The sequence below is a fragment of the Diadema antillarum genome, unplaced genomic scaffold (assembly GCF_040938485.1).
Source record: "Diadema antillarum isolate AM-2024a unplaced genomic scaffold, OU_Dant_1.0 scf00000100, whole genome shotgun sequence".
NCBI classification, from domain to species: Eukaryota; Metazoa; Echinodermata; class Echinoidea; order Diadematoida; family Diadematidae; genus Diadema; species Diadema antillarum.
The window spans coordinates 411270-482653 of NW_027270989.1; the positions used below are offsets into that span (position 1 = coordinate 411270).

Here is a 71384-nt window from a genome sequence, read left to right on the forward strand (position 1 = left end):
TGAAGACATCAAATCAATGTCATCATCTCATATCAGGTTACAAATATGTTAACATCTAATCAAATTGTTACCATGACAACACAGTATACAGACCAAAAGTGTTCCAGCCACTCATTCCCTTACGTCTTGAAGTGTTCAACAGATGCTCCGTATTTCAGCACACCACAAGTATAGTCAACATTGGTCAAAAAAAATCTACATAAAACACTCAACGAAAAGAATCATACATGTATGAAGTGACTCCTACAAAACATATGAATAATGGATTTAAACAAGTCAATTTTGCCATGAGTTCATGTACATGAGCATTATTTTGTCCAAGCAATTCAACTTACACTAGTTGGATGATATGAACAGTGTGTCATGTTCCAGTGTACATGTACCAAGTAAATATAGTATATAGTAAGTTCACACTTGTATGATTTTAACACTAAACACAAACAAAAAGGAAAAAAAAAAACTTTAATAGTGGAAAAGGATGAATTCATTTATTTTGTGTTTCTTGCATATGAATTCTAAAATTCAAAACACAAATCTTCATAATATGCCACTTTACTAGATTATTCTAAATGCATGGATTTTCTTTTCTCTCTGAAAAATCAAGAGACAAACTACTGTTACAGTACTCCTTCCACCTGTACATACTGAAGAATTTCACTACTTAGAAGCCAGTGAACATTTATAAGTTTCTCATATGTGTGTGTGTGTGTGTATGTGTGTATGTGTGTGTGTGGGGGGGGGGGGGGGGGCAAACATGCTATCTGGTAGTTACAGATACATGTAACTTCAGTTTTAAGGAATGCAAAATATAAAATCACACACATTGAATTGCAAAGGTAAATACCAGTGGTACAATGATCGAATACGCAACACAAAATGTACACATGGCAAAAAAGAATTATGCAGCATCAAATTTCCATCATTCGATTTGTGCTAAATGGGAACCAACCTTCCAGCAATCAATAAGCTACGGGGTCAGTATGATTGTAAGGTTGACTACGACAATCTTTTCACGCCATACACTTCATGGAAAGAGCATGATTCTCTGAAATTTGAACTGAAGGATTCCATTTGGTACTCATAAATGCAATAGTTCATTCAATATTTACCGTTCAAATGTTCATGAGGCATGTATATACGCTAAAGCTCTGATACTCCCATGCCCTCATTAAAATGTGTTGGTGTCCTTTCAAGATGAGAGAGAAATCTCACTTGGAGTCATTTGGGGGAAAAAAATTCCAAAACATTCTGTTAATGTAATCATAATACATATACATTGTATATACATGTAGAGGAACTGAGACAAAACAAAATGGTGCAACTCCTGAATATACAGCAGCACTTTTGTGGAGAACTAATCAATTTTTCAGTTTGCCATCTGTGCCCAGATTCCAATTTCTTTCTTGGCAAAATCAGACTTGCACGGTGTATGCAGCAATGTCCACATCCAGCTTGCAAGAATGAAATGAAATGGTGATAACTGGCTGATAATTGTTCATTAAATTCATGGCATATTTATATTCAATGGACTATTCAATATGAAATTTGAATATTCAAAATGATCTGAATTAGTGCATGGAATTATTGAAATGCTGGAAGAAATAATTTGAAAATGCTGTAGTTGTTGAACTTCTGTACTGCACGACGTAACTATCAGTGTGCCCGGCCTTTGGCTGGGCAGCAATTTACAGTTTCCATAGAAACATGTGTTTCATTGATTGCAAAATCTCTCTCCTTGCAATACTACTGTAAAAGTGGAAATTTTTGCAGTGCTGAAATGTTCATGCATTTTGCGCAACCAGAAAACTAGCGCAAATATAAACCCACGCGATGTCATAATAGTCGATGTCTCGATTCCGCGGAATTAAAAAACACGCGAAACTCTTCTTACTCGGCCAATAAAATTAGTCACGCGAAAATATCCACTTTTACAGTAGTCATGTTTCACACTATACGTGTGGTAGATAGGCCATGGTGTGACAAATTTATCTGCAAGAGCAATAAATCAGAAGAAAAACTAGAAATGTCGCTATGGCGACTGTTATGCCTCCGCCATAATGCATGATTCTCCTAATAGGTCTAGATAGTACATGTGGACAATGTGTGATTACATTTTCACAAAACTGGCAAAATATTGAAATGACAAGTTTGTCACAAATGTGTTGAATGTTCACCTTCCTTGACCTTGGTTTAATTGGATGAATAGGAGAGCATGTATTTGGGGATTTAAGGACTTTAACTTGACTTTGACCCATTCATACATTTATGCATTGAGTAATTTTCATGGTACTGGTATGGAGAAAAAGTGCAATTTCTGTACTGAATAGTAAATTGTTACCATGTTCATCTGGCCTTTGACCCTAAAATTCATAAGATAATGACTTTCAGGTAGAACATGCATAGATATGCAGTAAGTTTCCCGATAAATTGAGCCACTTCTGAGATATGGAGGAAAAAGTTAGTTCAGCACTTTCACTTGATCTTTGACCTTTTGACCTTTGAGGTAATAAAAAAGAAAAAGAAAAAAAAACTCTCCAGAGAATTTCTATTAGGTTACACATGCATACACCAAGTGTAAAAAAAAAAAATACTAATCCTGCTGGCATTGCATGAACATGAGGGAAATAGTAAAATTTTGAAGTGTTGCACTTGACCTTTGACCCCTGACCTTTGACCCATGAACCCTACATTCTCTAGATAATCACTGCCAGTCAGTACATGTATATATACTATGTTCCATGAAGATACCTTGAACAATTTTCCAATTTACAGAGAAAAAAAAGAAGTTTTAATACTTTTACTCGACCTTTTGACCTTTGACCTTTGACCTCATGACCCAAACTTTCACCAGAGAATCTAAATTGGGTAATACATGCATACACTAAGTTACAAGAAAATATCTTCAGGCATTGCATAGATATGGTGGAAATAGTGAAATTTTATGTATTTGACCTTGACCTTTTGACCTTTGACCTTGAGCACGTGCACCCAAAAGTTGATAGGCACAACTTCACCCCCTAATACACATACATGCCAAGTTTCATTAGGATACCTCAACAGCTTTTGATAGTTACCTTGTCCACAAAATTCATTACGGACGGACGGAAAGACGGACGGACGGACGGAAGGACGGACGGACGGACGGACGGACGGACGGACGGACAACCCGAAAACATAATGCCTCCGGCACCACTTCGTGGCGGAGGCATAAAAAATCATTAATCACTCTAGTCTTTGGCAATATAATGTACTACATACAAACCTTACACTGTCACAAGAAAGAGCAGCATTTACATTGGCAAAACACTGCCCTCTACTGTTCAAGACTGATGAAATATTTAATTCATTTCAGTCTATTGTATACTGTGTTTGAATCAATCATTTTGTCTAGACATATCAATGAATTAGTATAGTGTTTGAGCAAAGCTCATTAGTAGTTAACATGTGAAAAATCAGCATTCCAATAACAAACTCACAGTACATGTAAAATGTACTGAAATGTGAATTGATCACACACTGTCTGCGTGAATGCAGCAATAATTCAACAGTGACATCTGTGGAACTACTTGTGCGGCTTTCCTCAAACAATTGACCACCACTTTTTTTTCTTCTTTTTTTCAGAGCATGGTTTGTGACTCATAGCTCATGAGTGCAAGGAATGCTCACTACATAACAAAATGAAACCAAACAAAACAAGAACAAAGACAAAACATGCTGTATATTCATAACTTTGGACTACTTTCCTGAACAGCATCACAGTACTGACAAATATAAAGTCACTTACAAATCATCTCAACCTCTTGTTTGTTTGTTTTTATTGAAGGCAACATGTAGCACTTACAGAATTCTGCCTGTCATTAACACTGTCCGGAGTGTCCTGTGTTTTATGAAGAAAAGACGGGACTCTAGATTCTCGTGGCCATTCCTAGTAAGAGTGATGGAAGAAGACAAATGGACGTGAAGAGTGGTCACTTCTGTGCTGTCATCATGACCGCAAGAGACGCACGCTGAGTTTTGGCACCTTTCCATCATACATTTCTAGAAAGAATGAAGTAGTACACAGAGATATTTCATGAGACATACGCTGGAAGAACATCAACACAGGACAATGATATTATTTCATAAATCCAATCATAATAAGTGGATATGATTTCATCATCATCATGTTCTCTTGAAAAAAAATCTCTACTCTGATAAAATAGATTACTCAACTGCAGCATGCACACAAGTAAAATGCTATTGACTTCTTGAATAATCACTATACTCTGCCAGTAGTATATAGCCCTCCATTTACACTTTGGTGCATTCATTCATCTTGGCAACAGGGCTCCCTGGTTAATGTCAATCCTATTGAATTACATGTATTTCCCACTTTTATGACCTGCTGGGAAGGTGTTGTCACACAATATCTAATCTCATTAAACCATCAAACCGAATACTTTGAACTTCAATCGACACAGAGTACCAAAGTGATGATGTCACAGTCTTTTGTTCGAGTATGGTTAGCATGTGTTCATAATATTCTGGCTACGTGGCAACTTGTTTAGAACCAGTTTCCATGATAGTGAATGACCATGATATCATACATCGGTATATTACACCAATTGTTAGATTCAACATAAAATTTGAAGTGATGCAATCATGTGAAACATGGCTAAGATATGCAAATTGCCCTCTACCTCCTCCCCTCCACAAAAAAGCAACAAATATCAATAAAACCACTTCAATAAAGTGAACTAAAATGAAATGATACAGAATATAGTGATATTATACAGAATATAGTATGTGAATACCCATAGCTAAACATGAGAATATAAAGCCTCTAAAAAACAAACAAATATCAATTACCATGTTACTAAACATGTACGAACTGCAGACTCTTACCAGTAAAAGGAGACTCAACATTGTCGTATGATGTGATGGCTAGCTCACAGGCTTCTGTAGTCTCCATCCTTTCAAAGAAATATCAAACAAACAAACAAACAAACCTGAAAGATTAGTGCACTTGCATTCTGAATTTCATATATTGCCTATCATATTTGGGATAAAAAATCAATCCTCTAATTGTTAAAAAAGCTTTACATGATTTAAATGTATCTTCAACTATTTCAAGATGTTGGCCTGTTTGACCCTCCATTGTACACTACATGTATTTGGAAAAACGATGTCACTGCTTACGACAACATTTTTCTATTCTCAAATACTGCACTATTTGTGAAATTATATCACGAAGCAATTGTGACATTTTATATCCTTCAGGATAGAGAAGTCAAGTTACTAAAGGTCACAAAAACAAAATTCAGAAGTGTGAGAGTACTTGCAGCAAAAAGTCTGAAAAGTTCTGGAACTTATTCAAAAAATATATGTATATTCTGAAGTGCACAAAGCTTTAAACATTTTAATGCATTTGAACTGACCAAAAAGTCTGAAAATGGGTTTGGGGCAGAATAGAAAAGTCTGAAATCAGTTTAAACTCTGAGCTCTCATATCCCTAATAATTGCATTACGACTTCCTCAAGTAATTATTTTTCTTGTCACCATTTTTGGTAAAAGTCTACGAAAACCAAGAGTGTGAAATGTACTGCAGTAAATCCATCAAAATATTCAATATTCTATTTATTTATTTTCACTCTCATTTTCCTTCCAACAAAACATAACACAGAATAAATCAGGAATCAGATCATAAGCATATATATACATTAGAATGTGCGAAAGATAAACGATAATTAACAAATAGAGATATTCAGAGTACTAACCTGACATAGGCCAGTCCTATACACAATTGTGTGTCTGTATCTTTTAGGAATTTCATGGCCACGATGTGTCCACATCCCATCAGCAGGTCACCAAGGTCACTCCTCTTTAGTCCTGGTGGAAGACCAGATAGTTCCAGGACGTTTGGCCCCTCCAGAGGCTAAGCGGAAAAGTTAGAGGTAAAACATGTTTGTTTGTTTTTTTAAGAAGGGCACAAAATTCTTCAAATTTTGTGTAAGAGATGGCTGCTAAATCACTATGTTGTATTTGCTTCAAAGTAGACATGTATACACTAAAACGAGACCTGCAACATATGTATATTTATGTAGCAAAAAAAAAAAAAAAGCCCCACATGCATACATATCAAAGACGCTGATAAGATAAGGCAGTCACCTAAGAAAAATTTAAACATTTTGAATTGTAAAAGCTTGTGGAAGACAGCTTCTATCAAATGCAAAAGATTGGTTGACATCCAAGATACAAATTTTATCCCCCCCAAAAAAACCCACATACATACAGAGCAATGACAAGAAAAATTTAACATAGATCTACAAAAAAACCTTTGGTAAATGAAAGATCTCTGGTGAAAAAACAAAAACATAACGAACAACTTAAGCTTTAAAATATCTGCATCATTCTCAGAGACAACTATCTATGTAGGCTCTGTTGCCATGGTGACAGAGCATTCTCCTTTGTTCATTCAAACACTCACGTCGATATCATCAGAATGCTGCTGCTCGGAGCGGTTTGAAGTTGGCTTGCCCCGCCTCTCTGATCCGCAACTGGAGGAGGCGTTGTCGTCTCCCCTGCTCCCGGCGGAACCGAGACATCCTTCCTTGTTCTCCTGCCTCTTGGGCTTCCTCCGGCCCGGTGGCGCATCCCCGTTGGCCGACCGAGCCGACTTGAACGGCATCCCCTTGGAGATTATTGCCGGAAAGTCTGCCTCGTTGCGGAGGTCAAAGTTTGGTGCAGTCTGGGAGGTACGCACCGAGGAATCAGAGCATTGAAAGGAGATTTCCCGTTCCGGCTCAAAGTGTGACCGCTTACCAAGAAACATTTGCATGAGGTGGGCTTTACCCTCCTCCAGTTCAGCATCACCTTGATGTCATGAACACAAAATATCAGACTGTATAATTGCTAAGATGTATACGAAGGCCGTCTTACAGCCAGCACTTGAGTTGAACGGATTTAAGGACAATTCAATTTCTGGAACATCTTGCGCGTGGGTGCTTTTTACGATAGTCATCACATATCATCTGAACAATACCTCTCTTTTCGACGGTGCTATCGCATAACTTCCCTTCCTCGGTTTCATCATTATGTAAACTTTCAAGCAACATACCCTCTTTTGATGTATTACCATTTCACTAGCTAGCTTGGTTTCCAAAAATTTTTGAACAATTCATCATCATATTGCTGTGATCACCTTGCAGATTCCAAATGCAAAATTTGTTGATCTATATCAAAGATACCTCACACAGTCTTTCTTCATGTTATCAAGGCTTTGTTGGTTTGAAGAATGATAAAAAACAAAAATCAAGGAACAGGCTGTGAGAGGTCAAAAAGGATATGCATGTCACTGACATCACAAGCATACAATGAAATTCAGACGAGTCCAGTTTATTGAAGTGACTGAAATGTATAGGAACTAGTGTTTCTTGCTGAAAGGCAACTGAATAATTGCTCTATTTGCAATGACAGGACAAGGCCTTCTTGTTTGTCTTCTGTTGTTGGTTGTTAATTTTTCATTCAGCCCTTGCATTCACTAAAATATCTTTCAATTCTGGAAGTTAATTTCAATAAAAAACAACTCCTGGTCTCAAAGCACATTACTCTCAGGACTACACAAAATCTCAATAAAGAGATAAAAGTATATCCATTTAAACTTTGATCTCTTTGCAAAAAATATTTTCATCATTTGCATGCTTCTGTAGGGCAAAAACTCTAGCACTGAATTTGCTATACACGTACTAAACTAATCTTATTGACGTAACTTTACTGTGCATTGAAACAGCCTGAATTCTTATTTTCTCACCATTGGGGAGGCCACTTTTGCCAAGATCTCGCATTTGCACGACGGACGGCTTTGGCTTCCAAGAAGGCGGAATTTCCTGGAGGTCCCTTCCCCTCCCCCTGCCACGCCCCCTTGTTCTCTGCTTGACCTCTCCACCACATCCCCTCTCCCTCTCTCTTGAGGCCATGGGTGCAGACTGTTTACTGTTGGTCTTCAGTTGGGGCTGCGCAGGATAGGCAGGTCTCTGTGGTGTGGCACTTCTTCCATCTTCCCCCCTTTCTTGGCAGCTCTGTAATTTTGACAGCTACCACAACATAAACAAACAAACTTAAAACCTAAACAAATGGCAAGAAGAAAGGGTTGACATTATTGCTAAATGAGTATGCTGTTGATGGAAGCATAGAGAATTACATAAATGAATTCATATGTCACAAATACTGTAGCTTGTAGGCAATAAGGTTCCCAGGTAGGCCTAAATCACACTATCCTTTTCTTGAGGAGCTAAAGTAGATAAAGCATTTTTTTTCTTACAGCATTAAGTGGTGCATAGCATTTGTGACAAAAATCATACAGTCTAGAGCAAAGCACTAACAATTATAACACATTGTGATACAGTATCCTAAAAGATAAGTTACCAAACATCATTCCATCAAACAAACAAACAAAACAAAACAAAAATCAGGAAAATTTGACTTAATTCTGAAAATTCACAACACTTGGAGGAGAGATGATCAAGACTGCATCTATTCTTTTCCGTCAGAAACAAATGATAAACGTTCAACAGGAGACGTTACTTCAACCAACCTGTTCGTAATACTGCCATGGAAGAGGTATATCCAGGGGATTCCGGGCTTTCTTTTCTCCTCTACCGATGGACTTTACATAGACAGGGGCTGTGGCGCTGGACTGCTGGGGTTGATCATTGGTCTGAACATCAAATGTGACATCCAGGAACAAGTCTTCCTCCAGTTTCTCAAGCTTTTTCTCGTGCTCTTCATCGCTGACCTTTCCTTTCATCTTACCTTGACAGAGAGGATAAGGCCCCTTGACTGCAGAAAAATAAGAGAAAAGCAATTCAACATGCATTTTGAAATTCATGACATCTTCTTACTAGTCTTAGCTTTGATGTGTTTCAGACAGTCAACTTTGGACTCAAGAGCAAGTTTCTATCAGCCTATACATATGAAAGGCTGACATGTAAAGATATAATTTACATTGCGTTAATGCTAAGGCCAGGGCGAGCGTCCATCTAAATGAAGAATGTTCACATTTAAATGTATGATCTGAAAAGTCAAAAGGTAGCATGACTGTGCACAATAACGAAAAAAAGAAGTTAATAAATTATGAAAGTTATGAAAGGAAACTCTGATCACCAGTAAAGGAACACTCAGAATACGATTGGAGACTGAAGGGATACTTATAGGCTATCTGTCACCAATAAATCAATGATTATGTAACACTCATTCTGGTGTCCAAAATCATCATCAGCTAGTCACTCAGCACTCCAAATGCTGGGCAGCATTTAGTCAATCTCCAACAGAGATTCAGGGCAAAAAGGGAGAGGCAGAAGAAGGAGGTCCTCTCTCAGTGAGTTCCAGAGTTCTTTCCATTTGCATATTTAAATCATTGACTACACAGGCCAATCAAATTAAATGCTAAAAGGAAAAAGTGTGACCGGAGGTCAAAGAGAGAACGAATGCCAGTAGAAAGTAAAGATGAGGTGATCATGAGCTGAATTTAAGCATGAATAGACCCGATGCATTGACGTCACAATTGGCCTTGGAAACCGAAGCACGCCCTAACTCTGAGGGCAGGCGAGTGTTGCTCAAGGATATTCATTCACATGTTAAACAAATGCGTTTGTGTGCCGTTTTTTGCTCAAATTTTGAAAATAGAGTTTAAGTCTAGTCTTCTAGATTGTTTTTCCGAAGATGTCAGATTTTGGAAAGCTTTGCCAAAGTAATAAAGTCGAAATCGCCACACACAAAGGCATTTGTTTAACTTGTGAATGATGAATAGCCTAACTAGTCAGACCTTGAGCTCTCATGCACGCTCGCTTGCCCTCACTGCTTCGGTTTCCAAGGCCGTGTGACTTCACATCAGAAGGTGCTGGAATGTGTATGATAAGCACAAGGAAAGGGAAAGGAATTGAGATGAGAGGCTAAGTGTGAGAAGAAATGATAATTTAGGGGCATGTATGGAAAATAAACTCTAATGGAAATCTAAAAGAAAAAAATGAATTTAATACTTAATTATCTTTGGATCAATTTCATACTCTAATTACAATTGTACAGATACTAGAGAGTAAAGTCTACAACTTGTAAGCTGACCTTGTCTCGTCTTACCGGTGATGCCCACACTCTGCCTGGCTGAAATACACTTTAAAATTACTCTGGACTTACTTCTGGTGTAGGTAGTAGTAGGTCAAACTCTGTAGCAGGATGAAAAGAATGTAAAGTTAAATTTTCCCCAAAGCGAAAGTAATAGTGGATATTTTTGCATGACTAATTTTCTCGCGCTGACGGCCGGTTTAAGAGTTTCACATGTTTTTCAACTTCTGCGGAATCAAGACATTAACTACAGGTAGGCCTACTGGAATTATGGCAAGAATGAATATTGGCTGTGCTTTTATTTTTGCGCTAGTTTCTGGTTGCGAGAAATGCGTGAAAATTTCAACACCGCGACAAATGTCCACTTTTACAATAGTCTACAGTGGCAGATCCAGGGGAAAGCACATTGGGCAAGCCTCGCCCCCCCCCCCCCCTCCTCCCTTATTTTTGGCTAAAACAAAAGAACATAAAAAGAAAAAATGGCGGTGGTACTTGCACCCCCCCCCCCCCCTCCTTATTTTGCAAAGGCGCCCCCTCGAATGCCTGGATACGCCCCTGGTCTAGTTACACGCTATTGAACATTGTTTTACACATCAACAGATCAATGATAATAATATCAAAATAAAAAAAAAATAAAAAAAAATAAAAACTAGCATGACCGGCAATGCAATGTCAAGATCAATGGACAATGCATGACAACAAAAATAGTCTTACCTAATTTACTCACTGACACTGACTGCGCTGCGTGATCCTGCACACTAGTTGGCATGGCGTTGGTGTTTATGCCGTGGTTAACTCAAAACTTTTAGGTTGACTTCGACACGTTTCAGTGAGTTTCAGTTTCAGCTACATTAACAGATCAATGATAATAATATCACAAATAACAGAAAAATACCGGCATGACCGGCAATGCAATGTCAAGCAAGGTCAATGGACAATGCATGACAAAACAAACAATGGTCTTCTTACCTAATTTACTCACTGACTGCGCTGCGTGATCTCGACCGAAAGATCGGTCTGTAAAATTTACATGTTTATCTGGTCGTCGGGGAATGTTCCGCGGAGACTGCGTCTGGCTTCACGGATCCCCTCCACCTTTGAGAGCGATAACGTCAAAAATATAAAAGACTCCTCCGGACAGACGGATCTTATCTGTCTATGCGTGATCCTGCAACCAGTTGGCGTTGGTGTTTATGCCGTGGTTGACTTCGACACTTTCAGTTTCAGCTACATATGATCAAATGATTAAAGTGTCAGAGCAGAATGACAGCGAGCTAGCATGCGGAATAGCCAGCCATTATGCACTTTTCACCACGTTCAGCTCCTGCGGATCCTGCTGCCGAAGTGAAGGCACGATACGCGATTTCACGTTTCGCGGAATACTCAGGGGTAACCATGTGAAAATCGGCCAGTGGCACTTTGCGCCTATCCCAATACTTTTTCGCCGACCCACTTTTAACAGCACATCGAGGTATATACTGATGTATCCTTCGATTAAAACGGAGTTTGCTATATCATGATAAGCCTCGAACTGCAAGAGTAATTAAATTTTGATCATTCGAGCATATCCCACATGATGCTATCTCAAGAGGGGATATATTTACTACACACATAGGGCCTCATGTATGTAAAGTGAGGCTCAGAATGTATGTTACATTACATTTTTAATAGTTGATGCATTGTTTGCCAATGAAGTTATTTTTATTGCGTTTTTTTTTTTTTGCCCCCCGGCTTCTTCAAGGCTCTGATTAACAATATTTGAACAAATTATACACTAACAAATGCATTTCTTTATTTATTGTAGCATATGCAATTTGACTGTAACCATGGAACTCATACTGTAGCCAAGACAATCCGGGTGAGTGCATTGATTGCATTTCATAACATCAGCTTGCAATTAAGCACAACTTCAGAGTCCATTGAGAATAATATAATGCTGAGAGGCATCAGTGGTGCGATGTAGCCTAATGATAAAGATTCAGTATTCACCTTTTCTTTGGTTCAAGGGTTGTGAGTATACTTAAACTGCACTTGCATACCATAGTTTAATAAATAATTTTTACATGACACGTCATGATATACTGTATATGAACATGGTAAATTGTAAATTACAAATTACCAAAAGAAGAGTGGAAATTATGAAAGACTTGTGCACGGCACAGAGAAGACGGACGAAATTACATGCATTTGAACATACTATAAATTTCCGGATGGTTCAAAATTAGCTGTGGCCCGATGGCCTGGGGACATTGGCCAAATATTGATGTGTTATGTTTGAAATATTCCAATTACTGTATATAGCTAGATATTCTAAGACTAAGTATAAACTGATTAAAATGTTGAAAAGGCCTTAAACGCGCACCCCTCTTTATTTTCTGTGAAAACAAAAGAAATAAAAAGAAAAAATGAAGGGGAGAGCAGGTGCTTGCACCCCCTTTAATTTTGACAAGGCGCCTTCCCAAAATTTACAGAAATCCTGGATCCGCCCCTTAATTGTTATATATATATATATTATATACGTACATACATGTACAGATAATACAGCGTGTAAATTTGGGAGTTGATTCACATTTATCTTTGTATAGGCATTGAGAGTACATATATATACTCTATCACTCCAGTTTCATGCAAAAATCAGGAGAAAAACAAGAACAACAGCACCAAGGATGTCATAGATAATGCCTTTTACTTGAGAGGATAATATGGTATTTGGTTCACTTGAAGTTCATGTCACATCCTCTTTTATAGGAAAAGTGAAGAGATTGCAATCTTCGGATTCAAATCCTCCCTGACTTATATAATTTTCCTGAAGAAATGTCATGTCCAGTCTTCCCCCACCCCAACCCCATCCCCTACAGAGGTATTAGGATCATTAAAAATTCAGTTCAGTATAAATATTCTAGATCATACTTGTATGTGTTACAAATCTTTGTTAGAAAGAAGAGAGAGAGAGAGAGAGAGGGGGGGGAGAGAGAGAGATGGAGAGAGAGAGAGAAAGAGAGAGAGAGAGAGGAGAGAGAGAGAGAGAGAGAGAGAGAGGGAGAGAGTGAGAAAAGGAGGGGCAAGCGAGAGAGGAGACAGAGTATGACATTGTGTGTTTCGACATTCTTGTTGGGCCAAGTAGTAACTCCTTGGTTGGGCGAATTATTTTTGGACGAAGATTGAGGCGCTTCGATTACATAATACGGATGTTGAGCAACAGGAGACTTCGCAATAAGCGTGACTGAAGAGGCAGAGGTTTTGCAATAATTCCGCCCCGCTGCTCCCGTTTTCCTAATCTCCAGAATCTCGAACACTGTGCCAAAATGTCCACTGCAATGAATTTCGGAGTGAAGAGCTTCAAGCCAAGACCTCCAGATAAAGGCAGCTTTCCACTGGATCATGAAGGTAGGCAAACGGCTGTAGGGAGTGTAGCCCCATCTATTGCTTCCTGTGTTGTGTATTGTGTTAAGCTTTAGCTTCGTCAATCATATCATTCGCACTATTAACCCATGTGAAGACTCGGAAGTCGAAGGGGTCTATCCTTAATCTTAGGCTTGGGAATAGGGCCTTCCATTCAGCTCACTTCAGACCTGCAGAGCCAAGATGATTTGATTACAGCTACCTTTCTAACTGTGTATGACATAAAATCGTAATTCTTTTTGTGTCCTTCCAACTTGCTAAATGAAATTATTTGTTTATTTTTGTCTTCCACTTGTAAAATTTAGATTAAGTTTAAGGTATTTCAACATTTTAATCAGATAATAGTAATACTGAGTCTTGGAATTTCTAGCTACAATAACTGGAATATTTCATACTGTTGTCAAGACTTAATAAAGTCAATAAACATTAATTAAGTCAGTTGAAATTAACTAAATTTAATAAAGTGAGCCTTGATCTTGTCAAGTCTCGAGTCACTCTTTCTTACCAGTACCAAGTCTTAATGTTGTTGTCCAACATTCTTTATTATTCAAATAAACAATTTAACATGAAAGCCTAGGTTGCCTCCTGGATTTAAGAGGAGACACAAGGCAAAGACAAAGTAATACAGAAAAACATGAGACTATTATACATCTGACATAATAAAAAAGACACTCAACAATTTCAGTTACATAATCACAAACAAATTGACCAGAAAATACATTTATACACAAATTAAAGTATGCAATATTTGATTCTATAGCATGCATTTCTATCATAATAATACAATTTTATCTCCTATTTTTTTCTCTTTGCCTCTCGCTAAGTCGTTCTCTTTTTCCTCTCTCTTCCTCTCTCTCTTTGCTCTCTCTCTACCTATCCCTCCTTATTTTACACATCTCCTTCCTTTCTTATACCTTTTACCTTACTACATTACCCATCAATTCATTTAACACCTTAATTTCTTCTCCAAAAACTCCACTTTAACTTTCGCATTAAAAATAACAACAATCCATTAACAATATTATTATTATACTAGAAGTAGCAAAAGTAGTAGTATTGGCAGCATTACCATAATATCAGTAAAATGTTTTGTAGTTATTATAATTATCTATTTATTATTATTATCATCATTGTCATCATTATTCATTTAGTTGCTTGAAATTGTGTTACCCAGTAGATTTTCCTAATTAGAGATCTACATCATTACAGTGAATAATCATCAATCTTGATTTGAGAATCCATGATAGTGATCTCAGAGGTGAAGTATACATATTATTACATACACTGAGCTGTAGTATTTAGGATGCTACATAACTTTATTTTACCACTTGCCCGTTCGGGCAAGCAGATTTTCAAATTTGCTGCAAAGCACTTGCCTGAACAGTACTTTTACTTGCCCGAAAAGAAAGTCCAAAATATAAGGAAATAATATAGAAAATCCTGTGATAGTCAAGGGCTTAATAAAACACAATCATTTGAATAAACAGCAAACTTTGATTTGCATGCTTGAACACAATGGAGTAACAAACTTGCTTCGATCAGGTGTTGCCGTTGCATTGCATTAGGGCTTCTTCACGTATACACTGTACACAGTAAGTGTTCGAATGAAATATTAAGTGTGTTGCATCACTAAACAGCCATTATCTTTGGGCTTCTGTATGGTCGACTTTGTGGGTTTGTTGGGGGAATAAGTGAAAAAATGTGGCTTCAAAACTGTTTGCTTGCCCAATTCGGGCAAGCATTTGTTATCATTGTTCAAAAACACTTGCCCGAATTTTATTTTCACTTGCCCCGGCCAGGCAATCGGGCAAGTGCTTATGTAGCACCCCGTTATTATGCTTCCCATATATTCTGTGCAGGGGAATGCAAGAAATTCAAAGAGCTGTTCATGGACTGTCTGAGGGAAAACAACCTTGACTCGCACAAATGCCGACTTGAGTCCAAAGACTATCTTGAATGCAGAATGGAGAGGTATGCAGAGCTGCCAAATCTTCCTGTTTTACTTGAATGAAGACTGACTTTAAGTGACAATTCTCATGAACTAAGGAGAGTAAATTCTCACGATTTTGATTTTATTCCTGACTGAGCAGAATGTAATGTGAGATCAGACAACAAAACATTAGAAAAATCAGAATGCTATTTGACATCAGTGATACATTTGTCTTTATTTTATATCTAGAACAACAAAAAATCTTTCAAAGCTGTTAAATTTGAACTTACATAGCATATATCAACATAGACATTTACATTGTTTGATCATGAAAGAGCGCTTAACTTACTACGTCTTTCAGAATCCAGGGGATTAATATTGCCCTCAATCTGTGTCAGTAGCAAGTCGAAGGAATGTGTACTTTTTATCGGAAAAAAATACATTTTGTGGTTTTTCTTTTTATATTTTCTTTATATCATTCCACTATTTAAAGTACTGTGACATCAAGAATTGTTGTACTGTAGTCTCTTCCAGTGATGATGGCACATGGATTAAACCATTCAACCAAAACTGAAAATTCATAACTTTTGAACAGATTGTCTTGATTTCCCTCAAACACCACTAATAAGTACTATACTGTATGGCACTACAGCTGTATTGTTTTGGCAATTTTATGTTTGAGGTCAATTCCCTTTAGCTTCGTCGATACGTATCAAGATGCGTATTCTATTAATGACAGACAATGTGACTATATGAAAAGCAGGGGCATCCCTCTCGGCTGTAGGCAACAGGCAGAATTGCTCTATGTACCTCCGACATTATTACACCAAAACAAAAATCATAAATCTCATTGCTCGTGGCCAGCTCTCCAATTTCTCTCTCACTCACCAAATTGTATAAATCATCAGTACTGCACTCTCACACCTCTCTCATATAATGTGGTACAGCAAATTTGAATCTTAATGTATATTTAAAATACATTGTACATATATTAAAAAAAAAGAAGTTTACATCTACTGGGTATTTTCATGACATTTGTACCGTGGTACTACAGTACTGAGTTTGAGATTTAGATTAATGATCATCTCCTTCTCTCTATGTTTTTGCTGTAGATTAAATCTTTTACTATACCTGTGATTGATATTGTGTGCATACTTGATGAAGCCACACTGTATCTGTTTCCATGAATACATGTATTGCCCTCTTGGTCTGTCTTTGGTCAATTCATATGACTCCTATTCTTGTGTTCACTTTGCCTCACATTCTACACCACTCCAGGGATCTCATGAAGAGAGAGCCTTTATCAAAACTTGGATTTGCCGACATGGAAGAATCAAAGTCAATGCCCAAGACATCGTGATGAATGGCCCTGCAAACTGTTGATGGCTGGTCTAATCTGATGCAGGTATATTCCACGCGCAAATCAACAAAAGCAAGGTCAAAGTTTGCACCTAGCAACAATGAATCATGGACTTGGTGAAATGGAAGAGATCCAGTGCAATCAACAGCCAACAATTGATTTAACTCCCACGATTATGCCGGCAGTTCATGGCATGATGTTGTTTGGATTCAAAGCAGCACATGCAGCTAGTTTGCAAGATGGCTGTGTGCAAGTAGTGGTGATTTCCACCTTCCAAAGAGGGAGCTGTACAAAGTGGCTCATGGAGTTCTCAGTGTAGGGTTTCTTACCGAGAAGGCTATGGATGGTAGAAATATGACACTGGATATGAATCGGGTTATGCTTTGTAATTATGAAACATAATATGTGATTTTGTCTTTTATAAGACATAATACCTATGTGTCACATTTCCTCATTCTATGCTTTGTGTATGGCGTATCAAAACGTTGACAAAAAGGCTAGGAATGGCATTGTATCTAACGTCATCTGTAGTGTATTTTCTCAGTTGCATGAACACTGTGTAAAGGTCCATTTCTATTGCTATAATGTATAAATGGTTGTGCCTGTGAACACTAGTGGTACAGTCTATTAACATGGTAAGAGTGGTAAAGTCTTAACTTCACAGATTTCACTTTTATGGGAAAAGAAAGAACTAGAAGGAAATTGACTTACACAATAAGATACCTGTACACATCTACACATGTAGATTTCGCCAAAGGGGGAGGTTATGTTTTCGTTACCGTTTGTTTTTCTTTGTGCAAAATAAGTCAAAAAGTTGGGAATGGATTTAGATGAAACTTGCAGGAAAGGTTGAGAATGACACAAGGAACAAATGAATAAATTTTGGTAGTGATCCGGAAACTTTTATGGATTTCATGAAGGATTTTCAATATTTGGCAGGTAGGGTCAATGAACTTGGGAGTTCAAGCTGCACATTTTTGAGGTTTTCATACGTGCAGTAAAGTGCGTGCTCTAGTTTCTGCTAGGGTGAGGCGCGCCACGCAGTAGAGGGTTTATGATGCAACAAAGGCTTCTATATTGGGAAATAGGGCGATTTTTCAGCATGCATACATATGGGTGGAAATCACTGATCACTATGGAAGAGCAAGATCCTCGGTGGAAAGTAGCTGCTTGGCGGAGGTCTGCGCCATCAGTGCTTTTCTAGTTATTTTTTATATGCTTAACCCCCAAACGTTTTTTTTTCCCTTTAGTACATTGATTTAAGTCATAGTACCTAACATTGTTATGTTCTTTATAATACTTATTAGTGGAAAAATTGAGCAAAGAAAATGGGATTCCATCAGGATTTTCTTTGCTCAATTCCCACTAATAAATGATATTCATTCTGGTCAGTTTTTCTATGTGCATTTCTTTATAATACAGTACATTGTACCCGATAAAAGAATGATATGGTAAATAATACTTGAAGATGATATTAACTGCATTACAAAGTTACTATAGCAGGCTAAATGAGACTAAAATTTATTTCATTAAAAAATGACATAATCCAAAGAAGAAGAATTACAAATGTATATGAAGTTACAACAATTGCATTGCACTTTTATTGTCAAAATATGACAGCATTGAGATTAAAATAATACATGATCTACTAAATAATGAAATGACTGATTCCTTGGTTGGTTCTTCAGTTGAATACACACTGTACATGTACAGTGTACCAACAAAGCCTATTACAATGTATGAGGTCATCACACATTTGTTATGATGGTACAGTGGACTCCTCTTATAATGAAGTCCTTGGGACCAACATTTTCCTTTCGTTATATCGAAATTTCGTTATAACCGAACAAATTAACAATAAAAATACATAAAGTGGATAATGTTGCAGCCTGAATTTTTACTTCGTTGTAACCAGAATTTTGTTACAACCGTGTTCGTTATAAGAGGAGTGCACTGTATAATGCAACATTTTGATGCACACAAACAGAGAAAGAGCTTACAGTTGTCTTGGATGTACATGTAGTTTAGAATTAATTTGTCTGGTACTCTGTGATTACATCATTAAAATTTCTTAAGAAACAGGTGGGTAAACAGCTTAGAAGGTGGCTGCCAAGTCATGATTTTGGGAGGTGGAGGGGAGGAAGGAGTGATGACATTTTATATCATCAGTGCTCTAAAAGAAAAATTGTACAGTACCTTTTCCCCCCATCCTATAGTAATGCCTTTATCTTTTTCCATGGGAATGGGAAACAGGGAAGTACCAGTTGCAACAGAGGGTCAGTTTTTCCAAAATCAAAAACATAAAGGGCAAGCCACAGGAAAACAGTAAGAGCAAAAACCCAAATGAGACTGCAAATGGAGATACAGCAGGACTTACAAATCCCCCTGCCATACAGGTGTATTAGATTTCTTACATATATTTTAGCAGTACAACCAGTAAATATAGCATTAGTACCAACTTCCCACCAACAACACACTGTGCACATATTCTCAAATATACATTCAAAGAGCAAAAGAAACACATATTCTCAAATATACATTCAAAGAGCAAAAGAAACTCCAGACTTCTCTGCAAATGCATACAGCTGCATAACTTTGGACTAGGGTACTTTTCCTTCAGTCCCTGCATACTCTCACATAATCTCCACAAATGCCACCAACAACTTATGAGTGACAATTGGATATCTGCTTCTGCTTTGAATAATTAGTGAGTTTAAAAGCCATTACAGTCCACGTCTCTACCAACCAAATAACAAGAGACTCGGGGGGGGTCTCGCGCTCACCTGACTGAGTATCCAAAGTTCACTTTCCATGCATTCTTGCAGACTCTTACCTGAGAATATTGGAAACTTGGGGTGGGGGCAGCTTTGAGAGCTAGGGACAAGGTGTCCATTTGCATATATTCCATCACACTGATAAAACTACCTGCCAAGTACACTGTACTTAAAAAGTTGGACTATGCAGTGTGGAAAAAAAAAAGACTTCAAGCTCTATCACTTCTGATTCTAGAGAAGAATGTTATCGAATACTGGTGCAACTGTATTCCAATATTTACGAGGTTTGGGTCGCGAGGTTTGGGTCCCGCATGGTGCCCATTCAAACAAGTTTGGTGAAAATCCATTATGTTGTTTTTCAAGAAGAATAAAATGTACAATTTAGGCCTGCATTTGGATCCCCCTCACCCCCCAATGACTCCAAGGGGGGGGGGGGGGGGGGGGGGGGGGCACCACTGGATCTGCAATGAACAAACTTGGAACTACAGTCATTAATGTACTAACTCATGATATTACATTTATAGCTCTATCACTTCTGGTTCTAGAGAAGATCTTTAAAGATTCCTTACTAGGGGTGGGATTTGTCTCTTCTTTATACATTGCATCTCCATTTACAACTAACATAACATTATCTCTTCTTTTTCTCTCTCTAAAAAAAATACAAAGATATACACACACACACACACACACATACAATGGACTCTCATTACCCACCTCCTCCCCCCCCCCCCAAAAAAAAAAAGGGGGGGGTGGAGGGAAGAGCTCTTTGGAACCAGTGACATCACTTTGTAAATTTCACTTTATGACACGGTTTGAAAAAAAAAAAAAAAAATTGAACTCAAGGGCAAAGAGACAAAAAAAATCATGTTGTTACACAGGTTTGGTACCAGTCTTCTCTATAACGAGAGTCCACTATATTGCCTAACAGATATTTCTGGGTCACTTGTTTTTTTTTGTTGTTGTTGTTTTTTTTTTTGTGTAATTTACATTGCACAAGGTGTACAAGACATTTGCATATTATTTCAGAATGTAAAGTGACGAAGCAATCTGCTGTGCACCCATATGGAATAACCCAATCCGGAGGCAAGTATATTATAAACGTGATGAAAGTCACACACATTCATAACAATTTTAATGTTTTGATCAAAATAGAACCTGGAAATCAGTTGAGTAATAACTGCTTTACTACCCATTATTCTGCAAATGCAAGCTGATTTCTCTTTATATCACTAGTCTTTGTCAGGTTTGATATGTATATCATACATAGTGCACCGTGAAAATATTCTTTAGAATAATTTCCTGCATCCTACAGATGTAGCGCGACCATCATTACATCTTGGCAAGGTTTATCACAATGCTAGAAAAGATAGTAAAAAGTGGTTGATCTTGATTTTAAAAAAAATCAGAAATATCAGTCTAAGCTTTTGCAAAGTACAACCAAGAACCCATCAATATAAATCAAATTGCATTTGCATCCACTGCTGGTGCATCATCAGGCCTTTGGTTATGGCTTACTCTGAGCAATCCATGCATGAAAGCTGCATCATGAGTATTCAGTTATGAATTTTGAGAGATAGAGGTTTGGTAGAAATCATTTCAACTTAAATCCAGGCTTTGAGTCCACGTAGATATCGTAGAAAGCGATGGCTCTCAGGAGACAGTTTGCGAGATGCTCCCTTTCGTACTTGCTGGATTCCTCAAAGGTGAGGGCATTTTCGTACATAATCCTGACGGGGAACCAAGCATTTCTGCGCTCGGTCCCCTCGCTCAGTAACGTCCTGACAAGATTCTGGCCACTCTTGCGCTGGCTGCCGACGAGGAGACCGAAGTGCTTTCCGACGGCGTTCTGCGGAAGGGAGATGGCTCGCACCTCTCCCGATTCGTGGATGTTGCTGTTAAGACTGGTGTAGAACATCGTCTCCAGGCAACGGATGAAGAGCATGGTCTGGAAGGTGCCCTTGTTTAGGGAGGTGAAAGACTTGTGCTCCAGGACGTACAGGTCAGTATGAGGCATCTCGTCAATGAGGCTGGATACCTGAGGGGTATGATAAGTGCATCAAGATAGATGTGTATGCATAATGCAATGAAATGTGCCATCAATTACTGTATCGTACTGTGCAACAGACATGCAGTGCACTTAATGTACATCATATTTTATTGGACTAAGATTGCAAATCCAAAGAGTACAGCATTTGTAAAGCAGGCTCCTTTGTGCATTGCTACTAATTTACCTTCTCCCTATATGAAAAAACAAAACAAAAACAAAACAAAACTTGAGTCTTTTTAGAACACAAACTTCAGCAGGTGTGCACCCCTCATTGTTCATGTACATGTGTATGTGTGCATGACTGTTGCCAAAATTACATGTTATGTGGTTAAATCCCATTAAAAAAAAATCACACCACTGCATTAGTCTTCAAGTACATTATCACAGACCTGTTATAGCAAGCCAATATATGCATTACCTTACACTCTTGCATTCTAAATCTAAACAACAAATTAAAAAATACAAATGCAACATTTGACATCATACAATCAAATCTTATCTGCTGCCATAAACCAAGATGTCTCACAAAAAGTCATGAAAGAGTATACAAATGTCACATTTTGCTCCAAACTGATCAATATATATGTAAGGATAAAGTGCACTCCCGTTATAACGGAATGCTCGGGACCGGCAGTTTTCTTTCGTTATGTAACGAAATTTCGTTATAAACCGAACAAATACAATATATAACGAAAACAAGGAAACCACGTACGTATATCATATTCTGTTTGCTGAATACTCATCATACACTCGAAAGCTATGTGAAATGTGATGGGATAACTGTATTACAATAATAAACGCAAGTTCCCCTCAGAAACTGTGTGTGACACAAGGAGCAAACACACACAGTGATGTGAAGCGTTCACCAATGCAGAGACGCTATAAATGCTTGTTTCGCTCCGTATTTTCGAAAGCAATTCGCATTTCGTTATAACGGAGCACATTTCTTTTGTTTTTCTTTGTCTGTGGCGCTCGGAAAAGATTTCGTTATAACGGAAATTTCGCTATAACCGTGTTCGTTATAAGCGAATTTTGTACCATAGACTTTAATGGTGATAATTTTGGGACCAGAAGATTTACTTCGTTATAACGAAATTTCGTTATAACCGTGTTCGTTGTAACGGGAGTGCACTGTATAAGGGCAACTAACAAACAAATCATCTCTAAGGGAGTGAATAGTGCTCTGACTGGGTATAATTATGCCCCCTCCCCCCTTCAATAATATGTGAGCTTTACTCCAAAACAGCTTTCACAAAGGGTTCCTTCATAAAATTATCTCATTGGAATAAATTTCGTTTAACCCATTGAGGATGAGTCCGATACTCGGGCAGGTGTCTATGGGAAATGCTCGTAGCAAAATCAAACCGTCCTAAACGGGTAAAACAAAATCATGTGCACAAGATCCCTGGAACCATCAAGCCACAACAAGACTAGTGTTCTGGTAACAATGTAGGCCTACAAGGCAAAGGAAACTTACTAGTCTAAGGTAATTGAGTGGGTCCCACTTGCCAGGTGAAATCCCCTCAATTGGCTGGAAGCGCCACTGGTGGACCCATCTCTGTCGGTCCATGTGTGACCAGGCTACGTGCTTTAGTCCCACATCAATGGCAGTTATGTCTTGTAAGTTCTGCAAGATGAAGGTGAGCAAAGATAAACTGTGGCTGCGTCATAGAAACAGAAGTTCACAGTATGTTTTCAATAAGGAGGTCCAGAGCTTGATTTTGGCCCTAAATTCAAGATAGTTTGTTCTACACAAGACATTTTACCAACAATACTCCTCTCTGCAAAAGAGCATTTGATGAAAGCACGATCACCATGGAAGTTGAAAATCTATGTCTTGCATTTAGCACATGTGGGCTCAGTATGGCAGCCTGGGTGGAATACTGCACCCGTAAGGTGGAGTTACACTACTGCAGGTTTGATTCCAGTGACCAATGAAGCAATATGTTGGCAAGAGCTCTGAGAACTGGAACACAGCAAAAATAGGGCTGTATAAAAGAATAAACTCTTACTGTCACAACCAATATGGATTCATGACTGTCAGGCAAACATATTCTAGCTGCCATCAGTGTGTAATCGAGTGTACATGTAAGAATGGAACTGGATGAAAATCCCCCATGGCAGTACACAATTCTTTGGATGTGTGCCTGAGAGCGTGTTTCTACTGAGTGATGAAAATTCGCGGTGATGCGAGGTGCTCTCAGTAGAAACATGCTCTTAGAGACTACCTACCTTTTTAAATAATCATTTCTATCAATATTGATATAAATTTATTTTCATCACACATTTTACCAATGATTATATTCCCACAGAACTAAGTTCTGGCCCATTAAACTTAATGTACAGACTACTAATTTGTCAAATGATCAGAATAAGTATAATCAAAGTATGATAAACTTTAAGCCCCATTCCAAGGTATGATCAGTACAACTTGTACATGTATGTTTTTGTTCTCTCCTCCTTATGTTATTTCCGTTATTTCACTTTTTTTCTTCTTTTTTTTTTTTGGGGGGGGGGGGGGGGTGAAGAACCATACCTGAACAAACAAACACCACACACCTACTCTTTATTACATCACATACATGTACATGTTGTACATGTACATACATAGTTTGTTAATTGGGTGGCACATTTACACAAGCTTTACAGATTTTTCTTAATGGTATAACATGAGGAATACACGGTACCTGGAGTCTTTCCCTTGTCAAGCTTAGGTGATTGGTGCCTTGTGTTTCAATTCTAGTGGTCCTCTGTTGAACCCCTCTAGAAAGATCCTTCCTCAGATTGTCTAGTGTTCTCCTGCACAAGATAGAAAAAGTAACGCAAGAGGTGCGACTCACAGAGACACTGTGGTACAGCAAGACTGCAAGAAAGTAATTTTGTCACAGGTGCACACATACATGCACAATGTACATGTAATTTGTCGTAAGATTATAATGCAAACAACCAATTTTTTTTTTTCCACCACCTCTTACATTACTGCACATTGATATGCTGGCATCACAGGATGAGAAACAGCTGTCGACACACACCTCATAGGTCACTACCAGTGCTAGAAAATAAAATATCATGATCTTATAAACATTAATAAGCTTTGAATGAGGACTCATATTACAGTGCACGCCATTAAAACACAGTTATCATGAAATTTTAGTTACAATGAAGGAAAAATTCAGGCTGCAACATAATTGGCTCTATGCTTTTTATTGTTTATTTGTTCGGTTATAACAAAATTTTGATATAACGAAAGAAAACTGCTGGTCCCGTGGACTTCATTATAACGGGAGTCCACTGTATACATGCTACCATCAGATCCTATAAATGTAAGCTAAATCTGGATGTAGCAGTAGTAGCAGAATCATCATCCCTAATAGTAATAGTATCATCATTCTCATAATCAAAGACCATTATGAAGTGATTACTGTTCTTGTACAAACTTTATAAAAAATTCACTCACCTTCCAATGCCAGGAATAAGCAGGATGTCGTCCAGCTTCTCAAATAATCCGTGCTTCTCTCTGTGCAGCACTATCCCCTCCGCCGTCTTGCTGCTCACAAACTTGAGCATCCTCAGTTCCGACTCGGGCAACGTGTTCAACAGACCCAGGAGGGCAGCGGTGTCATTTTCTTCTGAGCTGGCCAAACCAGTTGCATCGCTTCCAGAGGAGCAGCGAGTCTCTGGGGATGTTGCCACTGGCGATGAGGTTGCTGCTTCTGGAGACGAGGTTGGTGTGAACATGCCTGTGCTGCACAGGGAACATGGCTGGCTCTGGGACTTTAAGATGTAGAGTAGAAGATTAATACTTGTAAGTTATCAGACTCTCCATATCTCAAGTGGTCTATCATGGTTGTACAGGCCTAATTAACTTTTTAAAAAGCTGAACTTCCAATTAAAAAATTCATCATTTTACCACGACTAAACATCCATTTCTCCTTGTCAACTCTGTCTTGCTCTGAAAGAGCATCACTGTAGGTTACAATATTGTACATTTGTAGGAACATGTAAATCATACAGAAACACAGGATGTACTCTCAAAATTTCTTTTGAAAATGATGAAAATCTTCAAATAAGTGAAGGTCACATCAGATGTCAGCCTGTCACACCAAGGTAAAGAGATTCTGCTTTTCCTTTTGAATATCTACTTGAGAATATGTCCTACTTGAGAATACATGAACTCAAAAATTCGGAAAAAAAATGTACTTCTTTACTTGTAAAATGCTATTAAACACAAGGAAATGATTAGCCAAATACTTAATCCGTGTAATGTATTCATGAATATGCGCAAAATGGGAAACTGCTCACTTTTTAATAATGCGATATTATTCTATCTCCTTCGTCAGTCCAGAGGTATTGATAAGAAGATATGAAGAAAAACTGAAATCCTGATTGGTTCTGTAACATTCACCGAAAAAAAAAAGCTCCACACGCAGGATTTCAACATTTTCTCTGAAATAAAACAGGTTAACATTGTTAAAGTCAAGAACCTCTTATTTGGTCTGCATATCAAAACCATTAGAACAGCGGCTAGCCGCTTGGAGTATAGTCTGGCATAGAGCATAAAAACCAGTGGAACGCTAGAGCCTATGCATAAATTTGCACAAAGTAGAAGAGAAGAGAATCCACTTCTTCTCTAAATCACCTCCCTTGGTCGCAGTCTAGATAGTAGCAATGCCAATGCTCAATGGCATTTGGCAATGTAACTACATGTATACACAGCCCTGTCGCTGTACACAAGCCGTGCTGGCGAACAGGGACGTCGGGCTATTGGCAATGCAGATTTCGTGCATGTGGATTACAATTTCACAAATACAAACAGCAACTGATAAAGCAAAAAGGTAAATACAAAGCCAGATATTTAATAGGCAGCCATAATTTCAACTAGCTAGCTCCGGAAGTCTCGGGTTCGAATCCCGATGGAATCCCATTTTCTTTGCTCAATTTTCCTGTCAAATAAATAATATTCATTCTGGTCAATTTTTCTGTTTGCCTTTGTTACATACTCAAAAAGCTGCATCACTTCGGTGATCCCTCGCATTTATCCCCAAGTTGAATTATCCCTCGGGTTTATGCCAGGTTCAAGTGTGTACGTGTGTGTCACACACAAACACACTGCTATATAGCTTCCAACCATTCGAGCATTGAGATTTAGGGTTTCTTAAATTCTGGGACGAACATTGAACTAGGGCTTTCTATAGCTCAGTTGGTAGAGCACCGGGCTAGCTCCGGAGGTCTCAGGTTCGAATCCCGATGGCGATGGAATCCTATTTTCTTTGCTCAATTTTCCTGTAATAAATTATTTCAACTAACTAGCTAGACTAGTCTAGTATGTAGTAACGTTAGAATCTTATATTTCATAGATATCTAGATCTAGTAGAAGACATGTTTCTAGTGCATATAGTGACCAGCTCTAGACTTTTAGTGTAGGGAATCCTTATTGTTACGTGTCCACGTTTCCCGTCCCTACATTACAAATACAATCCTGAGTTGACCCCGGGGCGCTCCTGCGTACGGGTTGGTCGCAGCTAGTTAATACAATCCTAACGGACCTAGACAACTCTCTAACGTTACATGGATTTAAGTTAGTGGGTCTAAAGGACGATGCAGCCTGACTCCAGCTTGACTCCCCTCGGCCTCCGCTCCGCCGATGCGTTATGGTTTATTTACTGAGCTTTTCTCTTCTCATTGTCTCCATTTCCATCCAAATCTCACCCATGCAATCTTTGGCCAGCATTGGAGAAAACGTGTCCGAGCGAGAGACATCATGTCGACATCGTGTTAGACGAGACAAGCTTCGCTTCGCACAGCCTATTACAGAGAAACACCCGTATCGGTCGCGCATTTAATGGTCGCAACATACTTTGCTTGTAGCGCCGCGCCGCGCGGGCGACTGCGGGTGGGTAGCGCCCACGCAGCGCCCAGTGGTAGCGCTAGCGCCGCATGCATGCAGGTGTTTGCACTACTGCACTTGCACAGTGTGTCCCTTTAATTACAATGGCTTGTGCTAAACGTTCTTTAGTAAGTGATTTAGCAACAAAGAATAAAAATCCATATAATCAAGCGTACAATGAATTTTTTGTCTTTAATTAGAATAAAATCATATATTAATAATATTAGTATTATTTTGAGTACATTTTTATGGAAGATAAAACATATTTTAAATACAGTAAATAAAGATCATACTAAAATCAGTCTAATACCTTGCAAAGCCGAAAGGTACACATGGACACGTACACGTAGTCGACCTTCGTTGATATTGCATGCATGCAGTGCGTAGTGGTGTTACGATGTACAAGACCATAGCATAAGAAAACAGTTCGTGGACCGTGGCAGGATCTGACCGAGATAGCTTTATCCGTCCCCAGTAACCTTTGCCCTGCGAAGTTCAAGCCAGATTACATATCTTTGCACACTACCGGCATATCTGCCTTCACGTGTGCAATATCCACTGAGTTCTGATTTCGAGAGATTTGTTCAGAAACTCGACCTCTCAGCAGCGGCACAGGCACAGCACAGCATGCCGAATGCCAGCAGCGCTAGCTACGTGAGAACACCGGTCTTCGATTCACGCTCCTCATCAGGTAGCAAGTCAGCAGGCGCTCCCTCTCCTCCTTGGACACGCTTCATGACATCATTTATTCGACCGAAATTTGCAGTTCTCCTTGTAGTAATCATGTTGTTGTTTCTAGTCTATCTGCTTCTTCCAAGTTCACAGGCGTCATATCATATGGACAACCATCTTCCATTCCAAGCCGCTCCAGCAGCGCTGGTGTACAATTCAACTTACCCTATTTCTGCGGTCGAGAGAACAGTCGATGGCAGAAAATACAAAATTGCCGTCATATCGGACCCAGACACCACCAACAAAGATCCAGACAAAGCAAACCAGTGGCTCAGCTACCTCAGAAGAGGAACGCTGTCCATCAGCTCATATGGAGACAAGATAACGGTAGACTTGGAGGAGACTCCTGTGAAGTTGAAGTCTCAGCTCTCCCAAGGTGGGCGGGGCATGGAACTCTCGGAGTTGGTTACTTTCAATGGGAAGCTGTACACTGTGGACGACCGCACGGGAATCATCTACGAAGTGGCCGGGGACAAGGTGTACCCGTGGACAATTCTTGCTGACGGAGATGGCAAGAATACAAAAGGTGCAAATATATTTTCTCAATCAAGTCACAAACTGGGAAAGTTTCTATGATTGTTTAAAGGGATTGTTTTAGTTTTGGTTGAGACCTAACTTCTAGGGGCCCGTTTCATAAAAGTTACAATTATGATAACTTTGCCATCCAATGATAACTTCCATCCAATGGTAACTTCCATTTAATTCTTGATTTTGATTGGCTGTTGAGTATTGTTGCCATGGTAGTTACCATTGGATGGCAAGCACCGGCGTAGCCTGGATAATGATCTTGTGATCTTGGGAGGGCGGTGGTTACTATGCGAGGGGGAGGGGGATGTTCCCCCTCCACGGGAAAAACTTTTTGCATTTTGATGTTGTAAATGGTGCAATTTGCTGCATCTTTTTGCATCTTTTATCGACTTAAACCCCCCGCTTAGATGCACCGGGCGTAGTCTGGATAATGATCTTGTGATATTGGGAGGGGCGGTGGTTACTATGCGAGGGAGCAAAGCGACCGAGCCCGAGCAAGAGGAGGGAACGGGGGCGAGGGCGTGGGAGGGGGGTGTTCCCCCTCCCACGATGAAAATTTTTTGCATTTTTATGTTGTAAATGGTGCAATTTGCTGCATGTTTTTCCGTCTTTGATCGACTTGAAACGGCCCCACTTGTTTAAGGTAGCAGGATATTTTGATGGGGATTATTATTGAACAATTTGCCTATAAAGTGGTAGCATAAACCTCTTGTATTGATTTATTGTTACAATTAATTTCATGAACGTTGTCTGTTAAGCAATCAAACAGAAAAGGAATGCTCACGAGGGTGTATAGGTCATATAGGATACAAAAGGGATATTTCTCCTCCCACACGAAGGTGATTTTACATTTTCAGACCTGAAATTCAGCAATCTGGTGCAAACTTTTAGTGCAATACCCGGTACTTGGATATTTTTCTAGCTCCCCCACCCCCCCCCCCCCCCCAAAAAAAATATCTATGGAAATAATTTGGACTTTTTTCAGGAAAGTGTTAATGTCAAAATCACGACATTTAGCTCTTATTCCGCGTGTTCATCATGTGTGTGTATGTACAAAGTCTAATGAGGTAGAAGGGGAGGGGGATGCCCCCTCCCACTGTACGGAGCTTTTGTGTTTTTGAAATCAAGATTAAGTGATCTGAAGCACACTTTTTGTGGGAAATTCGGGTAGTGTGACTTTTCCCCCGATTTTTCCCCTTTCTTTCTTTTTATTTCTTTTTTTCACGATCAAAAAGTGGGGGGGGGGGGCTGCCCATGATCAAAAAGTGTGGGGGGGCTGCAGCCCCCCCCCCCCCCCCCGCCCCCCCCCCCCCCCCACCCTTCTGCGGCCCCTGCTAAGTACTAGTATTTTGCCTTTTTGGAAATTGGTTTTGAAATGGCTGAGATATAAAAGAGAGCAATCGTACTAATAAAAGGTGGGGCCCACCTTTTATTGGGATCACTTTGATTTAGTTTGGTTTTGGATGTTGCAGTCATTCCAAACCAATTTTCATCAAATAAACTTTGAATTCTTCTTAATCTTAGAATGGTATGCTCTGTATTATGTCATAAGTGGTCTCTTGGTATCTCCCAACAAGTTAAAAGCCAAATTTATCATCTCCAGCACCAATACTATACCATCCCTTTAACTGATTAAAAATACTGACAATCAAGGTGATGATATGATTGTAACAATAATAGGCCCAATGATTTTTTTTTTTTTTTTTGCCAAAGTTTCACAGCACTTGAAGTTGATATATGTGCACTGCACTGAAAGTCATGAAAACAAGAACGAATGTGTGTACACGCCTGTGTGCATCTTTTAAAAGCCAAGGGAAGGATATCTTAGAGTGGTGTATGGCAAAATATTAAATTTGGGAGGGGAGCATAGCAAAAACTTTCCCAAATAAGAATGCTTATGCCCATGTTTTTTTTCCAGTTCAGTCAAAATACATATCTGCTTTTTTTTTTTTGGGGGGGGGGGGAGGGGGGATGATACACACTTGTATGTAAAAATGATCCTTTAAAATATCTTTTTCCCAAACTTTGATTTTTTTTTCTTAAGGAGGCAAAGATCTCATTGTATATTTTAGACTTCCACATCAACTTTCCCATGAGTAATATGGGGCCCATTAACAACAAAAAAAAAAAACATACTGTAAAATAACATGTGCTGCTCAAGAATTCTGATCTGAAAATATGGATGTGAATCGTATCCATGAATTCACTCTTGTTGAACAACTACTTGTAGTTTGTCCAACTTTTCCTTTGTAAGTGATGTAATGTGTGAAGGACCTTTCAATGACATTTGATATATTTTCTGGAGAGGAGCCAGATTGATTGTGTTACACTTACAGAATATAAACTGTGCATGAAGCCCCAGCTCACTGATGCAATGGATGGTGCTTTCAGAAGTCTGTATTTTTAGTGTTTGTTGTTGGTTGGTTTTCTTCTTTTTTTTTTTGGGGGGGGGGGTTGCTCATAATGCTCTGACAATTATTATCTCTTAGTACCATCATATGAATTTTGTATATCAGTGACAATTAACCACTGGCTGAGGTCCATGGGGTTTGTGCCAAACTCGTTCAGCACTCACTGCTCTAAACATTGACCTTGCCTCACCTGCCAACACCCCTTTGTTTTGGACATCCCCAGCTCGACAAAGGAGGCAGTAGATTAGCCAAGCCAGATTTCAAACCTGTAGCATGTGCGTTAATACAGTCACATTTAAAAGAGTTTCTTTCGTAATGGTGTACCCATAGTTGACATTGCAGCATTCTCACTTGTGCTACTTCCATGACATTCAGTTACCGTGTACCAAGATATCTCTTCTTTGTGATGAGGATAAAAGAAAAGAAAAATCAGTGAGACAGGTTGTGAAATCGAGGTGTATCATTTTACTTTAGATGGAATGTGATGATAGGCTCACCACACAAGTTGTCATTTGAAATGCATCCGTGTGCACTTTCGTAAAGACCTCCTCCTTCCCCCCTAGTATTTTTAAAACCAATTTTGGCTACTATTTTATATGTACCGGTACAGATGATTATGTGCTGAATGAATGACCTTTTTTTTTTTCTTGCAACTTCCTCTGATGTCACCTTTCACCCTTGACCCAGGGTTCAAGGGAGAGTGGATGGCTGTCAAAGACCAGCACCTCTACGTTGGAGGGCTGGGGAAGGAGTGGACCACAACAACCGGAGAGCTCCAGAATCTCAATCCTCAATATGTGAAGGTGGTCAACCATCTCGGTGCCGTGCATCACCTGAATTGGGTCGGCAACTACAACGCCATGAGGAATACAGCTGGTTATCCATATCCAGGTAAGATTGTTTGTTGTTGTTGTTGTTGTTGTTGTTGTTTTTTTTTTTTTTTTTTGCATCATAGGGAATGTGTGTTTCAGTCATTCTAATATTTGTGAGAGAGAATGTGGTCCTCCTATTATCATATGTTGAATAAAAGCCAGTGAAATAATTGCATAAGCAATGATCAGATGCAATTTGAGTAAAATAAGAAGGAAGAGAACATAGAAACTTTGTGTCAGCAAATCAGTTTCTTTGACATTCAGCGGCATTTTCAAAAGTCCCACTCATAGTCTCATGCTGTAGCTGCCAGGTGCCAATTACTGTAAAAGTGGTTTCTTTCGCGTACAGATACTTTCGCGGTTTCCATTGGTGCCGACTGTGAATTCACAGTTGGCAAAAACTGTTTTATTTTGTACATGAAAACCCAAACTATAATCCAATTATTCTTTTATAGAAATTAAAATTAAATGCAGGCTTACCTGAAATCCCGTCTCTCGAGTACTTTATAACATGCTTGTACCTACATTGCGCAGTATTGCTGTGCATGTGTTGACCATCAATACACTCAATGCGCGGAATCTTCGTGTGTGCATGTGCGTTGAACAAGCGGCGAGTTCAAAACATTTCCTTGCGTAGTTAATTTTGCGTGACTTTTCAAAACATTTTCGTGTGATGTTAAATTCGTGGTTCAACCTCAAAGCGTGAAAATAAAACCACTGCGAAAGAAACCACTTTTACAGTATCTGCGAAGATAATTTAAGCAAGAGAATTGAAACTGCATTTTGAAGTAGACAGAGTGTGTATTTTTCTGATAAAGCTTTTTGATCCAAGGGCTCTGTGAAAAACTTGTAACTTTTTAAAGATTTTGAGGAGATATTCCATCTCTGCACCTGTGACTTCATTGTAAACTCTCAGCTATAATTTGGCTTCTTTTCTTGTGATTGCGTTCATTCACTTTGACAGATTTGGTGCAAATTGGAAGAGCTGGCAAATTAGTCCTTGCTTAAGTCATACTTGCATGAAGAAGTTGAATAATTGCCTGAGTCAAAGGTCTTGCCAAGTCCTCTTTATATTCTATTGATTTCAATCCCTCAAAAGTTGAATTTTCTCTAAGTTAAAGCTTTTTCTTCAGTCCAAATAGATTCAACTTGGGCATGATTGATTGTCTCATATGAATTTGCTTCTTTTAGGGTATCATGTTAGGATGAATAAAAGTAAGTAGGTAGCCAGTTGCCTGCAGTGTCATGAAATATTGCTGATATTTTTGTATGCTTTCGTTTGATTCTTCTAGGGTATATGATTCATGAGTCTGGAGTGTGGAGCAGCGTTCACAAGCGGTGGTTCTTTCTTCCGCGTCGGGCAAGCACCGAAAAGTATGACGAGACGGCGGACGAGCACCGCGCGACAAACATTCTCTTCACGTGCAACGAGGACTTCACCGATGTCCGCTACAACAAGATTGGCTCGCTGAACAACATCCGTGGCTTCTCCTCATTCAAGTTCATTCCAGGGACAAACGATCAAGTAATTGTCGCCCTTAAGACTGAGGAGGATGCGGGAAAAATAGCCACTTACATTACAGCATTCAGTATAGATGGCAAGATCTTGATGCCAGACATAAAGTTTGCCGAAATCAAATACGAGGGAATTGAATTTGTATAGTATCATCACATGGGGGTAATAAACCCCTCCTTAGTATAGGATGGGAAAATTCTTTTAATTTAATTTTTTTTCTACCTGATGAAATTAATTCTGCTGTGATTATGTGTAATGTTAATGGTCAAGTATGTTGGTACAACCAACAGTCCTAAGATCCATAATGAGTCATACCATGTCCATACCTCTACTTTAACAAATATAGATGGCCTGTTTAAACATGGATCAAAGATGAATGTGTGCATTTCGTGTGAGTGGATTTTGCAAGATCTTAAGATATGCTAATTTCGTAGTATACTCTTGGGCTTGCTTTTTATGACATAGTGCTGTAAAGTAGTGTATAAAGTATTTCATAACCGACTTTTTAACATATAACTAAGTGTGCATGCAAGTCTTCAACCACTGTTATCTTCCCTCATTCACAACATGCCATTTGACTCTGTGCAAATTGTGCAAATGCAGCTGATGTGGACAGCTTAGGAAATGGAGAATGAAATGCAGTCAAACTTGTCTTGAAACAGGCACCTGTTTATAGTGGCCACCTGCTTTATTGTGATAACTTTTTTGTTTGTTTAAGATCTTGCACGATTGCCAGCATCGGTCACCTACAATGTACTTTGTCTGTCATGGACAATGTTTGTTGCGTTTATGGGCTGCAGTCTGTAGGTTGACTCCTGTCTATGTGTACTACAGTTTGTATGTGCATTGTACCAGAAATTGATTACTTTTCTTTCTGTCGGAGTTTCCACATTTCACACAAGAGCCTTTCTTTGTCATAAAGCAAATCAAATTGTTGCCGAGAAGGATCTTAGAGAAGGAAAGAGAAAACAACAACAGCAAAACTTGTCTTTCTGATGTCTAACTTGTATGTCGTACTACCTTGTCTTATGTTTAGATGTGTGAGGTAAATTTTTATGTGACATCTGTCATAGATGCTAGTGGTACATGACAAAGTTAAATTAGCACTTGTTTATAAAGGCCACTACTTATACACTATGTCCTTCTGAGTGGTCACTATCAACAGGTTTGTACTGGATATTATTCCAACAACAGTGAAGAAGGGATAATTATTTCTCACTATATCTCTCCTAGCATATAAATGGCAATACTAATACAGAATACTAACAGTGAATTACTGTTGATTAGTCTTCTATAAGAGGTGCACGAGCATTGCTTACATCCATTGCTTGTAATCAAACAAGTAGTGCCATAGTAAGAAAAAAAAATGTGTCTGCTATGTATAAAGCAAGCATGAGGAAACCTCACTACTGTGTGCATTAGAATAAATAGAAGATAATAAAAATAGGGCAACATATTTTTGCACAAAATTGTTGAGTGACAGTTTTGGTACTATAGACAGCAGTTTCAATCTTAATTTTTTAATTATGGGAATATATAAATTGTGTTTGTAATTTGTAACAAACCGCATGATAGATGTTCATAAATGCGTTTCATTCAATCAATATTGACATACTTGTATTATCTATGTACAATAGAGCTGAAGACAGAATGGTCTGACAAAATTACTTCAGTATCATAAATCGTCACGCGTATGGCAGATTGTTGTTAGCGCACTTCCGTGCGCATGGCAGATTGTTGTTAGCGCACTTCCGTGCGCATGGCAGAATGTTGTTAACCCTATGCGCACTCCCACACCCTAACGACAATCTGCCATGTGCACTCCCACACTGTAATGACAATCTGCCATGCGCACGACGAAATTTTCTATTCTTGTACATAAAATTATCATAGATATTTGAGTCTTTCAATTAAGTAGACATTGTGTGATCGCAAAGTACGAAGCACATCATAGTTGTTACTGCATACCATTTATCATTTTGGTAAACTGCTTGATTTGTGTGTTGTGTATTTTATTTTGTTATATAGCTGTACCTGTACTTGTCATTCCCCTAACAGCAGTCCAGTTTACTAACCTATGTAGGGTCCTACATTGCATTTATAACTTAACAGTTCACTCGCAGGGCATAACATAGCTAGGTTCAATAGCCTGTGGGCAATAAATGTGTATCATTTTACATAGAGGTACATGGTCTGTAGTTTTATAAATCATCATATAAGAAAAAAAAAAAGAGAAAGTGCCTCAAAGCTATCATTGAGGTGCAATGATTTTACGATATATTTTCTCCTTTGTTCTTTTTTTTATTTCCTTGATTTTGTTAAGAATTATTTCTGTTTGATATGTGGCAAAACCAACCATGCAATTCTGTAGAAGCAGATGCATTACATGAATTACAGCTGTAGATACAATTGTATACTCCAGAGGCAATAGTGCAAGTGTACATGACATCATGAATTCCTATTATTTATCACATACATGTATTCTGAACCTAGGCTAGCCCTGTGATTAGATATTAATCACATTTGCATTGATGAATTACAAGTTTATTAAAACAAACTGTATCAACAAAAGTAAAGTAAATCTTTGTCACAAATGAACACATGCCGGTACATACACCACAGTGTAGACTGTCTGATTGTTTTGGTGATATTTAAGCATTATGGCACATGCCATAATGTCCCTAGGGTGACAAACCTTGTTTCCCAATTAGTCTGTTGTATTCAAGAACCTCCAACTCAATTTTGAGTATAGAAAATACTGATTTGAGTTAAAAACCATAACAGATATTAAAGTAATCTAAAACATTGTTTCTGCATTATTTGACACCAAAATGAGTTTTATTTTGCAATTTTTTTTTTCACTCTCCTAAAAATTCATGACATTTGAGATACTGTACCATATTTGGGCAATATATCAGTAGTTTGACTTGACTCACTGATAGATGTCCATTTGGTTAAAACCAGTCATGGAGCTGGCTTTGATTCTTTATGAAACTAGCCTAAGAATTCATCAAATGGGACAATAGTAAAGCTAATCACCATTCCAACATATCAGCACAGCAGTGTGCAATGGCCCCGACAATTTTGAATGATGTCTCTTGTGTATTGCATCTTTCTCAGTTGGTTAGTCATGGGTACACTGTATTGTATTTGAACATTCCTGCGTGTGAAGTTCACACATTACATGTCCAGAAGTAGTGTTTTACTATGCACAGTGCTAATACAGTGAATAGTACAGTTTAACCTCATTATAAAGAGGCAGTAGGATATAACAAAGCCCTCTGATAATAAGGTGATTTTGCAGGTCCCAAATTTGTGTATTTCTTTTTCTTTTTTTTTTCGTACCCTGATATAGAGAAAAGCCTGATATAACAAGGTATTGTCTTGGTGTGTATATATGTCCTTGTTATCATGCAGTTCCTGTGTAATTACAATAAATATGCATGATTTATTTTGCATACATGTGGCCTGTGTTGAATATGTTTACTAACTATGTGTGCGTGTGCAGGCCATTAAGAGTACATACTGTGGAACATACACTGTACATAGTTTCAGAGCAAAGCATGTGCATGACTACCTGGTATGTACTGTTTTATAACACACACCAAGCGCACATTGTGACACACACAAAGAAAGTACTGAGAATAAAAGTGCAGAACAACTTATTGAAAGTATTGTGTACATCTCATTGATTTACACGCCTTCCCCCAATTGTGTGTAGCATTAGTGTGTGTGTGTGTGTGTGTGTGTGTGTACATGAAAAAACTTACGTATTTGTATTTTCGTGCCTCCTAAGATGTGCTAATGAACTGTATGTACAGTGCACTCCTGTTATAACAAACACGGTTATAACAAAATTCTGGTTACAACGAAGTAAAAATTAAGGCTGCAAGATTATTTGCTCTGTCTTTTTATGGTTTAATAGAATGGTTATAATAAAATTTTGATATCATGAAATTCTGGTTACAACAAAGTAAAAATTAAGGCTGCAACATTATCTGTTCTGTCTTTTTATGGTTTAATGGTTTGGTTATAATGAAATTTCAATATAACAAAAGATAACTGCCAGTCCAGAGGACTTCTTTGTAACGGGAGTCCACTGTACTAACTATTAGCCCATTAGATAACACAAAAAAAAAAAAACCACATTTTTCTGTTTTGGTGCTATATCCTTTCTGTTGTTTTTTGAATTTTCACAATTCATTGTTAATGTTGCAAACTAGTATGTTGCAGATTAGAAAAAAGGACAATGATCTGGTTTATATACACAAGTGTTTTGGTAGCTAAATTTGCAATATCGTTTTGATTGCCAACTCTATGACCAATTTTTGAATATGCAACACATTTCATCAGATCAGAGTCCCAGTTTCTCTCTGAAATTGGCAAGTGTTTTTTCAAATTTCTTTCTGCCAAAGCACTTTGCATCTACCTGGTGATTTTTCTTGAGATATGCAGTAAATGTCCCGAGGTGCCAGTTTAAAGGGGAATACCAGTGCACTTGAAAGTTATTCTGAAAAGGGGAGTAAAGTTTTCTTAGCACAATGAAAATTTGATCATAATTCGATAGAAATAAGTTATGAAATTTTGAAATGTCACTAATTTTTCCTGAAACAGTTCTTGCATAGTCAATATGAATATGTAAATAGTGAAGTGATGATGTCATCCCCTCACAACTTGTTTTGGAATTTCCATTTTTTCATTCAAATGCAATTATGCCCCAGTTTCAAATCCTGATATATCTGACTGATCATTACATATTTTGAAGTCAATCAACCTGAATAACATTTAATGTTTTACACTTTAATACAATCAATGGAAAATTGTGAGGTGATAACATTATGAGCTCACTCATTTGCATATTCACTTTAACTGTACAATATAAGAACTGTTCTGCAGAAATTGGTGAAACTTCACAATTTCATTACTTCCCTTTTTTCATCCAATTTTGATCAAATTTTGACTGTTGTAATTTAAGTTTTTATTCTTTCTCACAAGGCTAACTTATAAACTGGTCTGGAATTACCTTTTAATGTTTAAAAGACATTACTGTATTGTTAAAGGGCATTAATTTCTGCAGCTAATTTCCCTGGGGAAAATATTACACTTTTCACTTCATGGTGCCTTAAAGGGTTAACATAGTACAGTACATCGTATTGGTCAAGGTGAGGATTCAGCCTTTAACATTTTCCAAGATATTTAGAAACCACTCTGAAATGTTACAGAGAATACGATTCTAATGGGAATTGAAAGTTTATTTGATGAAAATTGGTTTTGAAATGACTGAGATATCCCAAAATAAGGTGAAACAAAGAGATCCTAATAAAAGTCATGGGCCGTAGCATTACATTAGGATTGCTTTTTTTTTATATATCTCCTCCATCATTTCAAGACCAATTTTCTTTAAATATACTGTGAATTCCTCTAAGAATTACATATTCTTTCATATTTTATAGAGATTACTCATAATCTCACAAACACACACACAGTCAGAAACCTACAACACCGTCTAAACCAAAACTGTACCATTCCTTTAAAATAAACCAAAACTGTACCATTCCTTTAAAGATATCTCTGTAATTAATAGAATTGTGCTCCGATCTGGTCAATCTAATTAATGTGAAAAAAATCAGGGGTGTCTACCCTGCATATGCATTCCTTGAAAGTTTACCAGTAATGTGAACTACATGTACTTCTACACTATCTACACATACACGGTAGCGCTTAGTAATGAAACCTTGTAGAGCGCACAAACTCAGCCAAGCATATACTTGTATAAGTGTACAGGCAAACAACTTCTTTGTGACTGCAAAGCTCATCACTTCCCCTGTTGCCTATTTAAAAACAGCATTTCAAGGGAAGCTGTACAAAAGAGAGGTAGCATATTTGTGAAGGCTTACACTGCACTATCCACTGTACACCCACATGGTGATATGCAATTTTCATAATTCCGAGATGTTAATCTATCAATGATGCTAAACCAGCTCCTGAAAGCAATATCCTCTAGAATTCAAGAAACTGAATTGACCATACAAATATGCACTGCACTGAACCATTCTGTCTCTGCTAATTTAACAAAAAAAAAAAAAAAAATGATCATTCCAAAATTTCTTTCTTAGATGATATTCCCCCCCCCCCCCCTCCCAATTTGATCGACTGTGTATGGGTATTGGAACAACACAAGTTCTTGAAAGAATTACATACCCGTGGTAATAATAAAATAAATCTGCAGATGAATGCTATAGTGTATGTGGGTAGAACTCATGTTGGGAGAGTGTAGCATAATTGCTATCTGCAGCAACTTGTGTCTAAAATAAAGGAGTATCACACACGGACAATTGCAAACACCATCAAACATTCAAAACTTTTGTAAAGCTTTTATCCTATCGTGACAACGCTTGAATACATGCACTGGTGGGGGAGAAACATTCCGCCTGTTTGGGGATTCTCGGTATATAATTGCATGTGTAGTCTTGTGTAGTCCAGACTTCTCTGGTGTAGTCTTCTACCAACTTTTTCACTTCACAACAACAAAGAAGTCAAAATCCTGTTGATTTGATAAAATTACCCCAAGATCAGAGAGAGGGCTCAAGGGACAGGGTATTTTGTTCAGGACAATTCACATACTCTGCAAGATGAAGAAATATTGGAGAGTCGATAAGTTGTCCTCACAAGCCGAGTAGCTGCTACACCTATTCACCTAAAATAGCTTTTATATGAACAGGTAGTCTTGTGCAGTCACTTCAAATATTACATGGGAATTTCAGACCGTTTTATTGCTGATGATGTAAATTTGTTATGTATTGTATACACTTTACATACTATCCACTTATTTTACCTTTGCTAAAGTGACACAGCATCCACATACCGATGAGAGTGACTGCAGAATCCATGGAACATTACGAGTTCACAAATAGGTTTCTGAACATCCACTAAGCACAAGATAATCTTCAAACAAAAATGCATTTGTAATTGGTCTCACTATCATGTTTCACATCATACATGCGTACATGTCTACACCTCAGCACAAATCACGCTACTACAGTGAAGCAAAAGAGTACACAGGTCACACAGTCTGAAATCCAAGTTGGTTTATGTTGCAATATCTCACATAGCAGTGCATGTCAAATGCACATACAACATAAAATTATGAGGATCTGCTGCAGTAAACACAAAGGGAAATGTGGGCAAAGTTTTCTACTGTCCAGCTCACAGGTGTTCAAGAGATTTTCAAGTGAGGGGAGCAACATTCAAGTTTTGTAGATTTTGTCTCTTTGCCTTCTTTGTGAAGTTTCCATATTTTGCAATGTTACAAATTGTTGCTGCTGTTTGTTTGTTTTTTATTCTGTAGTGCCTTTGCTTCTTTGTCCAACCCTGAACAACAGATATTGCATATCACTCTCACATAAACTATATCACTGTATATTCAAGAACTGCATGTACCTGGTCACAAACATGTCGATATGAGCCATTTTAAGTACAGACTCATTTCTTCAAAAGCTGTTGCCAGTGAGCAGTTCTGATCATTACATAACATTGACCAAATTTTCCTGAATACTGCCAGTGTAACGAGAAGCAGACCTCAACCGACCAGTTTCAAATTATTCACATGCACATCATGGCGGTGAATTTTCAAAATAAGACGTCTGTAGTATTCAAAAGTTCCACGGTATATATGTACAATATCTATCTCTGTTCAATTCTTTCCCTCGTAGAACCTTGTCAGGAAGTCTGTTTGTACAGGTCTCTCCGATTCATTGAAATAGCGCATTATGTGTGTCTTCTGCTTCCACACCCTGATTGTTTCTTCCAACTCCATCTTTCCCTGGACAGGACGGAAGAAAAACAAAACAAAACAAAAAACAGACTTGGAATTAAACCTGGTACAGCCAACTCTCATCTTAATGAAATCCTTGGGACAGGAAATTTTCTTTTGTTACATCAAAATTTTTATAGCTGAACAGTACGATACCTGTAGATGTAAGTGATAATTTTGGAACCTGAATTCATACTTTGTTGTTATGAGATTTTCGTTGTAATTAATCTGTGTTCACTGTAATGTGGATGCACTGTAACACTAATGATGATAATTGGTTGTCTAGTAACTGCAACAATGACAATGATAACAATTTTTGTAGTACTGTACTTAATAAAATAATGATGAGTGTGAAGCCTCATCACTGTTTATAGAGCTGCTCTTCCAGAGGGCCCAATCATTACCAACCAAACCTTGCCAAGGAGCCATTTATTCAACAGAGCCAAAAGAAGACATTATGGGTCAACCACCCTGTCCAAGGATGTTTGAATCACGCAGGATTTGACAATGCCAGACTCGATCGTTTCAAGAGGCTGAAGCCTTATTCATCCATCTGCAGTGCTCCCCATTCATGATGGGAAATGAGGATGATGATGATGATGATGATGATATGAATGAAGATGATAATAATGATGATGTGAATAATGATAATACTGATGATGATGATGATGATAATAATAACGAGAAAGATGATTATAAATATAATCATACTTTTTCTACAACTATCATTACTTCTGCTGGTAACTTTGACATTTGAAATGTGACAATGTCCTTTTCTACATAAAACAACAAGAAAATTAGAATCTAAAGAGCCATAGAATATAAACAGCATCAAAATTGATGATGTCTTCAACATTGATTTTTAAATGGAGTTGTCTCCTTGCATTTGCCAGCACAATTTGTTCTAAAGATACAAAAAAAAAAAAAAGATGAAATCATGGCAGTCAAGACATTGAATGCAATTTAAGATGAAGAGTGCTGTCATAAAAAAAAAAAAAAACTATACGGTATAAACTTGTTCACTCTTTCTTTGTTGTTGTTGTTGTAATGACAGACGATGTCATACCTTTATGACCAGCATGTCGACTACTCTCTGATCTGTGATGTGTGCATTCTTCATGAACATTTCTCGCACCTTGTTCCTTCCTTCCTTCACAGTTATATCAAGCTGGTACTGTTGGACTGGAGAGATAGGAGGGGGAAAAACAATCAGTCAATATGATACAATTTCAAAATAACTGCCACTGAACCTCACGGACCTAAAGAACAAAAAAGTAAACAAATTTTCACTGTTTCATGATCATAAGTCAAAAACATTTGAATAATGACAGGAAACTCAGAATAACCTCACTGACTACAGGGACGGATCCAGGAATTCTGTAAAGGGGGGGGGGGGGGCAACTAATATTTCTGGCGCCACTTCCGGGTTTCATTTCATTTTTTTCTTTTTGGGATTTTATTTCTTTTGTTTTTGACGAAAAATAAAGGGGGGGGGGGCGTGTGCCGGTTGCGCCCCCCTCTGGATCCACCACTGGACTACTCTGCATGTAGGTCTACCCAGTAAATGCTTGAGCACCGTGCTTAAACAGTCCTAAATGCAGTCCCTGAGGTTATCATTAAGATAAAGTGCAATGTATGATTGACAGTACATTGTGTAGACAAGCTCTTTTTAACATGCAGGTAATGTACATTGTAAGTGTTCAAGCTGTAAATCAGATCCAGCAAATATGTAATCAGAGGGTGCACCACAAACTGGTGTGCTGAGAATGAGCAAGGATCTGGACCTGTTCTTGGTTCCAGGAAGATAACACCAGTCAGTCCTGAGACATATTGACGATCTTGGGTCCCTAGATAGACCAGATTTTTGAATCCCATTTATTCAGCCATTACATCCCCTAACATACATTACACTGCATGTGTCGGTGCCTGGTATTCATTGCACTACGGTAGTATGTACCTAGTAAGCATACACTAGTGTTCCTCACAGCTGTAGGGATGTAATTACAAATACTGTAAAACTAGGAATTAAAATGCATGTGAAAGTCTTTGTGTACACTGTATGAATTGAATTATGCCAATGGCAATTTGCGAAAATTTCATGTTGTAAATATTTCTCCTTTTACTAACACTAAAGAAAAAATATACATATATACAACGTACATATGTGTGGAATGAGTGAATGCAGCAATATCAACAGAAATTAGCAGAACACATTTGTTCAGCTAAATTTGAAAATTTGTTCTGACGTTAATAATTTTTCAAGTTTTTGGTGCTGCCATGGCTGAATGAGAAGAATAAAATACAACAGTTTGTGACATCATTGCAGCACACTTTAGGCACTAGTGTACTTTCGCACCTGTTTGTCAAACAATCTCCAAACATTCCCAAACTCACTCTAACTATCCAAAAGCCTCAAATATTTGCATCTGCATGAGATTCAAGTCCAGTATAAAAGGAATTTTCACTGTTTTGATACTTTTACACATGTCAGAATATGTTAACTGCAGCATGTTCACTCGGCAATAACTGCGTTGCAAAGGAGCAGACAGCGCAGCACGGTGTACAAAACACACTCACGGCAGCAAGCGCGGAATGTAGCTTTCTCATAGCGATCAGAGCAAGTTCTTTTATGGTATCTTTAAAAAGATAATACTTTTTTCCGCCTTTCTCTCAGTTTGTATCGAGTCGCGGGAGTGATTGATTGAGGATTGGGGTTGTTCATGTTGTGTGTGTGTGTGTGTGTGTGTGTGTGGAAGAAGATTTGTGAAAAATGTGGTTATACATGTGAGACAAGGGTGAACGTATATAAAGCCTTAGGCTTTAAGGCTATAGGAAAAGGGGGAAAAGGAAAGGAAAGAAACAAAAAAAACCTGTAAAATGAAACAAAAGGTTTACAAAATAGAGAGTACACTAAAAGATAATGGAAGGGAAAAAAGAAGATAAACATGCATGCATTTATATGTATAAAGGAAAGCAAGGGAGAAATGTATATGTTTGAAAACAAATGAGGAAAGCAAAGAGAAAAATATAGATTAAAAACAGAAAAGCAGTTAGGTACAATTGTAGAGTAATAGAATAAGATATGAATCAAAACTGGATGAAGGCAAATATGAATATGAAGGAAAAAAAGAATTATACAGGTTGAAAAGGAAATCAAGAAAATGATTCATTAGAATGACACATAAAAAGATATTGGAGAGGATAGAAGGGAAAGACCTTTGTAGTTGGAGGGAAAAACAACCCATGCATGAAGAAACAACAAACAATTTATTAGGCACAAAGTAGTTACAATTAGGCCTAAATATAAAATTGATAAAGTTAGACAAGAGGAAAACCACACAGAAATGATTGATAGGAAGGAAAGGGAAATTATGGTATAGATTCTACCTGAAAATGAAAGAAGAAAAGATACGTTGTACTATTAAAGAGAAAGAGAAAGTGGCAGCACACATTTCCACACGTGCTCAACCACTTTGAAGGTACAACATGTACATGTACAACCGCTAATGCAAGACTTGGCCAAGGAAAAGAGAAAAACAAATTTTTATCTCTTCAACAACACCAAAAGCTGACCTGTGTCACTACATTCAGACCAAATGAACGATCCTTTAATAGTGCAAAGAACATGCGCTGAAAGTATTCGTACTGTGCTTGTGTACAGAGCATGCGCTGAACTAACCACGGCGCGGGGCGCTGTTAACCAATGGTACGTGTTGGGGTCGCTGTAACTACACATTGTACTAGTAACACGTACGTGTTGGGCCCGGGGTCGCTGGTGCGGTTAGGGTCGCTGGTGCGGTTAGGGTCGCTGGTGCGGTTAGGGTTGCTGGTGCGGTTAGCGCTGAGCGTATTTGCACTGTGCAGCAGTGCTTGAGAGTTGAGTACAGAGCAGCATTTAAAAAAGTGATCAAAATTTTCCAATGATTTTCCGACACTTGTAAATACTTAGAATTAAATCTTAACTTCGGAAAGAGTTCCTTATGTCCCCCCCCCCCCAGTAAATTACTATTTTTTTTTACTAATAATAAACTAAATAAAGGTTATGCCATTTATGGGAAGACTTCCTAATTTGAGACATAACCCTAGAAGCATAACCTTTATTTAGTTTATTATTACAGCTGTAGTAAAAAAAAATAGTAATTTATTTATTTTGTGCAAATTAGTGGGGGGTACATAAGGAACTCTTTCCCAAGAGTGAGTTTGTATACATGTTTGGAGATCGTTTGACAAACAGGTGCGAATTCAAAAGTATACACACTAGCGCCACACTTCATACACACATCACCAACTAGCAACTGTTACACAAACGACGAAGGCAACAATACTGTAGTTCTGTGAGGCCACCCCGTGCCGTGCGGCGCGGCCGTCAGGACCGCGGGATAGCATCGGCAGCTAGCACGTAAGTAATCGTACTGTACTGTAGTCTGTACACTAAGTAGCCCAAGCAGTGTCATCATCATCATCAGTGACTAGAATCCACACATGAATCTTCAAACAATCCAATAAGATACAAAATGGAGTATTCAAAAGCATACTTGCGTGTGGAACCTCTCTCCACCATGCCTTGTACAGCTGTCTCGCTCTTCTCCTGGCTTCTTCGGGAGTTTTGGACATAAATGGTTTCACTTGTTTTGCTACTGCTGCCGCACGGGCAGCCTGGCTGAGAGACGCCATGATCGCAGAATACGAGCTAGGTGGCTAGGTCGCTTTGGCAGAATTTAGCGTAAACGTACAGTAAGTTGGTATAAACTAAGTTTAAGTTTGATTTTGAATATATTTTTGAATTAATTATAAAAATAATCACCTACTTAATAATATTTAAAATTGAATTATTATTCTTGTTTTAATCATTAATTTCTTCAAAAAATAGTGTTAAAGAATTGCTGAGTGAGGTTAACATGTCAGCGCCCTGTGAAATTTGAAGCTGGATGGGCTGGGAGTTGGCAGAGCAGTGAGCTAGAAAAAGCGCCTTTATAATTATAATTTTCCATATATTGTAGCGAATACAGCATCTGCCGAAGGAAACGCTTGCACAAGGTAAATATGGTAGATATAGTGTCAATAAACTAATTAGATATTTACATACACGACTGTACTAAATTACCGATTACACCGCACCGCGGCCGTGCCGTACCGTGGCCGTGGTCGTGCTATATCAGTCCGGGAAGCGTTTGCGCGTGTTAAACCTATGGGAAAAACGTTGGGTTAGGGTTTTTGGTTAGGGTTAGGGTTAGGGTTAGGGTTAGGGTTGGGGTTAGGGTAGGGTTAGGGTTAGGGTTAGGGTTTGATGGTTAGGGTTAGGATTAGGACTGGTTAGGTTTAGGGATAGCGTCCCCAATAGATTTTTAGGGTCCCCAATCTGCGCCGTCTAAAAAAAACACGCGTCCGGGAAACCCGCTCATGAGGACCGCTCCCGCGTACGAGGACTGCCCCGCCTCATGAGGACCGCCCCCACGCCTCATGAGGACCACCCCCATGCCTCATGAGGCCCGGGGGGGAACGCCTCATGAGGCCCCCCTATTCACTTCTATTCATCTCACATCTGATGTATAAATTGTCGCAACTTTGCACGGTGATTTTTTGTTACTCACACGTGTCCACTATCCATGATGAAAAGAAGAAAAAATCCTATCTGTTTTTTTTTTTCAAAAATCAAGTGTTAATCAACCGATGCAGAGCGCCCATTAAAACACGGCAGATGACAGAAGTAGTGAGGGGCATTTCATTTTGGGACGCAAAACAAAGCAGAATGCCGTTATGTAGCCTATCATACATGCTTCTTACTAATTTGAGACGTTGCATCTCCCTAAACATGCGGCCACTTTCTCCTTCTCAAAGTAGCAGATTGAACTTGACTCCTGATTCTCTGATTGGCAGTGAAAAAAGTATGAGCGAAAATACTAATGCACATTTTACGTCCTGATCTAGTTTGACAGTTTGTGCTATCTTTATCATTTTGTTTACCTTCCCATACGGTGTGACCTGTGACCACATCTGTAAAATACGCGACTTCCGGTTCACAGCAAGTTCTCTCGCATCGTCCTGCATCACCACATACTTATCGCTCATTAGAAACATTTCTAGTAGTCGTAAAATATGAGGTGATGCGAGGGACAAAATTAGCAGTGATGCGAGGTGATACGAGGTGATGGGAGGTGTCCCCTGTAGAAACACGCTCCTAATCAACCGATATGCAGTGACCTGCTGAAACGGGCGCCAGCGGGATCGCTGAATGCAGGACTGCCGCACTTATCGGCCTGATCCGACTCAAAATTTTTTTTTTCCTACGGCTCTTGCCTCTCCGCGCACGAATCAGCCCCATGAAAGTGAAGTCTGACATCATTTTACAAACATTCCTACAGTCGACTCCCATTAATAATGAAGTCTTCGGGACCGACTGTTTTCTTTCGTTATATCGAAATTTCATTATAATCGAACAGATAAACAGTAAAAAAACCCCAAAAAGAGTGGATAATCTGGGGCCTGAATTTTTACTTTGCTGTACTTGCAATTTCATTATAACTGTGTTCGTTATAACGGGAGTGCACTGAAAGAGAAAAATAGAATCAGAACCAGCCTGATTGTGTGCATATATTCCAAATTGCTATTTCTCCCTGATAGAATAAGTGGGTACTTGAATTTGTCAGCAAATTAATCACTTTGTAGGTATTATGAATTCACTTTCTTTGTGAATTCTGCCGTCCTCTAGCCTTTGGGCGCCTTTCGTGCAAGTGTCCCACTGGATCCAGTGCAGACAGCATGCAAGCCATCATGCAATAAAACGCCATGCACAGAAATCTCCTCACATGCATACGTTACAAACTTGCTCTGAAAATCCCACAGCTTGCTTGTTTAGACAACTTGAAAAAGGACTCAAATTTTATAAAGATCAGATTTCAAGACTGCTCTCTGCTACCGATTGGGAGATAAATTTGTGATTTCACAAAGATACTGAAAAAAGGGTACCTTGGTAGAATGAATTGGCTTGCCAATGATGAAATCATGGTTTCCCTGCTTACGGAACAAACCACTGCCACCGATGGTATATGGCTAGCATGAAAAATGGGATTGTGCTAGAGGCCTCCCAAAGTTATGCTCAATTACCATGAAAATGAATTATGCTACATTTTTCAATTATCAAACAATCAAAAAGAAAAAAAGTGTCTTCACATTTTTTTTTTTCTGCCAAGTCTCTCCCCAAATCAGCTGACAAGCAAGCGAACACATCACCAGAGATTCACATTTATGCAATTCTGTTTACATGTTGGCTGACAATCAAACAAACAAAAACAAAAAAAGGTCTTTGGATCATAGTACACAAGATGCGTATGGATTGTCAAAAAAACAAAAACAAAACAAAAGAAGCAAAAAAACAGGCAGGAAAGTAGGCCTACCATCCAGAAGAATAGATATTTTTGGAACAATTCTGTTCGAACTATGAAAAAAAAAAAAGCGTCAAAAATTATGCCAGAAAGCACAATTACGCCAAGTCTGTTAACATTTGTTCAGCCACATACAGTATCTCAATTAGTACAGTACACCTGTATTAATTACAGAAAAATCCGCTGTTGAAGTGATGTGACCGCATATGAAAAAAAGGATATCCATGTAATGTCTGACCATGGCTTAAGGTTGAGAGGCAGGATACAGCCACACTAACGTGCAGCATACATCATACTGTAGTATCACACGACCACCATCACAAAGAAAGTAACCTGATTTTTGTTTGCATTCTAGACAGCCCTGCTGTCTCTTTAACAGGCAACTTCTGTCATGTCCAAGCCCTCAGGACTGGCAGTTGTCTTTTGTTATACAGTGGACTTATAACGAAGTCCTCGGGACCGATAGTTTCCTTTTGTTATATCAGAATTCTGTTATAACCAAATAAATGATAAAAATACACAGAGTGGGTGATGTTGCGACCTGAACTTTTACTTTGTTGTAACCGGAATTTTGTTATAACCGTGTTCATTATAACAGGAGTGCACTGTGTCAAAATTTTGTTATGGCCAAACAGTATTAAAAGTATGTGAAGATGTACTAATAAGTAGATAGATGATAATTTTGAGACCTGAATTTTTGCTTCATTGTTGTAACGAGAGTTTCATTATAATTGTAACTGTGCTTGTAATAGCAGAAGTGGACTGTATTAAGTTCCTACTACAGTGTCTGCGTATTTCTAACATTCTTTCCATCAGGACAGATGTGTGGTGTGGGCTCTGGCCTCTAGTCTAATTTCAAGTCCACACCATTGACTATGCCACATTTCCAGTTAGACGTCAGTTTTTCCAACCACAGAAGTGTGCAATTACTGTATACGCTGAATATTTCTAAGGTTTATATTTTTTGCGAATTTCACGAGTGGGATGCTATTCGCGAATTTAAAAACACGCTAAAGTATGAACTCTCATTCCAACATATTAAAGTGTGACATGCACACATACATGTCTCCTTTCGGTACTGTACTCCATGACAAATTCAATCACTTGCAAAATTGTCAATGAGTCCCAGTTAGCGAAAGATTACCCTTGCTAAATATATGATGTATACAGTGCACAGTTAGGTTATGTATGTGCTTACTACTCTTTTAGTGTTCAGTAGACTTTGCGTGACTGAGACTGCTGACAGAAGAGCTCATTAAGAATGGAGAGTCCAGGAGACAACACCATGGTGGTTCGGATGATGGGAGAGTTTGAGAGCTTCATCGCCAAAGATATCGGTAAGAACCAAACTTGTGATAACAGTGGCAGATCCAGAGGGGGCGCACAGTACGCATGCCCCCTCTTCATTTTTTGTTAAGACAAAAGAACTTCTAAAGAATGAATTGGGGGTGCACGCTGTCCCCCATTTAATTTTGTAAAGGCGCCTTCCCTTTACGGATATTCCTGGATCCGCCCCTGGATAAGGCTTAGGAATGATCCTGTGAGTGTGATGTTTTAGGTTTGCATTCATCCTGATGAAAAATGGAAAGAATGAATATCTTTCACAGAAATAGGGTATGAATTGCAAGTATGAGAATTACGACAAGGGCATAGTCAGTTGAATGATATTTGTAATAGACTACAACAATATTTCTATTCAGCAAAGAACAACTGATGCTATTGTTTGTCTTTGCAAATGATTTTATACCAGTGTTTCAACATTCACATTAGAAAATGCTGTGTAGTGCAATAATCTTCAGAAGTGAAGCAAAAACCAGAATAACCATCATAATGACATCATTGTAAGTGTCTGTATGATTTCATTTACACGCAACATATTCTGAAAACTAATGATGGGACTCACTGGCCCCTTTCCTTCACACGCAGAGAAGAGGAAGCGGGACCAGCATACCCGCGAGAGACAAGGTGACCTCCTGTCGGCTCGGAGCCGCATCGCCAACCTGGAGATGGAGATGGAGATGATGAAGACCAGCAGCAAGCGGGCGAGGCTGGAGGCGGACAAGGGAGAGGAGAAACTCAAAAAGCAGCTACAGGTACGCCCTTAACCCGTTGAGGATGAGTCCCGAGTATATTTGGCCAAGTGTCTGTGGGAAATGCGTGTTTGTAGCAAAATCAGTCCATCCTTAACGGGTTAAAGACCTAGTGGCATGAGGAGACATGGGTGGATTGAATCAATCTTCCTTTACTGACCGCATGAGGTACTTTCGAAAACCACTTTAATAGCCCTTGTCAGTGAATATGTGTATGGAAGCGAAAGCTCATTGGTAATGGTCGACTCCAATCGAGATTCTTCAGCTGTGTGTGTGTGCTTACAAAGGGTTCAGTGATAAAGCTGTACACAGTTTGTAAAGGAGATTCTCGATTATATCCAAGCCGGGCCAGCCTTTCCACTCCATGGTATATCCATGCTACCGGGTCTTTCACAATGATGGATTATATACTGTAGTTTCAAGTGTTTGGTGTTTGGACTGCTATTTCACTGGGGCTGGTGCATTGTATCTGCATGCAAGAGCTTGTATGGGGGCCCGGCTGCAATTTTCTTAGAGCTTTTGCGTCATTTCTTTGTACACTGTACTATGGAAATAATTTTCTGTTATAAGGTCTGTATCGAGTGTCATAGTAATATGGCAATTACAAAATGATTATCTTCACCCACTCCCTGTTGCTTCAAAATTGAACTTTTTGATATTTTGGTGAATTGGTAACAATTTTGAGAAGTTTATATAGTATGCATTTGATGCAGAATTTTGTGCTACTATATCCCATTTAGAATGAGTGCAGCTTTGCCTGTATTAACAAATGTGTCCTGCTAACTTGAAGAAACATTACCCTCTTATTGTATGACATTACCTGGTACTTTACATTTTGTGTTTTGTGTACATGATATGTCGCCTTAAAATAGACTTGATGCAAACTATCAGAGACACAGATCCCCCTTCAATTAGAATCTTACTCTCACTTGATGCCCACGCAACAGGAAAAGATGGACACCGTCGAGGAGCTTCAGCGCCAGCTTGAGTTCATCGTGAACCAGGAGAAGAGGATGAAGCGAGAGCTGGAAGAAGAGCGGAGCACCAAGGCAGGGATGCGGAGACAGTACGACGAGCAGATACAGGAACTCCGGGAGCAGAAACTCAAGTTGGAGACATTAATGCAGGATGTGAGCAGACTTCATCTCCAGATATGTAAAATTGGGAGTCTTGCCAGGGGTGCAAAAGCTCCCCCCCAAAAAAAAAAATAAATAAATAAATAAATAAATACTTTCCTGAAAGTTATAGTTTCAAGTTATATCAAAATTGCATATTATTGTTACAGTGGTTAATTAAGATTATTTCAGTTTTACAATGAAACTCCTTGGTCTGAAGAACTCAATCAAAATGACCCCAAAGTGATGCAAAAAAGTCATTGAAGGAAAGAGTAGTTAAGGTTGTTTTCATGTGACAAGTAACAAATGCATTGTGTATATCTTAGTTTTCCATGTATTGACTCAGATAGACTAATTCTGTTGTGATATATATTTCCGTAATATCATAATTTGGAATGAAATAGGTCTAAAAGCTTGAAACAACAACAACAACAACACTTCAAAAACCCATATTGCAGGTACTTGTTACAGTTGTGGGTAACCTCAAAGTTATATTTGTAGCTTGAAATTGCTGTTTTCCATTTCTCTTTATCATACTCTGATTTGGACAGTCCGATTTCTGCTGCAATGTTTCTAGTTATTGTACCGCCTTACACATATGTTTCTTTCCTATTCCTTTACAGTTTCAGATCAGCAGTCGAAATAGCATCTCCAAGCTCACCAATGACATCAACAGGTAAGTGAACAAGATACACTTCAGGGAAGTCCACAACTTGAAATTTGAGCATGTTGCAAGCTCAGAATCTGAGTATATTACAGAAATTGTATGTGTGTGCGGTGCGCACATCACGAGCACGTAGTATGCAATATTTTGCAGCTCTCTCTCTTTGTACTGCTTACATTCAATGTTATCTCTCGTTTTTGTTTTTGTTTTCACACAAATATCTAAGTACCAGGTGGTTTGATGTTTAATTATGTTTTTCACATGTTTTTCACATGTTTGAATACATTTTATTTTGAACCTGTTGCGAATTCTTGAGGATGTTGCTGGCTTTTGAGCATGTTGCAGCGACATCTTGAAGCCCCTCGTGGACCACCCTGCACTTGAAAATCAGGGTTAAAACAAAATCACTTGTCAATGCTGAAGGTTTAGTAAATCGTTTGGTGCAGTTTCCTCTATGAAAAGCTTCAAAGCGTGATTATCAGCTTCATTTAGCTTCAAATTTTCATTATCATGAGACTTTTGAAATGTTTTCAGATTGTTCTGAGCTTGATGCTTACCCCTTCTTTTCCTTGAAGTATTACTCTGTCAAATGAAACCTGGCATAGTGTTGTAAAATGTATGTGAAGGAATTTTCAGGAGTTGCTTGCAAAGTTCAGTCATGCAAGCCGCTTGTACTTTATCCTGTCAAGCATTAAAACTATGGTGGAAAAAAAAATCTTGAGTTGCAGATCAAATGTTAAACTAGGTGTGATGTGACAGGCTATATCGTATTTAGGTACCTTTTCATTGGTACTGCAGACAAACAAACAAATCTGCCAAGTCTTAAGTTGGCCTTCTTCTCCCTGTCGTCTAGGAAAGATTCGGAGATGAAGCTGTTGCGAGTGGACTTAGAGAATGCAGATGCCCAGCTCAGATATCACATGAAGTGAGTTTCACTCTGAAACACTCTTTCTTCTGTTTTGTTCATTTTGTCTTCTTTATATTTTTCCCTCCTCTTCAGGAAAGTGACAATTTATTGTATAAAACATTAGGGAAAGCTTGTCTGTGGGCTCATTTTTTTTTAATCTGTAATTATTGTAGAGCTGTACTTCAGACTCTGTCTTTGGGATAGAGCACACCTGACTTTCTTCAGGTTTAATTAAAAAAGAATACACATTACTGACAAAAGAAATTGATAAATAAAATACTGTATACGCCGTTATTTTCGCGAGGGTTTTATTTTCGCGAATTTCGCGAGCTTCGGGCTGATCGCGAAATTAAAGACACACGAAAATATTACCTCGTCATACCTTATGTACAAATTGATGACAAAATGCATCCAACGCTGGCTGGACCAGAACGCGACTGTTACACCGGCCAGTACAGTATGTACACATACTATATTACTAGTACCTACGCTACGGTGCAACCGATTGTGGCAGTGCAGTACGATGCTAAACATATTAATGTGGCTGTGCAATCTCCGTGCTACGTTACCCTAAGCGAACGAACACCGGCTCGACGTGGTTGTTGGGTGAGGCCTAGGTAGGGATGCATGTAGCCCGGCCAGACGCCGTGTGCGCAAGTTAGGATGCATGTTAGCCCGATCGACCAGACACTGTGCGCTAGCGCGACACTTGTGTATATACAGCGACAGGGCCGTGAATAATAGGATGCATGTAAAACTTTCGCTAGCGCTAGCGCAGCTCTGAAACTTTGTCGTCTATCTATTTGTTGCAACATTAGGTAGGTAAAATGTAGGCCTACTGAGTACTTGTGAATGCCGTGTGTGAGTGTCTCACTGCAAGTTCCCATAATTATTTCATTTTATAAATCTTCTACTGTGTCTTTTCTATTTTCACGTATGGGAAGTCACAATGCAAATGGAAAAACATTACGAGTACGTTAGCAAGTGTTTGAACGTCTTTCTCGGGCTTGGCAGTAGACCCTTCTACTACCTGTACTAGTATCAATCGCGAATTTAACAACACGCGAAAATGCCACTGATACCGTGATTCGCGAAAATATCTGTACGCGAAAATATTGGCGTATACAGTTTTCCAAAGCTAGTCAGTTGTACTATATAACTGGGACATGTTGTTGTGTCTTGTTTCTCGTTGTACTTGAATTAGATACAATGCACTACCAGTTTGAAATTATGTTGCAATGATCAATTGGTGTAAGTTCTGATTCATCCAGATAACGTTCCTTAAAGGTACAAAATTAAATCGATTCAACTGAACTTACTGTTTCAATTCTGAGAATGGTTCAAGGCCAATTCAGGACGCTTCATCAGCTCTTCTGATTTGATGGCAGGAAAGTGTCGTTGCCAATCGGCGCGGACGCACTACCGACGTTATATTGTTCGGAGTCAGTCATTGAGGAATTCTCCAGATGATAATTATTTAAAATATCAGGTCCCAATGTTATTATCTGTATGTCCTTATGTACACGTATATGCTTAAAAATTACTTGTGTAACTCATCTGAGCATGTCATATAGCAATCTTCATCAGTACAAGTTTTTGGTTGTAGTTTTCCAACATCAAGTCTGCCATCACCATGATACAGTTATATAAGTAAGATAAGTTATTCATACAGATTTCATCTGTTCTGCTCTATGCTTGGCAATGTATTAATCCCACTTATCAGTTGGTTTTTGATGTGTTCTTTCCTTCAAGGAGAGGCATTGATGCTTCCAGTCAGCGCAGGGCGATGGAGGAATACAAGTCAGAGCTGGTGGCTGCACAGTATAAAATAAAGGTAGGGTCAGTATTGTTATCACATCACCATACAGAAATATTGACTGATGTAAGAAGTATTCTTACCATATCATGGGAGCGCTCACCACGCAAAAAAATAAGAAATTAATATCCCTTGTCGGTAGAAAAGATAGTGTTTATACAGCTTAGATATGATTTACTAGGCATTTGTGTTATGGGAGGTAGTATTTTTGCATGTTGTTAATTTCACAAATACCAGCCAATTTGCAAAAGTCACAGAAATATAAACATCATAAAGTGCACCAGGTATACAGTATATAATACATTGTACCCAGCAGTCAAACTCTTATTCATGTACTAGAACATTTTACTCTTGCTCAATGTAGACTGCATGAAAAAGATTCACTTCATGGCAGCTGTCGCTATTGGCTGACTGTTATTGTTGTTTCTTATTTTCAATTCCGTTTCTCTTGGAAGATGTTGGAGCAGCAGATACGGGATCAGGAGGATGGTGCGGTGGTTGCTAGGGCCGTCCAGGCCAACGCTCAGAAAGTCACCAAGCTGGAGCAGGAGATCTCACGGCTCAAGCACGAGAATGCTTTCTACAGGTAGATTTGTGTGAATAGTGTCTATGGTGCTTCATATTCTTGTGAATCTTAGGTCGCTCTTTCATGATAAAGAGCACCCTCCACCTTTGGCTGTGTTTCTATGAGAAGTGCTAATTGAGACTGAGAAAACAACTACTGTATAACGAGAAATGTTCGCGTGCATTTTAATTTCGCAAATTTCGCGAGCGCCAAGATTCGCGAAATTAAAATGCACGCGAAATTTCCTATCTACACTATATGCATTGAACGCAAGAGGCAATTCGCGAAAATTTCTTGCCAGGAAATAGGCCGTCGGCTCCAATTCGCGAAAATTTCGTGCCGCGAATATATCATGTTTTACAGTATATCAAAATGTGACTTTGATAATACATGGGTGAAATTGATACCAATCAATACTTTTACTAAGTTGTCACTCAATGAATTATCCATATAAGTGAAATCAATTTGTGAGATTTGGTGTAAACATATTAAAGAAAGATGAACTTGATGACTGAGTAATTGAAGTTAAAGGTATATTAAGAATAACATACATATATATCTTGTTTTTATTTTTAGTATTCATCATGAAGAATACCGAAGAACTGAAGTCAGCAACAAATTCAGGGATATGTTTATTATGAAGTATTGCTATTCTGCTATAAACAAATTTTAAAAAGGAGTTTGAAAAGTATTACATATGCATTTTTATTGGAATATTTTCTGTTATCCCTGTGTAATCTGTGATTAAAAAAAGAATGCAATTACAAGGACAGACTGATTATTTTCTTCAGTTTGAGATTGGCATATCCATCATATGAAAAAAGTGAATGATTCATTTATGGACTTCAAACCTTCCTGTTGAAAGATTTTTTTGTAGTGCTCACCATAACCTATGACACCATTTGGCTTTCCAAGTGATCTGATGTATTTTCTGCTGTTGTTCACAAGTATTGTTGAGAAGAGTGACATGCTGCCTTCTTGCAGGGAGACCGTGGAGAACAACGCCCTTCTGAAGGAGAAGGTGACAGGGTTAGAGGCGAAGCTGGCCAGAGCCTCAGAGAGGTGCACAGAGTTTGCCCGTCTCCAGGTGGAGAACGAGGACCTGAAGGCACGGCTCCATCGGTGGGAGACCATCAGTGGGGACCAACCCAGCAGACCCAAGTAGGTACCTCCCCATTCTCCTATTTCCATGGCAACAGGGTATCGTCACTGTCGTATCACAAATTTGGCATCATATTCTGACATAATTCATACTTTCGTGGAAAAGTTGGGGATTCACCTTAAATAAGCAGGTACAAGAATATCTTGTTAGTGCTTGTCAAGCTTGGTGTATGTAAGCTCCTTCCTAGGAAGACTGTACAATGCTAGAATTGTGTGTTACATGTGAGATTATGTTAAGAAATAGAAAATATACTGATCCAAAATTTCATTGGGCAATTAGTATTCAGCAAAATCAACTCGTATACATGTATCATAGTGTGTTCTCTCAGTGCTATTGCTTCATCATAACTTTGCCAATAGCTATGAAGAGTTTGCCTGCAGCTATTGTGAAAATGCGGCATAAATGATTGGTTGCAAATGTATTCCTCTTCAATATATGATAGCGTCTGTCATTGTGTGCATACAGCCAGCATACCTACATTTTGTTTGCAAACAGTTAAAGGTCCTGTTTACCTTTGGGAGCAGTGATTTTAGAAATTTTCAAGATACCACTTTTGATGCATATGTGTAGGTCAGTTGTATCATAAAACATCCTACCGTATAAAATTTTCGCAGTAAAGCCTAAAATATAGGGAGATATCACTGCTTTTCTCAATAAACCATAACTGTAGACGGTTTAGTCTGGAAACATTTTTAGTACAAATATTGTTCACATTTTGTATATTTAGCAAGACTTATCATCGATTATACTGATTCAAATTTTTACGTTGGTTGTTTCTATCCCTAAGTCACATTTTAGAACTATTTTGAAGCACTAATGCTGTGTTTTTTATTCATCTACAAATGGTAAATTATGCCTTTAACACACACAAGGATTTTGTGGAAATGTTTGATCATCATATCATCTATCATCACCTTTTTCAAGAGGAAAAATTTGAGTGATATCCCACCTGGGAGATGAAACACTGTGCATTTGTTTATTGTGGAACATTTCTTTTCTTTTTGTGTGTGTGTTGTTGATTTTGCAAATATCAGTTAAGTTGCAGCATTTGCTACTAAAAATAGAAACACTGGGAAATATATTGTGTATGCAGTATCTGTTTATCATTTTCTGGTTGCAGGTCTCCTTCAGAAATGGTGCAGCAAATAACGGATCTCCAGAGGGGGCAAGTGAGTCTCTTGGAGCAGCAAGGACAGTATATGGCAAGGTGGGTTCGCACTCATCCCTTTTTCATGTGCTGAGCTTTCAGCTGATGGATGTTTATCATATTTAGTACCCTTTTCTTCATCCAAATGGAGAAATTATTCTCTTCATATTAAGAATATAATATTTCTTAAATTTTGTCAGCATGCTTTGTACGTGCCATTTCCCCATTCACTTCTTGTTTCCCTCAAAATTAGTACAAAATGTTATGGATCACATTCATTTCTTTGCTGCCTCTGCAGTGCTATGGAGCAATGTTCCAGATTGTATATTTAGGATGCAGATGTTAGATGCATTTATGAAAACTGTAGAAGCTTTCCTATTTAAGAAGGCTTTTTGTTAGTTAAAATTGGCATTCAGTGTAAATCTGTAGCCTACCCACGCACTTGTCATATGTTATTCTCAAGTGCAAAGATACTCAAGTGATATGCACTGTATAAAGTTGGTTGTATGATTATCTTCATGATTATCATTCACGTTTTACCCATCAAGTCCAAGGAACAGTGTTTCCATGATTTTGTGCGTAATATTTTTATAATGATTATATTTTTACTATTCATGAAATATTGCCCAATAGTCTCCTGCTGGTGACCGTTCCTCACATCCCCATAGCCATGGGTACCTTGTGATTTTATGTCACCATAGATCAAACCCTCCCCTCCCAGTACCCCAACCCCCTCCTCAACCTGCCGACTGTCTTCCCCCCTTGGGGATGAGGGGTGGCAGGAGGGATGGGGGAAGGGGGATAGGATGGATAAGATGCATATCTTCACTCAGATTCACCCTATGGGCTGGTGCCCAAGTTTGTGTGCAATCTGATTTGTGCATGTGCAGACATTAGCAGCTTTGTGATAAATCAATGCTTTCAATAAATGCACTATAAATTTCTTGTGTTTGGTGCCTACCATATGTACATCCTCCCTTTTTACTGGTATTCAGTTTTCTTTCTTTGTTCCTTTACTCTATGTTTCCTTCATTGCTTACAGTTGTATATTGATCACCTTGCTTTCTTGATCATGTGGACTTAAATTGTATACATGATCAATTCACTTGCAGTATCGAAAAGCAGATCATAGATATGGCATTAGCAGTATTGCTGCATGTTTCCAACTTGAGTATTATTAACACAGCAGTTGCTATTTCTTTGCAGAATATCTCAAGGAGTTGTACATCTCTCTCTCTTTTTACTACACACCATGACTTTCAGTGAATGCATATTTGCTAAATGTATGTTCTTCATTTTCGGGGGGGGGGGGGGGGGGTTGTTTTTGTTTTGTTTTTTGCCTCCTGCTCATCTTGTTCCCTGCTCATATTGCAACCAGTGCCCATGCAAATGAAGAGGCATACAAGGCCACCAGTGAGAAACTAGTCTCCATCAGCCAGGATCTTCTGAAGGAAAAGGAGCATAACAGGCAGCAAGATGATTTAGTCAAAAGACTGCAGAGGAGACTACTCATGCTGACTAAGGTATGATATGAATGAACGTTGTACTATTTTGTAGAGCTTTAGCAAGGAATGGATATTATCTCTTGCATTCAAAGAAGCAGATGGTGAAATGAAGCCTGAATATGTGTTAGTTTTAGGATAGGCATACAATTTACTGGAAACTCAGATTAGTTTACACACTTGACTTTCTTGGTTTTCACAGATATGAAACATAGATAGTTATTGTTTTTGTCACCTCAGTTTCTTGGGTTTGCAGTTTACACGTGAAGTAATAAAGCAGTGATCTTGATCATGTCAATCCTTGTGTAGGATGGCATAGTGCTCTCCTATGTTGGGATGTAGGAATATAACATATATAGACTGTACATCACATCATGCAGTTACCTCTAATCTGAGTTGGCTGGCAACCTCTTGTGAAGCATTGAAAAGAAGTTAAGAGTGACAGATAATAGACTAGCAAGAGGAGAGAGGGGAAGAGGAAAGGAAAATAACTGTTGGCTTTTGTTGTCACACTTTCAGAGAAGAGAAGAAGTTGCATTATTTTGCTGACAAGAATCAAGTTGTTATTGCAACTGATTGACAAATTGCCTTTAATTTGAATTAACACTGATTATTTGGTGTTCCTGAAAATAATGGGCATACATACTTGGGTTGGACTTGACCAAATGACCTCCTGAGTACTAGACAGACATCATATCCATTAGACCATAGACCACCAACCTTCTGCCCGATTGCAAGTGATGGTTTTGATCCCTTATAGCTGTAAGTACTGCATATCTATTCAAATTAATGATTCTGGCATTGATTTATGTCTATGAAGAGAAAATTGCCACTCAGTTGCAATAGAAGCAACTTAAAGCAAATGTCATTAATCCGAAGAGTTCAGTTCTGCTAAAAGCAAATTCCTTCTCTGATTCCAACCACCAGGAGCGAGACGGTATGCGCCAGATCCTCAACTCTTACGACACCGAGGTGACCCACTCCGGCTTTGAGCTTCAGGCCAACGCCCGGCTGAAACAGGCTGAAGAGAATGCCCAGGCCTGCCACCGCCAGCTCGAGCAGCTGGACGAGACGGTCAAGCAGGCCAACGCAGAGGCCGGTCAGTACCGGCTGCAGGTTCAACAGGTCAGTGTGTGCCCACGATCACTAGAAAAAAAAAAACACAAATGAAACAAAACCCAAAATAGATAAGGACTTAGAGGGCAGTCTTCATGTGTTGTTTGAATGTTAACAAAAGAGAGAGACATGTTTTGCTGTTTAAAAGTTTGCATGGTGATGTAGCTGAGGAAGAGAGCTTTGCGGTAACACCACATGTATGTAGTCTTTGAAAGGACTGATGCTTGGCGAAAGGAGAACCTAGAAAGAGGAGAGTTTAGGAGGAAATGGACATGGGGAGATTGTAAGGAAGGCAAATAGTGAAAGTCCAACAACAGCAGTGTGCTGGAATTTGAGGTTGAACTTATGAAGATCGGAGAATAGGAAACAGGGACAGTTGTAAGGAAGAATAGAATGAAAATCAGGTAAAGGGCTCAATGTCAGTGGGATGAGAAAGATGAACCAGAAAGGAGGGAAGAGAGGGAGAAGGTTGGAAAATCATGGTGGTAAGAGAAAGAAGTGATGAAGAAATGAGAAACATTTTGTTTTGGATGACAAGTTTTATTCAAGCTTTTCTTGTGGCAAATGACATCATGACTAACCAGTATCCGTGCAAGGGATTCCTGCAGAGTGCAGTAAGACACCACACTAGAATGTACAAATTGGCTTTGAGAGATAGAGTACAGTCAGGTGAATGGAACAGTAGAGGGCTGATCAAAATTGCACATTTAATAAGAGAGTTGCGGCATTGTGAAATTTTACGACTTTTCCAAATAAGTCATATTAGCTGCATCCACACATACAAAGGTGATGAGTAGATGATGTCATGGCCTTACTGCTCTCCACTTACCTTCCACAAGTCTACCATATATTTCTTTGGCATGCTTTCAAAGCAAAATTATTTTATCCTTCGTAATAAGAACATTTTTTTGTTGTTGCAATAGCCCAGTAATGTTGTCTTCTGTATTTAGGAGGCAAAGGGTGTAAGTTTCTGAATCATTGACCAAAAACATTAATCGTGATTTTGATATTTTGTGCATGAACAACAGGAGAGCTGGGAGTTGGTGATAAGAAAGTGCTAAGAAGGATAACATCTCTTCCATACCTTATAAAGCATCACATCATCTTTTACTAGACTACCCAGACAGTAATGGTATAAGATGCTTGGTGACCCTGGCAACAAGAACCGATAGTATCACTTTTCTCAGTCCTCTCAATCTTTGCCTCTCCTTCCTTCGTGCGTGCAGCTGCAGCTAGAGCTGAGGCATGTGCGAGAGGAGCTGACCAGCGCCCAGGCAGCCATTGGTAAGAAGGACGCCCTCTCTGGCGTCATCCCGTCGGACGAGGTGGAGGAGCTGAGGGGGAAGGTGGCAGCACTGGAAGAGAGATGCAAGACTCTGGCTGAGAGGAACGAGAGTCTAGAGCTGCACATGGAAAGGAGTGCACTGAAGGTAACCCTCTCTCTCTCTCTCTTTCTCAGAACACTAGCTTTGGGGACAAGACCTCGTATCTCCAAAAGTCAAATGTTCAGGAGAGCTAAAAAGCATGGCAGCTAAAGCACTATAACAAATAAGATCACCTTTCCTTTGGCGTGCCGTGGTAGCTTCATTTCTGGGGTAAGATAGCTAGGATTTGGACAAGACATCTTTTAACTAATTGTCTGACAATTAATCCCAAAAAGTGTTTTTCACCAAAAATGGTCTTGTCAGTTACCCCAACAACACGCCAGTACTCTTGAACTTGTGCCCTCAATTGAAGTCTCGATCAACGGCTTGTCGATATGACAAATCAATGCATGTCTCCATCAATGTCAGTGTTCACACGACAAAACAATATATTGCAAATTGTGATAGCAGAATCATGTAAGATGGGGTGCTTTGTTAAAAATTACATCGTGGTGTCCTTTGTAAGTGTATGTGTTTGTGCATGTGTGTTAAGATGTGTATGTGTGTGTCTATTGGGAATGCTGATGGCAAGTCTGACTGTGGGAGCCCATTGTACAAATTACAGTACTTTGTAGCTACATTGAACCAAACATTGTGTCACTGTCACACATAAATGAAAAGTGCATGCACGTGCACACACACAAACATTTTTGATAAAGGGTAAAAAATTACGGAAACAAGTGCAAAGTTGCAGAGATAACCAAAGATTGAGACCTTTTCTATTAATGTACACAATGACAGAAGAAAGATTTAGATTGTCTTATTTGTCTGAGTTTGAGTATTTTTTATGCCTCTGCCAACGAAGTGGCCAGAGGCATTATGTTTTCGGGTCGTCCGTCCGTCCGTACGTACGTACGTACATCTGTCCGTCCGTCCGTACATCCATCCCGTTTTGTTTTTGTCGATATCTCAAGAACCGTATGGTGGTTTTACATCAAACTTGGTATGAGGGTATATCATGGGGGGATAATACTTTGTTTGGATTTTAGGGTCACGGGGTCAAGGGTCAAAGGTCAAGTCAAAAAGTTGAAATTTCATGTTTTTCTCCATATCTCGCAAATGGTTCAAGGTGTCTTCATGGAACTTAGTATATATGCATGCAGGGCTTGCCCTTAACTTTTTTTTTTTAGGTGGCCAGCCGGGCCACTTAACCATGATTTTGGGTGGCCAAATGCAATTTTAGGTGGCCCGGATGCTTTGTCAGTTTTTCATGTTGCAATCGAAGGGCGTGTATTATTGCATAATACAACAAAAATTAGTAGCTTACACTGCAGACCGTTATATATGCTTTATTGTTATGGTTTAAAGATTCCTACATAACTTTTTTTAAATCACTTGCTTGGTCGGGCAAGCAGATTTGCAAATTATTACAAAACATTTGCCCGAACAGGAATTTCATTTGCCCGAAAAAAAAATCAGGAAATATAAATAGTGCAAAAAAAAATCATTTGCATGTCAAGGTTTTAATGAAAAAAAAAAAGAAAGTGAAGTTGATAAAAAGAAAGAAATAGGATATTTGAGGCCAATTACTAGTATCAGGGCTTCATTTTTTAGGAGGACTAGTACCGCGCTCCTCAGCACTCCTTATCCCCCCCCCCCCCCCAGTAGCCTACATAAACCACCTGCGTAGGGCCCAAGACTCCGCCTGCACCTGGAGAAATAATCTAATTAATCACAGAGCCTATTACTGAGACCAAAATTTTTTCTTCTTGTTTACATAAATGCTTTTAATTGGTTATTCCACTTCTCCTCTACCTGACTCCTTTCATCAGGCACTAGTACTCATTTCACTCTTATCTTTCCCCACCCTGGCCTCGATCCTATATGAAAAAAAAGGATTAAAAAAACAACACACACACATATTGCAACACACAACAAAAACCTCTTCCCTACAGCTTTTAACACATTCCTGATTTCAGTGTTTCTATCAGGTGAAACAGAATATTTTAATACAAGAATAAAACAACAGTATAGGTATTGATTGAAACTCGACACCCATTCATGCCAGCCAGGCCAGGCTGCCATGTACTTCAAAGCACATTCCGACAGCTGGCTGGCAAAACCACATGGCAAAGGAATTTGTGCGCCCGTGTGAATTGCTCGATGGATATGGAGGGCCTGGGAGCATGGGTGATTAGTCTGTGAGCTATCAAAAGCAGACCTTTTGAACAATTGAAAACGTCATGATACTGTTTTGTTTTCCTTTTGGCCTCAAAGAAAAACATTAAAAAGACGAGTTGAGTATCACGAGTACATCGCCATGCAAAAAGATTACTACACTCATGTCATGACAAGAAATGAATAAATATTCCAAGACAAAAACAAAGCAGCCTCAGGTACCTATAGACGGTGACATCGAGATGCCATGCATCGATTCACCATGCACGTTGGGGAGCAACATGTTGGAGTTGGCAGGGAGGGGTGATCCTGGGGGTGTTTCATCATTTGTCAGCGCTGACAACTTGAATCACCATAGTAGCAGTCAGTGACCAGAGCATCTCAGCCAATCAAAACCAAGGATTTTGCTTAAATTGGTCAGCACCAACAGTTGTCAGCGCTGACAAGCGTTGATGAAACACCCCCTGGAGTTTGTGAGAACTTCCCGAGTGACAATCTCAAAGCATTGTGTGTCTCACGCCCTGAAATCTGCGTGCTAGTTCTCAATTCGAAGGAAGTTTACCTCTGATCTGTTGAGTTGTTTTTGCTGAATCTTAGGAGCTTATCATGCCTGAAGTTCCAATGGAAGGTTGCCAAAAATTTCATATTCACAAAGCTTCAGAAATTTCTGAAACATTGCCTACTATATTCATTTGATATGGCAAATTTAGAGGGTACAAATCAATGTGGATGATGATCATCTACATCCGATGATCATTTGCATCCTCAAAATTTGACATTTCAAATGCGTTAAGAATCTTTCAGTAATTTATTTTAGGCTGTTGATGCAGCAGTAAAGATGTCAGAAATTTCATATGAACTTGAATATTAGTCAGGATAAAGACAAACAAAAATTTCTGCACAAAACAAATACAATTCTTTTATTGTCACTGGAAGTCAAATCTGTGTTTTCACAAAAAATTTGACACTCTACTAACACCTCAAAACCGCAGGAGAGTGATTTTAAGGAGCTTAAATGAAAGAAATAAAGAATCATTACGTTTGTAATCCTGGGTCTTCGCCCTGATAATTCGCTTTGATAATTAAACATTCTTTCCCTGTTCATCTCCAAGATCCCAGCAAAGAGATTTTTCTCACTGGGGAAAATCTCTTTGGACCCCAGACAGTTCATGACCTCCAAGAATGCGCCAGTACGCGCGGTTTCTTCTGTTGATTGGTCTCTCTGTCTCTCCACCCCTCCCCATTCCCCAGTCTGGCACCTTGGCATCGTGGATTTTTTTTTTTCTGGGTGAACTTGCTGTTCACCACTCTTTACTACTATATCTATCTGAATACCAGGTATGCACTGTGCTATGCTCTACCACATGTGGAGCATGCACCAATCGACTCGCCTGCTGGCAGCTTACCGCGAGCAGAAAACGGCAGACAGTTTCTTCTGTAGCCGTTACTTTTTACTGCCGAAATACTGGCTTTATCACCACACATTACTCGGCGAGACACACACTGTGTATTGGAATATACATGGATTTGCTTCTGTACGAATATTGGTGCTGCACGGAGTAAGTGTTTGACAGTTTCTGAAATCGTGACATCGCTAGACAGTCGTTAGTTTTAGGCTTGCGTATGCGTGATTTCATGGATTTGTTGGGGGGAAAATATGGGGAAAAAGGCTACCCAGTCGGTGTGTCATGACTATTAATGGCCTTAAGATTTTTTAGTGGCCAACCGGGCCACAGAATGGTCACTTTTTGGTGGCCCGGAGCGATTTTTAGTGGCCAATGGCACCCGGGCCACTGCTAAAGTCGAGCCCTGTGCGTGTACCGATGGGCAGTGATTATCTAGGGAAGTTGGGGGTCAGGGGTCAAAGGTCAGGGGGTCAAAGGTCAGGGTCAACTCCTCAAAATATCCCTACTTTCCTTATATTTATGCAGTGCCTGAAGGATTTTATCTTTACTTAATGTATGCATGTATTACCCAATATAATATATTCTGTGGGAAGTTTCTTGCCAAAAGGTCAAAGGTCAAAGGTCAAAAGGTCAAGTGAAAGTGCAAAAATGCACTTTTTCCTCCATGTCTCGAAAGTAACTCAAGGTATCATAATGAAACTTACATATTTATGCATGTTCTACCTAACAGTGATTCTCTTTGGAACTGTGAGGTCAAAGATCAAAGGCCAGGTTTAGATAATACTATTTTACCATTTGATACTGAAATCATACTTTTTCTCAATACCTTGAAAATTACTCAATGCATAAACTTATAAAAGGGTCAAAAGTCAAGTAAAAATCATCAGTTCCCCAAATGCCTGCACTCTGACGTTTTAATCATTCATCCAATTGAACCTAGTTCTAGGAAAGTGAACATTCAGCACATTTGTGGCAAACCTGTCATTTTAATATTTTGCCAATTGTGTGAAACTGTCATCACACATTGTCAAGACAGTGTACTATAGACCTATTAGGAGAACCATGCATTATGGCAGAGGCATACCAGTCGCCTTAGCAACATTTCTAGTTTCTGTTTGATTTTGGTGAATTTTGAACCATATAATTAGACGCACCTGTCATTGTAGTATCCGTTAATGCAGTCACATTTCTAAAAGGATATTACAATCATGTTTAATGCACACTAAAGTAGCCTACATGTCATCAAACGAACAGGGATCATTGTTTTACATCTCATCAAAAATTAACCCTATCATTTTTTAAACTGAAATGCATGAGTCAAATCATTGATTATATTCTAAGTGTGATCAGATATCATGCAGCTACATGTACCATTTAGCCAGTAGCAGTGCTGGATGACAAGGAGAAAATAATACAAACATTAATTAATTAATCAGTTTATTAAGTAGTAGTAGTAGCAGTAGTAGTAGTAGTAATAATAATGATAATAATAATAATAATAATAATAATAATAATAATAACAATAGCAATAATAATAGTGATAATGATGATAATGATAATAATAATAATAATAATAATAATAATAATAATAATAATAATAATTATTATTATTATCATTATTATTATTATTATTATTATTATTATAATTATTATTATTATTATTAATATTATGATGATAATAATAATGATGATGATAATGATAATAATAATAATAATAATAATAATAATAATAATAATAATAATAATCACACTGGTGACCGTTCCTCACAGCACCACAGCCATGGTTGCTTTGTGATTTTATGTCACCAGAGATTAAACCCTCCCTTCCCAGTACCTTACCAATCTCTGACCTGATGTTGTCCCCTTCCCTTCAGAAGAGGGTGATGGAAGGAGGAGAGGGGGGAAATGGGGGGAGAAGATGCACACTTTCACCCAGGCTCATTCTTCTGGCAATCTGCCAGAGTTTCTGTGAGTTCTGGTTTTGCATGTGCAAACATTCCATGGCAAGTTCAATTCTACTTTGAATGACGCATGCCCGATAATTCTTAACATTATTTAGGGTAGTCACATATATATTGTTAAATTTTATTGCCTCTTTTTCCTCTCTGATATCCTTCATTGCTTTATCAAGATGTGCATAATTGATTCATGTTGACCTTTTTCTTTCTTTACTCTTTAAAAATGGTGGCTTCCTGGAAATAATCCTACTAGATTTAAAAAAAAAAAAAATCTGTAAATTGTAATGCACACACTGGTCGATGTTGTGAAATATCCCTTTGGTAGAACCATATTGCTGGTAAACCACATAGGAAGCAAGACCTGAGCAGAGATATACATGCATGTTTGATCACATTTATGTCAAGCACTGTGATCATGCGTGAAGACCATCTTATGAAATGTTCAGCTCACACGTCACTTTAATCAGAAATCACTTTAATCTCAATCTGAACAGGGAGACTATGACCCCACCAAGACCAAGATCCTGTCCTTCAGCATGAACCCTGCTGCTGTTGCTAAGAAACAGAAGGGGGAGGAGCTAGAGAAACTCCGGGCGGAGTGCGAGACCCTGAGGCAGCGAGTGAGGGTGCTGGAAGAGTCCGGAGACAGAGGAGATACGGAGGTCATCGCTAATAAGATCAAGGAGGAGCAAACGCGAGCAGTACAGGGTTGGTTTTTTTTTTCCCTCCACCTCATTATCATATCCAGAATTTGTGATGATTATTGTCATTGTCATCAGCTTCACCATCGGCATTATCATCATGTTATTTGTTGTTTTTCTAATTGCCATCCTCATCAACACCAACACCATCATCATCGTCATCATCAACGCTATCATTTTCATTGTCACTAGCCTTGTCAATCCTGTCATCACCATTATCATATCACCATTATTAGCATTATCACGATAATCATCATTACTGTATAAGTTGTTATTTTTGCGTGGGTTTAATTTTTGTGAATATCACTAATAACAGTTGGATCGCAAATTTAACAACATGCAAAAAGGTCTTGGGTGCCAGTGCATTTATTTTAGCGTCTGCGTCAATTCACGAAAACAACATTTCGCAAAAATATCTGTGACCTCCTCATGTGCGAATATATCTGTACGCGAAAATAACAGCATGTACAGTACTATGTAGTCATCATCCGCAACAGCAGCAATGCCACCATCCACAAGATGATGACACTTCTTGCTGTGCAGGGTCTGAGAAGCTCCAAAAACTATCTTGATTTGATATCTGCTATAAACTGGTGATATTGATCGTAGTCCAATGATTTGCCAAGAGTAATCTCATGACCAGTGTGTTATTTTGCCTAAAGGCCACACTCTACTTTTTACCGATCATTAGCTCACCTGAGCCAAAGGCTCAAGTGAGCTATTGCGATCGCCCTTCGTCCGGCGTCCGTCGTGCGTCGTGCGTCGTGCGTCGTCCGTCGTCCGTCGTCCGTCGTGCGTAAACTTTTTACATTTTCATCTTCTTCTTGAAAACCCCAAGACCGATTTTCATCAAACTTGGCAGGTAGCATCCCTAGGGGGTTAGGAACTTAATTTGTTAAAATGGGCACCATGCCCCACCCAGGGGGCCCCCAGGGGGGCCCAAACCCCCCAAAATTAAGGAATCTGTAAAAATCTTCTTCTCTAGAACCAGAAGTGATAGAGCTAAGTTAATACTATGAGTTAGTACATTGATGACTGTAGTTTCAAGTTTGTTCATGGCAGAATCAGGGGTGCCCCCCTTGGGACCCAGGGGAGGGGGGTGGGGAGGGGTTCTAATGGGGCCTAAATTGTACATTTTCATCTTCTTCTTGAGAACCCCATGACCCATTTTCACCAAACTTGGCAGGTAGCATCCCTAGGGGGTTAGGAACTCAATTTGTTAAGATGGGCACCGTGCCCCACCCAGGGGGCCCCTAGGGGGCCCAAACCCCCCAAAATTAAGGAATCTGTAAAAATCTTCTTCTCTAGAACCAGAGGTGATAGAGCTAAGTTAATACTATGAGTTAGTACATTGATGACTGTAGTTTCAAGTTTGTTCATGGCAGAATCAGGGGTGCCCCCCTTGTGACCCAGGGGAGGGGGGTGAGGAGGGGTCCTAATGGGGCCTAAATTGTACATTTTTATCTTCTTCTTGAGAACCCCATTACCTATTTTCACCAAACATGGCAGGTAGCATCCCTAAGGGATTAGGATCTCAATTTGTTAAAATGGGCACCATGCCCCACCCAGGGGGCCCCCAGGGGGCCCAAACTCCCAAAATGAAAGAATCTTTAAAAATCTTCTCTAGAATTAGAAGTTATAGAGCTAAGATGAAATACTATGAGTGAGTTCATTAATGACTGTAGTTTCAAGTTTGTTCATAGGAGATCCAGGGGTGCCCATTTGGGGGGCAGGGGTGGGTGGTTGGGAAGGTCCAAATGGGGGCCTGAATTGTACATTTTCATCTTCTTCCTGAAAACCTCATAATGGATTTTCGTCAAACTTGGCAGGTAGCATCCCTAGGGGGTCAGGATCTCAATTTATCAAAATGGGCACCATGCCCCACCCAGAGGGCCCCAGGGGACCCCAATCCCCCTAAATTAAGGAATCTTAAAAAATTTGGCCCTTATTGTACATTTTCATCTTCTACTTGAGAATGCCTGGTCAAATTTTGGTAGAGCTGTGAATAATTTAGATTAGTGACCGCGTGAAAGGTGAACTTGCGATACTCAGGTGAGCGCTAGACCCGCGGGTCTCTTGTTAGTGTACTAATGACCAGTACTAACAACTGATAGTCTGCGCTTAATTGCATTGACTGTGTATTACAAATGCATTGCAGTTGGGTGATTCTGTTAGCTCGGAGTTGGTATGTACTGGCCTGGGAATCTTGCAAAAATAGCCGCAATGGAACTAAAATTCTGTCACCATTTTCAAAACAAATAATGCACACAACTTTGTTAGCTGTTAGTAAAATTATCCACCCTGCGTGACTTTGTAACAGTTGGATGAACATGCTCATCACCACCTCTAGTGTTTCTGACTGTGCTATAGTTACCATCAGGTGGATAATTCTCACTAACACCGTCTGTAAGTGTAGAGTGCATTACTTGTGTACCATCTCTCTGTCCATCTCTTTCAATCAGATGTGAAGAAGGAGCTAGAGCTCTCCGAGCTCCGCAACCAGCGTCTCAAGGAGGTCTTCTCGCAAAAGATCCAGGAGTTCCGGCAGGCCTGCTACCGACTCACCGGTTACCGCATCGACAACCCCACCAACAACCAGTACAAGCTGCTGTCTATGTATGCAGAGACGCCAAACGATATCTTACACTTTCAGGTCAGTTGAATAATGCTTTGTAAGACTACAGTAGTCTGCAGGTACAGCAGACACCTTTGGCATACAGTGGCTTGGGCATTTAAAACAAATGCAATGCTTGATAATGCAACTAAAGCTTAGTGGTGGGTGGTTTTGCAGTACACCATACAATATTCTTTCTTGTATGTAAGTGTGGTCCTGAAAAGGTCCTGAAAATCATATAGCATGTGAGAGAATGAGCAAAGACCATACAAGACCTATCAAGGCTGATTCTCCTAAATATGTTGTGGACAAAACCTGTTTGATTTT

General features: G+C 38.9%; 6 protein-coding genes across 6 annotated transcripts in view; 3 read left to right on the plus strand and 3 right to left on the minus strand.

The window, feature by feature from the left end:
* Positions 1-3604: 3604 nt before the first annotated feature.
* Positions 3605-10867, minus strand: LOC139718820 (uncharacterized). The gene is made up of 8 exons (XM_071630285.1): positions 10813-10867; positions 9803-9877; positions 8573-8817; positions 7790-8072; positions 6467-6852; positions 5757-5914; positions 4885-4952; positions 3605-4038 (listed from the first exon to the last, which is right to left on the minus strand). The coding sequence occupies exons 1-8, from the start codon at positions 10865-10867 to the stop codon at positions 3986-3988; spliced, it is 1323 nt and encodes a 440-aa protein (XP_071486386.1). The 3' UTR covers positions 3605-3985.
* Positions 10868-13300: 2433 nt separating this feature from the next.
* On the plus strand, positions 13301-18299 carry LOC139718834 (cytochrome c oxidase assembly protein COX19-like). Its single transcript, XM_071630298.1, has 3 exons — positions 13301-13485; positions 15360-15471; positions 16709-18299. Exons 1-3 carry the CDS (start codon positions 13404-13406, stop codon positions 16788-16790), a joined length of 276 nt encoding a protein of 91 aa, XP_071486399.1. The 5' UTR covers positions 13301-13403; the 3' UTR covers positions 16791-18299.
* A 2180-nt stretch (positions 18300-20479) lies between these two features.
* On the minus strand, positions 20480-27440 carry LOC139718836 (transcription elongation factor, mitochondrial-like). The gene is made up of 5 exons (XM_071630299.1): positions 27321-27440; positions 25069-25385; positions 24299-24410; positions 23089-23238; positions 20480-21599 (listed from the first exon to the last, which is right to left on the minus strand). Exons 1-5 carry the CDS (start codon positions 27372-27374, stop codon positions 21156-21158), a joined length of 1077 nt encoding a protein of 358 aa, XP_071486400.1. The 5' UTR covers positions 27375-27440; the 3' UTR covers positions 20480-21155.
* A 522-nt stretch (positions 27441-27962) lies between these two features.
* Positions 27963-37210, plus strand: LOC139718837 (soluble calcium-activated nucleotidase 1-like). The gene is made up of 3 exons (XM_071630300.1): positions 27963-28756; positions 31857-32060; positions 33334-37210. The coding sequence occupies exons 1-3, from the start codon at positions 28126-28128 to the stop codon at positions 33702-33704; spliced, it is 1206 nt and encodes a 401-aa protein (XP_071486401.1). The 5' UTR covers positions 27963-28125; the 3' UTR covers positions 33705-37210.
* Positions 37211-40523: 3313 nt separating this feature from the next.
* Positions 40524-46044, minus strand: LOC139718838 (NADH dehydrogenase [ubiquinone] 1 alpha subcomplex subunit 6-like). Its single transcript, XM_071630301.1, has 3 exons — positions 45906-46044; positions 42437-42552; positions 40524-41379 (listed from the first exon to the last, which is right to left on the minus strand). Exons 1-3 carry the CDS (start codon positions 46042-46044, stop codon positions 41251-41253), a joined length of 384 nt encoding a protein of 127 aa, XP_071486402.1. The 3' UTR covers positions 40524-41250.
* A 3969-nt stretch (positions 46045-50013) lies between these two features.
* The window catches only part of LOC139718839 (mitotic spindle assembly checkpoint protein MAD1-like), a 21804-nt gene continuing 433 nt past the window's right edge, over positions 50014-71384 (plus strand). Inside the window, exons 1-14 of the mRNA XM_071630303.1 lie at positions 50014-50089; positions 50679-50845; positions 51790-51972; positions 52581-52633; positions 53475-53546; positions 55281-55362; positions 55800-55930; positions 56894-57070; positions 58192-58278; positions 59597-59741; positions 60648-60845; positions 62063-62266; positions 68237-68450; positions 70906-71096. Of these exons, the coding sequence (XP_071486404.1) occupies positions 50014-50089; positions 50679-50845; positions 51790-51972; positions 52581-52633; positions 53475-53546; positions 55281-55362; positions 55800-55930; positions 56894-57070; positions 58192-58278; positions 59597-59741; positions 60648-60845; positions 62063-62266; positions 68237-68450; positions 70906-71096 (1980 nt within the window). The remainder of the gene's footprint in view (positions 50090-50678; positions 50846-51789; positions 51973-52580; positions 52634-53474; positions 53547-55280; positions 55363-55799; positions 55931-56893; positions 57071-58191; positions 58279-59596; positions 59742-60647; positions 60846-62062; positions 62267-68236; positions 68451-70905; positions 71097-71384) is intronic.

What these genes read in the sequence shown, in the direction of transcription:
- LOC139718820 (XM_071630285.1), bottom strand. Translation starts at nt 10,867, where the DNA reads ATGCCAACTAGTGTGCAGGATCACGCAGCGCAGTCAGTGTCAGTGAGT. An exon ending in AGCGTGCATGAGAGCTCAAG is followed by an intron (nt 8,818 to 9,802) that starts GTCTGACTAGTT and finishes ATTTTTCTGCAG; the next exon opens with TCAAGGGGCCTTATCCTCTC. An exon ending in CATGGCAGTATTACGAACAG is followed by an intron (nt 8,073 to 8,572) that starts GTTGGTTGAAGT and finishes ATGTTGTGGTAG; the next exon opens with CTGTCAAAATTACAGAGCTG.
- LOC139718834 (XM_071630298.1), top strand. Translation starts at nt 13,404, where the DNA reads ATGTCCACTGCAATGAATTTCGGAGTGAAGAGCTTCAAGCCAAGACCT. An exon ending in CTTTCCACTGGATCATGAAG is followed by an intron (nt 13,486 to 15,359) that starts GTAGGCAAACGG and finishes TATTCTGTGCAG; the next exon opens with GGGAATGCAAGAAATTCAAA. An exon ending in CTTGAATGCAGAATGGAGAG is followed by an intron (nt 15,472 to 16,708) that starts GTATGCAGAGCT and finishes ACACCACTCCAG; the next exon opens with GGATCTCATGAAGAGAGAGC.
- LOC139718836 (XM_071630299.1), bottom strand. Translation starts at nt 27,374, where the DNA reads ATGATGTCTCTCGCTCGGACACGTTTTCTCCAATGCTGGCCAAAGATT. An exon ending in GCTGGCCAAAGATTGCATGG is followed by an intron (nt 25,386 to 27,320) that starts GTGAGATTTGGA and finishes TACATCTTAAAG; the next exon opens with TCCCAGAGCCAGCCATGTTC. An exon ending in CTTATTCCTGGCATTGGAAG is followed by an intron (nt 24,411 to 25,068) that starts GTGAGTGAATTT and finishes TATCTTGTGCAG; the next exon opens with GAGAACACTAGACAATCTGA.
- LOC139718837 (XM_071630300.1), top strand. Translation starts at nt 28,126, where the DNA reads ATGCCGAATGCCAGCAGCGCTAGCTACGTGAGAACACCGGTCTTCGAT. An exon ending in AGATGGCAAGAATACAAAAG is followed by an intron (nt 28,757 to 31,856) that starts GTGCAAATATAT and finishes CCCTTGACCCAG; the next exon opens with GGTTCAAGGGAGAGTGGATG. An exon ending in AGCTGGTTATCCATATCCAG is followed by an intron (nt 32,061 to 33,333) that starts GTAAGATTGTTT and finishes TGATTCTTCTAG; the next exon opens with GGTATATGATTCATGAGTCT.
- LOC139718838 (XM_071630301.1), bottom strand. Translation starts at nt 46,044, where the DNA reads ATGGCGTCTCTCAGCCAGGCTGCCCGTGCGGCAGCAGTAGCAAAACAA. An exon ending in GAGAGAGGTTCCACACGCAA is followed by an intron (nt 42,553 to 45,905) that starts GTATGCTTTTGA and finishes CTATCTCTCCAG; the next exon opens with TCCAACAGTACCAGCTTGAT. An exon ending in TCGACATGCTGGTCATAAAG is followed by an intron (nt 41,380 to 42,436) that starts GTATGACATCGT and finishes CGTCCTGTCCAG; the next exon opens with GGAAAGATGGAGTTGGAAGA.